This window comes from Galendromus occidentalis, unplaced genomic scaffold (assembly GCF_000255335.2).
Source record: "Galendromus occidentalis unplaced genomic scaffold, Mocc_1.1 scf7180000077428, whole genome shotgun sequence".
Taxonomy (NCBI): Eukaryota; Metazoa; Arthropoda; class Arachnida; order Mesostigmata; family Phytoseiidae; genus Galendromus; species Galendromus occidentalis.
In genome coordinates this window covers 252,356-322,228 of record NW_003805416.1, presented here as the reverse complement: position 1 = coordinate 322,228, position 69,873 = coordinate 252,356, and the positions used below count along the sequence as shown (strand labels likewise).

General features: G+C 52.5%; 4 protein-coding genes across 4 annotated transcripts; 3 read left to right on the top strand and 1 right to left on the bottom strand.

Moving 5' to 3' along the window:
* Window positions 1-45,572: 45,572 nt before the first annotated feature.
* Window positions 45,573-46,370, top strand: LOC100903412 (non-histone chromosomal protein 6-like). Its single transcript, XM_003742653.1, has 3 exons — window positions 45,573-45,758; window positions 45,873-46,039; window positions 46,154-46,370. The coding sequence occupies exons 1-3, from the start codon at window positions 45,573-45,575 to the stop codon at window positions 46,368-46,370; spliced, it is 570 nt and encodes a 189-aa protein (XP_003742701.1).
* Window positions 46,371-51,288: 4,918 nt separating this feature from the next.
* LOC100898836 (uncharacterized) lies at window positions 51,289-53,066 on the top strand. Its single transcript, XM_003742621.2, has 7 exons — window positions 51,289-51,344; window positions 51,568-51,727; window positions 51,844-52,012; window positions 52,105-52,239; window positions 52,377-52,532; window positions 52,630-52,800; window positions 52,917-53,066. The coding sequence occupies exons 3-7, from the start codon at window positions 51,866-51,868 to the stop codon at window positions 52,980-52,982; spliced, it is 675 nt and encodes a 224-aa protein (XP_003742669.1). The 5' UTR covers window positions 51,289-51,344; window positions 51,568-51,727; window positions 51,844-51,865; the 3' UTR covers window positions 52,983-53,066.
* A 413-nt stretch (window positions 53,067-53,479) lies between these two features.
* LOC100898692 (mitochondrial import inner membrane translocase subunit Tim22) lies at window positions 53,480-54,535 on the bottom strand. Its single transcript, XM_003742620.1, has 3 exons — window positions 54,318-54,535; window positions 53,935-54,189; window positions 53,480-53,803 (listed from the first exon to the last, which is right to left on the bottom strand). Exons 1-3 carry the CDS (start codon window positions 54,450-54,452, stop codon window positions 53,651-53,653), a joined length of 543 nt encoding a protein of 180 aa, XP_003742668.1. The 5' UTR covers window positions 54,453-54,535; the 3' UTR covers window positions 53,480-53,650.
* Window positions 54,536-54,806: 271 nt separating this feature from the next.
* On the top strand, window positions 54,807-56,320 carry Dpm3 (Dolichyl-phosphate mannosyltransferase subunit 3). The gene is made up of 3 exons (XM_003742619.1): window positions 54,807-55,019; window positions 55,296-55,325; window positions 55,442-56,320. The coding sequence occupies exons 1-3, from the start codon at window positions 54,903-54,905 to the stop codon at window positions 55,628-55,630; spliced, it is 336 nt and encodes a 111-aa protein (XP_003742667.1). The 5' UTR covers window positions 54,807-54,902; the 3' UTR covers window positions 55,631-56,320.
* The last annotated feature ends 13,553 nt before the right edge of the window (window positions 56,321-69,873 follow it).

Sequence of the window (69,873 nt, the reverse complement as noted above, 5' to 3'; positions counted from 1 at the left end):
GTTTTTTGCTCCGTGTCTCGCTCCCGTCCCTCTCTAGAGATTTGGCCGCTTTTTCCATTTTGGAGGGAGATTGCGAACCGCGCACCGAAGCTTGTGGAAAATAGGAAAGAGATTAATTGAGGAGCTTTTGAGGAGGAAAAAAGTTTGCTCGGAAGAACGCATGCAAATTCTCGTGCCCCGCTCGCGGCGTCAACGTGCAGGCGGATCTCAGGGAACCGTCTTCCCACGGTCTGAAATTCTCAGCTGTGGAGAGCGGATAAAAATCTTCTTCTTCCGAAGGAGACAATAAGACAAGATTCGGCAGGTGTTTTTGCTCAGGAGAATGAAGAGAATTCCCAATCCATCGCATCATCATAGACCGCTTGAATCTCGATCGGATTCCGCAGTCCTGATATTTTCTTATCATCGATTGGTTGAGAAGAATTCATCGACGATCCGATTGTCAATTCTTGAGTGTCCCAGAAGTGCCGGAGGAGGAGCGGAGGTTTCAAAATTAGGAAGAAAAGACATTGCAGCAACTCGAATAAAACTGTGTTCACGCAAGTTTCTCCCCTCCTTCCGCGATCCGTATCACGGGCGATACCGAAATGTGTCTCGGTGTCGAAATGGAGACGTTCCCGAGGTTCCTCCCATGACAATTACAGATGGAACGTGGGAAGAGAGACTCGTGGTTGGGGGAACATTCGAACGAAATTCACCTGTTTCCGGGAAAGAAATTCAACGCGTCGATTCACTCCGCTCTCGCTTCGGGGAAGTGTTAGGACGCCGCTGGCGCTCACGGCTGCGAGCAGAGGCGGTGAAAAAATGCACTCTTCCTGTGCACGCAGACGAACGTTATCAACGTCCTTACTGCGGCGTTCCGCTAATATGAAGCCATGTCTTTGCTCAAACTAAACTTTCCTCCAAGGGACCGGTTGATTCTATAGATTCGAGGCGGGGTCGCGAGTTTGTGAGGTGCGGTCGATTTGAATAGAGGCTGAGAGTAAATAGGAGATCCTGGAGCGGTCTATGACAGGGGAGAACAAGTAAGAAGTAAAAAAAAGCGGAGCCATATTGATCTAGTAATTAATTTGGTCTTCTAAGCCGTCGTCGAAGGGTGCCGCTCCCTTTGATGCGTTGCGGGAGAATTCCTCTCCTACATCAGCAAGCCCTCTATAGAGCTCCATTCCTCAAACACCAGATTCGGCCGGGACCGCTCTCAGTCAGGCGGAGCTCCACTAGCTGTCGACAAGGGCTTGATCTGGGATATCAACGCATGTTCCGAATAATTCAATTTTTCAAATTGATTCCACTTTTCGGATTCCGGATTGGGGACCACTTAGCGGAGAAAGAAGAAAAACGATGGAAATATTTTCTAGTATATTCTAATCAATGCATCGCACCGATAGCTCGTAATTTTACCTCTCGAAATGTAGCGCTCGATTCGAGCTCTTCAACCCTGCGGGTCAACCCAGGCTGCCGCAATCTGCGATGGGGCAAGAAAAACCGAGGGGTCTCGGCGGAAATTCGGATTGTGAAACATTACGCTCAATACGGCAGAGAGGCAATTCACAGCACGAGTAATCATGTCGATAGGGTAGGACCGCTCGACTGCCCCTTCGACTGCTTTGCCGACTTATGAGCTCTGAGAGGCTGAATGGACTTGGTCGCAGGGCTCTCTGACTGAATTGTCGAGATGCAAATTATGTGCCGGATTCATTAACGGCGGAGCCGGCGTGGAGGTCCAAACGCATGACTGTCTCCACGAGCGTGATACTCAAGTGGATGAACAAATTAGAGCAGCGACGACACAGTAGAAGACTACGACGGAGCTTTCCAAATATTAAATATTCATGTAAAGACAGTCTGCGGACGAATTCGCAGTATCTCCGCTGTCACCACAGGCGGAGGCGAAGGGTAAGAGCGCTCGGGCTTCATTTGCGATGAGACTGAGTGAGAATGTAATCCTCCATGAGGCTCGCTTGAATATCCCGGCGTAGCGGCTTCGTCACGCTAGCTATTTTTTTCGTCACGGGGACAGTTTAAAAGATTCATCAACTTCAGGCGAAGATTCTGAAGCCACGGAGCGTGAGCTCTCCTTCGGCTTAGAGTTTTCTCGTTTTTATTTCTCTGCGTTCTCTCATCTGTGAGTTCAAGATCCTTCTTTTTTTACGGATCCCCGCTTCGCGGCTGACGGTCCCTTCTACGGGACAATTAATTCCTCTCCCACACCGTTTTTCTGGAGACGAACCGCTGAACCATGCTGCCGACGAATGCTACCGCCGTACCAAATCGACGCTCGAGCCCTACTGGCAGCTCTGCTAGGGGGATGATCGAGAGCGGGTCCCGTCACGGAACAAGTCAGACAGACAGCGAGCAGATTTCGCATTGAATGCCCGACGTCTGGGACAAAGCTGGTTATCCGGGTCGTATTAGCTGCATTTGCCCGACAGACACTCAGGAGGGATTACGCATAGTTGGCGAAGCACAAATGGAGCAGACGATTCCCACCTCTGACACCCGGTCCGATATAACCATTCACCCGCTCCAATGTCCGGGACTCCTCTAAACATCCGAGCAGCCACCGGCCCACCACCCGGCGGCGTGTGAGCGCGCTGCGTGGGATCGAAGATTCACCCCAATGGGTTCCTGAGCAGCAATCGAAGAATTTCTGTTGTTCGGAGATTCGAGGAGAAGGAAAAATGTGCTCCCGCTGAAAACTGATGCCGGTGTACATAGGGCATAGAATGCGGGGGGCTGAGGTATGAGGAACGAATGAGGAGACGGAGGAGCGGCCGGCGTTGTCTGACGTTCCACTCAAACGCATTTTCGTTCCGAGGGAATCGAAGGCAACATAGGGAGGATCGGAATGGGTGGACTTGTACGGAGTTGGGACGGCGGGAACGGTGAACTGGGTTGAGGAGGATTTGCCGCCCCACTCCAGCTACAATTTTGCGTCTTTTCGGCTCGAGAAAACTCGTTCCTTCTCCTTCTATTTCCCGTTGCGGCGCCTCCTGGTCCCCTTTTCTTCTTCATCCTACTCAAGTTGTTCGGGAAGCTTCATCATGGAACGGAAAATACCCGGCGATGGGGATCGACGTTTTGTTTAATGAGCCGATACCTCGAGCTATAGAAAGAACATCAAAAGGGCTTCTTCATTTTTCCTGCTCGCGAGACTGCTTTAAACGCTTGGAGCGAGGCCCCGAAACTTGAATTACCCGCAATTAGTTGCGACCGAATAAATCAGATTGAGCGGGATAGCTGTTCGAATAAGGAAGTTTATTGCGTATATTCCGCTCCATTAGGATCGGAAACGGTGGATTATTATTGGAGAAGATTGGGAGAATTTCTTTCTCGAAAGGTTCATGCCGTAGCCTCGTACGGCAGTCATTCGAAGTTACGTTTAGCCGAAAATCTGGGTCGCTGCGCATCCTCCCAATCTGAGTTCGATTTCGAGAGTGGAATCGGAGGTCACGGCCGGGGGAATCGGCACGTGAGGGAGCGGAAAATCCCCCGAGACGAATTCCGGATTCGAGCGAAGCCCTGAGACTCCTCTCGATGTTCGGAATAGGCGGCAGGATGCACCACTCAACTCAGGTCTCGTACATTTCCGACGAACCGTGTTGAACCTTGGCGAGGATCGACCAGGTGTCAGGGAACCAGAGGAATTCGACATCTGTAGGGATGAGAGGAGTCAAATTCATTCAAAAGCGCTACATCACCCACGTTCCGAGGATGCGAGGCGCGTGCGGCTCATACTAACTTTTTTCCCGGGCTCCTCGTCCCTTGTGTATTTCTAGAGTCTCCTCGCTGGAGCTTCGACGAGACCTTTTGTATATTCGGAGGTTGAGACTTTTGCTGGAAAATATACATGAGAGTCAACATGGATATCACCTGCATCACGCGGAGGACAGTCCAGCCCCAGGAAACTCACTTGCGCCCTCTGCGACGAGTTTCTGGCCTGAGTTTCGGGGCACATTCGGATGGTGATACCGTTAGCAGCGTGACCGCGTTCTGCGAATCTGTGGCGGGGATCCGAACGGGTTCTCAATCCGTGTGTTCCGATTCGTTTCCATATGCCCTCTCATTTCCGCCAAGAACGAGGCTGGCCACGGCGACAGCGACCTTTCGATTCTGATGCTCACGGAAGAGAGTTGAAGTTTCGATAGCTGGCTCATATCTTATAATTGTTCAGGGCTATACCATACCGACACTGTCGGCAACCGCCACCCTATCTCGCTACCTATGTGTTCCCCTGATCCCCGCTTAATTAGGATCTTTTTCTGATTAGTTTTTCGATCCCGATATACCGATCAGCATAGTGCGCGCATATCGTTTGGAGCCCGGACCCGGGAAGGTGAACGATACACCTTGCCGCCATCTCTCATCATCGCCAAACGACGATGTATGCTCCGGTCGTCCACGGTATGACAAATGTCGACCAAATCGTTGTCTTCCTTCCTGCTGGTTGGGAAGGCCTCACGCTCATCTGCTCGCTTTGGCCCAGGACGAAGCAAAACTAGGGGAGAGCTGGGAGGCGGACCCGACGAGAATTGGTGGGACCATCAGCCATTAATATAGATAACAATATTTGCGTCACTGCATTCAGCCCAGACCATGCATCTTATTGGTTTATCCACCACACGCGTAGGCGCTTCCAGTGGAGGGAGTCCGGGACCTCTCACTCAGTTGTCAATGTCCGACCTCATCGCATGCTCATCCCGCAGAAGGTGATGGCAGAAGCCGATCGGAGTTCCACTACTGTTAGCTCTAACTAACAAGAAGCGCAAAGAAGTCCATTCAGACAAGCGTGATAAAGCTCCCGATTACGATCAGATTATATGGGTGAATCGTTCGGAGGCTCGCGCCCGAAATCCACGGTCTCGCTAGGGGAGACTGTCTCTGATTCTCCTAACGGCAGCGGATTGTTGCTCCTTGCACCCGGAGCGAACGCAGCTGACCATCTGTGACCACGGAGCATATTACGCCGCTCTTCCTCAAGTCTGACCAACTCTCGGCTTAGTGGCCAAACAAACTTTGTAACTCGAGATGTCGACTTTTTTCAGCGTCATTAAACCCAAAATTAAACACAAGGACTTCGTGTTCTGAGCCCTACAATGGGCTCGCTCTTTCCCGGCTCCCCGTCCCTTATTCTGCCTTCATTCTCCCTGTGCAAAGTTCCCGGAAGCTCGGCAAGGATCTCTTGCCCTGTTGCTCGCAGAGCTCCCCTCCCTCTCAGCCGAGTCCCTCTACGTATTATTCGATTCAAAAGGAGAGTCGTCATAGATAAAGTCTTATGTATCAGTGGTGGACTACGACTGGGTTAGTCATCTTCCCTTGGAAAGAGGTCCACTCTGAAGCCCGAGGGCGTGAGAGAAAAATTCTACAAGAGCATGGGCGGTCGGTCGGTCGGACAAACCCCACAGAGGGTCGAACGGTTCAGCAGACGAATGCGGGCGAACGGAAACCCACCTGGTGGTGCCGGTAGCGGCCCATTGTGTGCTCGGCAGCGGAAGTGAGGACGGGACGAATTCTGAAGTTACAACGGCTGGCGACAGTCGAACTACAGATAATGGGGGAAAGAGCTCGCGGGGCGGAATAATCCCCGGGAAAGAAGGGAGCCTAACCGAGCTAATTTTAGCTTCTCGGCGCAGAGTGAGAGTCGTATTCGAGGAATTCTCATATTGTTACCCGGCGTCATATTCTGCGAGCCCGGCTGTGTCTAGCGCTCGAAGTAGCTGAGGCTCGGTCGTGAAATCTCTGCGGACGACCGTTCACTTCCGCGCATCCAAAACTGTGGAGAACGGCTTATTGTTAGCTCCATAGGATAACATGGACCATCAGGTGAGGCGACTTTCAGTGTCCACTATGAACAAGGAAAACCGATGACAGAAATTGATGAGAGGTATTTGATATGATTTGATGGTCGCGGATCCCTCCCCGCGGGACCCCGGTCCACCCTGAGCAAAAAAGGCTCCTCGCCGATATTTTTATGGCATCCGATCCTCCGCCATCGAGGATTTTCACTCAAGTATGCTGACCAAGCTGGATCTCCGAGGATTCCTCCGCAGCGGGGATTTTGTGTCTCGGAGATTCGTATCTCAACCTCCACGCGTCCAATGTTCACTGATTATGGAAGATATCCTCCAACTTATGTGGCCCTCATATTGAGCACGTCTCGTAGGTTCCGTGCAGAACAAGAGCTTGTCGCTCCATGGAATCCACTCAATGACTTCTATTCCGTAAACAGAAACTGCTTGAGCGAGAGACAGCTGTTCGCTTAGGGATGCCGTCTGTCTTTTCCGGGTTTACCGTAAGGGAGAATTCTATTGGCGTCGTAATTTGCGCGAGCTTCACCTCTCCGAAAACATGATTCTGTACTTTTGCGCAAAACACCCCGGCGGCATGCTTTATTGTTATTGTTGGAAAACCTGGAAGTTTTCCTCGGGGATCGTCTCCTGTATCGTCCCGATAGAACAAAAAAATCACGAATCCGACTCCCCCGGGTTCATGGCCAAACAGGGCTGGATCGCTCAACTCATTTTTATTATACAGGATTTTTTCATCGACGATTTTTTACGCCAGCCATGCTACTAATGACGCCGGATCTCCTGGGAAATTTTCGCGGCTCGCATTTGAGCCAGTAGAATTTCGCGTCTTGAAGCTCCTTATTACGAGTTTTTACGAATTTTTTCAAAGCATGGCTAAGATGTCGGGAGCGTCGTCAGTGTTGGGAATTCACATCCTCAGAAATTCTCATCAGAGACTTAGTACGGGAACGATACGACCAATTCACTTGAGCGGCGCGAGCCGGAGACTTCGCTAGAGGAGCCGATTGACGCGTCTGACATTTACCGAAGAAGCTGCATGAAAACGATCGATTGTCTTGCTGAGAGCGGAGAAGGTCGCCCAGTTTTCGAAGGTGCATTTTGGAGGAGCATCGAATCGGTCTCTCTGTTGAGTGTTGCCGTTATTGTCTCCGCTGGGGGAGAGAAGATGAGGGAGGGAGCGAGTATGGTTGAGCGGGATACACTCGAGAGAATCCGTCGAGGACTTTGATAAATCGTTTGTTGTCGATTCTCAGATGAATGTTAGATAGAAGACGGATGACATATATCTATGTTCACCTCCAGGACGAGCGATCTGTCAGAGGAGGGCCTAAAGGAACCATAGCTGGAACGTGGAACGAACGGTCTGAGGGAGAGATATTCTTCTTCAGAGAGCCTCGCTTGGATTTCTCGCCGGAATCGCTCGAAGATCCGGTCGAACTCAATCATTAGATCAGTCGAATCACCCATCATCGTCTGGCCCGTTCGTTGGGACCACGAGGAAAGCCGCGGACTGGAGTTCCGAAATTGTGGCCGAGACCTAAGGAAATGTATCACCACGTGGCGAGAAGAACAGCGTTCTTCATTGACGACGGCGTCGATTTGGATTCGTTCATCTGAAAGAGACAAAGGGCACCATTATCCGTCGTCAGGTAGAGAGAGTTCCGTCAGCGATCTTCGGGTATTTTCCCCCGAGAGAACACGGAATAATCACTTCAGCGCTTCAGATCCGTCAGCCGATAGGAACACGGAGTGGAGCGCGCGCGAGCCGATCCCTTGACTTTCAGATAGACGCTGCCGAGCAGCGTCCGTCGGTGGCTCAACCGGTGCAATTTCCCAGTTGCCGACAAACCCCTCCTACCTCCAGGCCACTAATCGATTCTATCGGCGCCGAGGTTCGCGGCCGCGGTCTGCCGTGCCCTCCTCAGAGCACTTGGTCATGCTTTCCTGCGATATGAGTGTGTGAGATGATTACTCTTGCCGGTTCGGGAATAAGTGAAAGAGGTTGAGAAAGTCAGCTCCGAATAGCCTATAGAAGGAAGCCCACAAGAAGGAGACGGTAAAACTTTTGCCAAAGTGCTGCGTCGTCTTCCTCTACCAGTTATGCTTGGCTTGCGCACGCGAACCTTCATTTATCCATTTCGTCGCAACACGCTGGCAGCGACTTCTATCCGGCGTCCTCGCTCTGCCTCGACCCTTGGCGCGGCGTCAACAGCTTTCGGTCTCGGAACGCGACGCCGGCTCCGGTAAGGCTCAGTCGGTGAGCATCCCTTTGCAGCTAATTTGTCAAGTCAGCAACACTGCGGCTAAATGGCTCTATTTCTCCGCCAGCAGAGTGCTCTTGATTTCTCTTCACCGTGAGAGAGTCCTCCGACAAGCCCGCTCATTCGCTTCGATGTGACGTCTAACTGGCTGGTCGACCGGACCAACGGACGACCCTGTGCGTCCTGTCAAATGTCACTTGAGCTCGGCGCGACGGTGACAGCGACGAGACGGCCAGGGAGGAGAACCGAAAGCAGAGCATGTGGAGAAGGGGGATGCTGTCGACCTCGCTTGTCGGTGTTCGGCTATTCGACTGAAGGAAACGAGCGAAAACGTCAGTCGTTCCTTTTCAGAAGCGACTCTCAGAGTTCGACGGAAAACTCCGGTTTTATTTTTTAGGCAGAGTCGATCAATCCCCGTCTGCGATTTATTTAATCACTCCGTATAAACTGTAATGTGAATACTCAGAGCGTGCACTCATCGAGACCTTCTAGGCGGAACAGGTATTTGCTCTCCAATTGCGACAGAACCGATTCAGTGACCGCTGATTTCGAGAGGAACTCCACGTATTTCGTCTCGGGCTCCCGGTGCTTATTACAGAACACGTAGATGACGTAGTCGTTCTTCACGATCGGATAGTAGATCATGTCTTCGGCCATTTCCACTCCACCAGTGAACCTGTAGTTTTCTCCTTCAAAATCGGCTATCGAGAAGCCTCGGGTATCGGCATCGTACTTGATCCAATTATCATAGATTTCCACCGTCATGGCGTGGCAGTATGCGCCATTCTTGCAGATACAGGAGGTGCGGCTCCCGAGATCGTGGGCAGCCTGAGCGTCGGCTCCAAGATGTTTGGCGTCGCATTTGAGGTCCGATATATCGGCCACGGCCAAAGTGGCAAGAGCAGCGAGTATGATGAGATGTAGCATGCTTCTGCAAGCTCGGAAGTCCAACGCTGCTGACAGGGCCTGGTGAGTGGCTTATGTAGCTCAGAGATAAGACCTTAAGAGCGACCTCGAGGCGCGGCAGCTCACTCTCTCTCCGATCGCTGTTCCAGAATTCGGATTAAGCGCGAACGTTCCCGCTCGCTCGCTCAAATGGATAAGATGGCCGAGCTCACCGAGAGATCCTAAATGCGATAAGGACTCTGAGGCTGCATCCTCCTTGCTGTCTCGCGAATTGCGGGCTCTTCGATAGAGCCGCTATTCAGCACAGCTGACATGTTGATTTGTTCTCAAGTGTCGGCGGAAGGGATCTGCTGCCTGACGCTCACTCGATCTGCCTGCTACTTCCTGCTTCCATCAGTTCCATGGAAACTCGCGGTTTCGCTCTCGAGGTTGTCCTTGCGTGTCGATTCCGGAGAAACTTTGGAGCTGTTGCCGAGTCTTGAGCATGATTATTATGTCGTCAGCCAACATGGCTGACGACCACGGTTTCGGAGGATGTTCATTCGACGTCCTGATTCATGAAGGATTGTTTGTCACGGATGCTTATACGGAGGCGTCATAATCATACGAATCGGAGGGAGTAGCGTCGATTCGGGATTCTCCGGGGTCTCCTGAGGGGAGCAAAACGAGAGGAATCCCGTGATGAGATTGAAGAAGCAAACGAGCTCAAGACTCGAGCGAGGAACTATCGCATGATGACGCATGTTGCAGGAGGCATACATCATTGCATTGCTCATAAAATCTAAATAAGAAAAATGGGTTCATGATAGCTAGAAGCGTAGGGCTAGAAAGCCCTACGCTTTCCGAGTATTTTTAATAGAATTGAAACTTCTTTCCTTACGAAGGAACTTTGAGCATGTGCATACAATTGTGTGTTCGCGAGCGAGGCAAGCAGCGCACCAGGCGAAGGCGTTGTCGACTACGAAACATTCTGCTGCTTCCTTTTGGTTCAGGAGTCACGGGATGATGTCGGTCGGATTTTGAGGATATCCTTGTGGCGACTCGTCTTGACGAGTTTTCAGACGCTCCTTACATCAGCATCATGTGACGAATGAGGGAATCTTGGCCTACGCGACAGCGATAGGCCACCCTGCGAATGAACATCCTACGGATATTCTCCAGTAGGAGCATGACCTTCTCGAAGAAGTGGCTGAAATTGGCAATGCCTGTTAAAGTCGAACAACCCGCCCCCCTACATCCGAGACAATCCTACGCTCGAAGCCTCTCGTCCCGTGGCTTCTGTCGCTTAGGCCCGATGCGAACCATGGGAGGAAACCATAACGCCTGACTACAGTTTTCGAGCATATACTCTACAATATAGATTGTAGAGAGCCACCTGTACAGTAGAGCCTGGGACCAGGTCGCCATCTAGCTCACAAAAGGGAATACGACGTCAGAGAGTGGCGCAGTTCGAGCAAACGATCGTCGAACGGATTCGAAAAATCGCACGAATCCATGACGCGAGAACGCCCGGATTATCTGCTAACGACCATGTCTGTCCCTGTCTGAATTCTCCTCACCGAGCTTCCCTGAATTCTCCGTCCTGCAGAAGACGTCTCCGTCAGCTCTCTTCGAAAACACTCGGGCTCTATCTTTTTAGAATTTTTCTGCGCCCCGGGGGATGCTGACACGAGCAGACTTTCTGACAGAAGGAAAAACGAGACCTTTTTTTTATTTTCCCTCCCGAAGTCCCTCCAGAGACCCTCAGGTGTGCCTCTAGGCAGTCTCCGTGAGCATCCGCTCAGACTCCCGCGATCCCATCCGGAGAGCATGCGACGGCCCCTTCCCCTTGCTTCATATTTTGACTCGTCTCGTCATCCTCGCGCGGAGCGCACGACTTCCGGCAGACGATTTCGAAACGAAGAAAGTTCGAGAGCAGCAGCCGCAGAAGCAGCTCATCCTGAGCATATCCACGCGAGAGGAATCCGTCGAACCGCGGAAGATTCCTTGGGACATCACATTTCAAATGGAGGAAACGGAACGATAGGGGAAAAAATAACCAGCTTCTATGTCGGAACAGACGTACAGCGTCATTCTTTCCCCGCTCTCGCGGGAAAAGGAGCAGAGATGTTCGAACTGGGCATAAAGGCGGCGGGAATTACCGAGAGGGTAAACACTCGAAGTTATGATTTCTCTGCGCAGCGTCGGCCGCAGCAATTATTCGTCGAGCATCTGGAGTGGTTGTGGTGCACAGATTTCCTCGTTCCCCTCGTTCGAGCATCCGGTCCCCCCGCATTTTCAACATCTCATCCTGACGCACTCCTATTCCACCCCTAACCGATTCTTCGTCTCAGAGTGTTCAGTAGTTACTCGGAGTGAGGGCCGTAGTTAAAGCAGCCGCATTCCTGGGCGGAGGCAATCAGTCCGGAGCGAGCGAACAACGAGCTGCCGCGGCTGTTCTGCTGCTAAGCCCCGGCAGCATACAACACCTGGTTCAAGAAAGGCGATCGCTCTGCTTTCCGTTGCAGAAACTTCGAGCCTTTGAATAATGCGAAAGGCTGTCCGAGAAGGGGGAAAAGCGAGAGAAAAACAAATCATTCTCGAATCTACAGAAGCCACGGCAGATCAGAAACAACGCGACGAAACCTAGAGAGACGCATCGGGCATCTCCTCCAAAGTTTCAGCTTTGCTGACCCCACATTCTTCCGGGGAAGGAGTCGAGTCGCATCACGCACAGTCCACAGCAAAGTTGTTCCAGTGGAACCGTTGTGGCTGCTGCTGCCGCTGCTGCTGTTGTTTCTCTTATTGACGTTGTGGTTGCTTCGCGGAAGATAGCGCGCAGAGCTCGCCAAGCCCAGGAGGGAGATCCCAGGAACGAATCGCTACTCCTGAATCGAGTGAATAGGTCCACCGTAACGCGAATCAATTCCGCGATTCAATTCCGGGTTACGATTGCGAGGCTTCAATAGGCTCGATAGCGCACTCCAGCAACAAATGCCCGCGTGGTGGAACTAAGCTGCCCGAGCCGTCAGAGACATCTTGGCGTGTGACGCTGGGTGCTAAGCTAATCTCCACTCGGATGGGAGAAATTGCCGCTTGAAGAAGCCCTCCGGCGTGGCGGCCCAGTTGATGTTGTCAATGCGACTCAATCCCTCTACCCTGTCGGTTATTATGGACGGACAAGAAGCGTCGCTGCAAGGGTGTTATATTAAGCTGTAAGTATCGATACCTGGGAGCGATTTTGATCGTCCAACAACCTTCGTTGAGGAACAGGTGCTGTTCGAGGCCTCAAGTCAAAACACCTTCTAACAGAGAAGTCTCAATCAACAACAATCCCCCATTATCCGGACGACACCGTCCGGGTGTAGTGCTTGCAGCGCGCGAGTTTTTGTGTAAGTGAAAAGAAGCTCCAGGAGAAATAGAGCGGGAGGCAAGTGTCGCAGCGACAAGAGCTCTCGGAGCTCTCGAGAGCCTCCTCCTCGACGACAACGGAGCCAGCTCGATATAATGATGAACAAATCTCCAAATCCTCAGCACACGTCTCGGCCGAATCCTCTCCCGTTCGCTTCTTCGTTTTATTTTGACTGATATCGTAGATCGAGACTGCTCTTGCTTCGAGTGGATACAATCGATTTGGCTGGAAGAGGCAGTCGATCTCTGTTCCGTCAGCGAATCCTACGGGCTCAGTGTTGCGCCGTATTCTCTTCACAATGCCCTGAGCCGATTCGAGTGGGTACGCATCGTCTGAGCGTCGCGTTGTTTGGCTCTCGAGAGCAAAGACGACCGAAAACGGCCGGTAGTGGACATGTACGGTATGTATGGATCCATATGTCCCCGATGATTCTGTCTCCGTCAACGCATATCGTGTCTTGCTCTTGAGATCGTTAATCAGACTGCTCAAGGACGAACGTGAAGTTCAAGAGCGGGGTTTGACGCGGGGGAGGAGAGGGGGGGGGGCGCATACTGGAGGACGATATATCGCTCGAGCGTTAGGCATGCTTGGCGGCTTGGCGATCGATGCGGCGCTCACGGAGGAATGCCAATGACGGATGTGTGCTGCAGAACGTCGATTGCAACGATGACGACAATATTGAATTATCTCTCGTGGACGTCTACACAGAAAGAACTCGTAATAGCATTAGGCTCGACGGAAGCTGCCTTCGTTTTATCCAAGCAATTGTTATGCCGATGAGCCCCAAACTACCTCTCTTCAGTCTCTGCTCGTCTTCTTCGGAGGATACCGTGGCCTTCTGTGTAGGCCAGGCATACAGTGAGCGGTCCGGAATCGACTGGGCACTTGGATCCTACGACGGAGGGTCGGGACATGATGAACATCGCAATGCGTTCTTCACGAAACCGTCTTTCTGGGCTGGTGTTGAAGTTTCGTTGTTGAAGCTTCTGATTTTTTCTACCATCGCTAGCGGATCGTCCGGCATGCACGGTAAGCGAATCCCTCCCCAAACGATCGTTGGGCTCCAGAGTCGAGACAGGATTCGGGTTACAGAGGTCACCGCATACATAACAAAGCCGAACAAAACTGCAGGCAATCACAATAGCGGCTGCTCCTGGGTCGGGGAGGAAACGCGACGACAACAAAACTCGCCGCCACAATAGAGAAGCTGATAAGGTACAAGACCGACACCGACAACAGCAGTGCGTCCAACAGTGGCAACAACGACAACAGCGCGTCAAAGATGAGCACTGGGGACAAGCGCCAGAGCGAGGGAAACGACCAAGCGTGCTTACTAGAGTGAGGAAACATCGGCCCCACAGGGTTCGGATTCGGGAGAGTAGCGTCCCAGTGTTCAAATCTGGTGAACCTGTCAAAAGGCTGGAAGTGTCAGCCTTCGGCTGAGGTTCGGCACCTCTGAACATTCCCACCTCCCGAACGGAATTCCCTCGATCAAGCAAAATACAAACCCAAGTTCGCGACTAACTTCGAGAAAAGTCACGTGACCCCCTCCTTTGAGGGGTCATGACATCCGCTTAATATGTGTGCGGACTCGCTGACTCCGTCAGTCAGTCAGAAGTTCACCGTCATCGTCGGTGAAGTTGCGTCGCTCGCGCGGGGTATGCGTTACAGCAGCGGTGACGTCGGTCGCCGCATCGAGGTTTAAATCCGAGCACATCTCAATGTCTCAGCTTTCGGGTTTTTTCGCGTTCTGCGGGGCTGTCGGGCACCAGCAGTGGGAAGACGAGATTCGAGTAAGGAATGTAACGGCTGCAGAAGAACAAAGCTGAATAGCTCAAGCTACTCTAGAGATTCAAACGTGTCCTGCAGAGCACAGGAGCATGCGTGCACCGAAAGAGTGAGCAGCACGGCAGACACGAACGCATGCGAGACCACGTATGCTCGCAGATTGAGCGACGTGCCACCCCACCCGTTGAGGCCACTTACGCATTTGTGAAAAACATACATTTCGAATGCAATTCCGCCGCGAAACGTCAAATTTCCTCTGGAGAATGCACTGTATGGAGAGCCCCCCCCCCCGCTCGCGTCCTGCCTTCTTCAGCAGCTATACTAAAAGCATGGACTTTTGTGAGCGCTGGCCGCTGAAACGTGAGACGAACTCGGGGGCAGAAGTGATTCGAGAAGTTTTCCCCCTGTTTTATTGTTGCGATCGAGCTTCGCTCCGATTCGCCGGGAAATCTGGACTTAAATTCAATGAAACGTTCCGTCCCTGAATATCCCTCGATCGGGGAAATCCTCTCCGATTCTCATATGTATCAGTTTAATTTTCCCGCCGGAAACGATGTCCCCTACAGGAGACACGTCGCCCGGTGGTTTCTGATCCTGACCTTTCCTCCCAAAGTCCAGCTTTGAATGCGAGTTGAGGATTGATCCCGATGACCGTCTCTCCAGAATCTGCCGGAGTTGCCGGTAGACCCGTCGGTCGATCCGAGTAGCAAAGGAAGCTGATGAGGCAGGTCGGCCTCTTCATCTTGCATACATTGCCTTCGTTCCCGGGTTGGACCAAGTTTAGCATCAGACGCACTTCAGAGCCTGCGGTTTCAGGATCGCTTCCCCGAGTTCCCTTCTCTGATGACTCCAGCTCGCACGTAGCCAGGGCAGACAATCCTCTACGTTCCTGTTTTTTTTGAGACAACGACCGGAGGACTTTGTCGAAACTTCAAGAACACTGTGAAGTTCTGCGCAGCGCTTGAGCGTGCCCGCACGCCCCTCGAACACGTACAACGAGCAGCGGAGGCCGACAGCAAAACATTGTTTGTTTTGCATTAACCCGCATCAGCAGCAGTACAACCGACGACGCGGCGTCAGCGCACGGAGCGACAGAGTTCGGGATTCGGGAATGCAACTTTATCTCCGAGCGCAGCCGGCTCGCTGCGAGACAGCGAACGAGTAGAATTCATGAGGAGGCAACGGGAAAAACGGATCATGATTCTGAGCGCCGCAGAATCATGAGAAGCGCTCGTCTGAGAATTCCGTCTCGATGCATATATGTAATTCTCGGTGGATCCGAGGATTCTCCGCGGACTCCGTTCCTCCCTACAAGGAACAGTGGTGCACTCCGGGTTTTGCGCTCTTGTTCCGGCCATTTTGATCCATTAGTATGAGTTCGATTGATTTATCAGCTATACGGCTGCGGGTATCTCATCCAATATGCCAATAGCGATCCCACTCGTCGAACGAAGGGACGGACGCCCATGCAGCTCTGCCCTCCGTGGAGTCAGTCAGTCATCCAAGTTTCCCTCTTGCGCGGAATCGGTCAACCGGAGCCCGACACTCCTAGCCAAGGGTCTCTTCAACAAAGGGAGACTTCCTTTTTCCCCATCCTACTTCGAACTTCGTTTCGGTTTCTGTCAGTCACAACGAACAATACTACCCCGAGAAAGCATCAGTCAATCGACCGCAAGCCTTTTTCGCATTGATCTCTGCGCCAGACCAACCGAGACAGCTATTTCGGCTTGTGACATTTTTCTCCTGCGTGACCCCGAAACATCTGACGGCTCGGCTCTTGCTCCGGGATCATTCGGAAAGAGGTAGTTGGACGCATTGATCACGGAGCTCCATGACCCGAATGACAAAAAATAGGATACAATACGTGGGACGTATGCTCGATCTTCCAAAAGGTATTCGTGTTGTGGAAGGATTTGTTGTTCCTCAGATTCATTCCGTCGCTTCCGCTACCCGATGATCTCTCCTGTGCGTTGTACGGTTATGTTGCGGGGCAATATCGTTTGTTGGGGCTGAACGTGAGCCCAAAAGGTTTTATCTGTTAATCACTTTGTCGAGCGATCAGGCAAACGAACGGGTAGAAGGGCGAGTCAAAGGGAGCCGGCTTGCCTGCGTTTGCTTGTTCGCTAGTTTGCGACAGGGGCTGCTCATGCGCTCCAGTACACAGCCTGCAGGAACTCGCAGCGAGCACGCCGACCGGAGGAGAGTCTGCCCGTCCATCGGTTCGCCCGCGGAGGCGATGTCATCAATTTTTAATTAAAACGTCGCAGAAGGCAACTTTGAAGCGTTCTATTGTTCTCCTCACCATTAGAAGGGCAGCAAGCGAACCCAATGGGTGAGGTCGCACCAATATTCTGACCACCAGTGCGCTGACCCCTTCGTGTCACCAAGCTCAACTTCTGAGTCATGGTTCACATGCGTCGTTTCGGAATCTGTTTGCGAGCACGGCGGAGCTCGCAGCGTGAACCTTCGCAAATAGAATTGGGGTCGATGCTCGACCCCTTTGGAGTAGGCCGAACGGCCGGCCGGATGTCCTGCAGTCGAAGAAAAATACTCCTCTTCCGAAGAATACTCACTCAGTCGATGTCGGGACAAGCGTGCGCCGAAGTCACGTCGAGTCGAAGCTTCGTTTCATTTCCTGCCGGCACCGTAAACGACCGAGGATTCTACAAAGATCCCGGACGGGTCCCGACGTCGTGCAAACCTGAGATCACGTAGAATGTCCTCGTAGATGAATCGAATGGCGAGAGGGCCAATCAGACATTGAAAAATCTGAATATTTATCCGGTCGAATCAAATCTCATGTTCTATTGATTTTTTGACGAGTGTGTACCAAACTCTTGTCGAGCATCGACCTTCCTAGTGCTCGCTTCCGATAACTGCGTGCACTGAAGGTCATCGCTGGAGACATTCGCGGTGACTTCAGAGAGCGCTTCGAGAACGATCAAGAAAATTCCGGAAAATCGCCCTTTCCGATCCCGTATATCTTCCACCTAGAATGGGACAGGAGGAGAGAATTATGGCAATCGTCCGTCGGAAGATATTTACGGAGAATATATTCCCCTCCAAATCCCGCTCCAGCATTCTTTCCATTCCTGCCGGATCCACAATCGTCGCAAAGCGTGTGTGAGACGTCTCCAAGTTGCTTGCACAGCGGCGACGCCTGCGCAGCATTCTTGCGTTGGGCAAACAGCATAGGGATCAGGACTACGAATCCTGTGAATATCCAACGCGTTGCTCGCTGCATGCGAAGTGGCAAAATCCTCGCGTGCATTATAGAACATGCTTCCTACACCACCAGTGGAGACGGGGTTGGAAGACAACAGCCTCGTTTTTCCAAACTCGACTCAATATTTTACTCAGAGTAGAGCAAGGATCACGGCGGACACGCAGCGGAGTGTGCACCCGGAGCCTCGATGCCACCGCATCGACTGAATACAAGTTCGGATCCTGTGTCGAGCGAGTGATAAACCGCCGTGGATACCCTCTCTAGCATACTGAACGCGGAACATGGCCGGAGCGATTTTATTTTCTAATCACTTCGGCCGTTGAGAATTCGTGGGAGGGAAAACTTTTCCCGCAGCATCGTGCCTAGTGAGCACTCGCATCGGGAAACACTTAAGATTGGAGCGCCGCGCTGCTCCGCCGTGAAGGCCGTCTCCGGAGCGTGGAACAGGTGAGTGCCCACCATACACACGAAGACTCTCATTTCAGAATTCCTTAATGGGAGGAACGAGAAATGGATTAATCTACTGAGCTCGATTTGCGTCGAGATGGCTCCAGAGCTGGAACGCCGGCGCCGCGCTCTCCGCGGCGGTCCCTGGGAGACACTGCCATTTTTTCCATTATGAATAACGAGATACAGGTGCTTCGGCACATCACGACTTGCTTCGGAAAGCGGAACTTCATTCCATACTAGGTATTGAACATTGAGACTCCGGCTCGAATATCTTCGGAAACAGGAATAATGATAAAAGAAAAGTCGAGCTCAGCGAGATTCGACAGCAGCCTGCGTGGATCTCACCTGTGACAGCTCCGGTCAGCTGATGTTTCCTGAGAGGGACGGCAAGATACCCGGCGCTCAGCATGAGCGGCGTTCTGAATCAATTTATGCTCGAGGCGTCAGACCGCCGAATCAGCGACAGGCTACAATATCAGCGCATTCAACTTCTTGGGGAGGAATCGGTCGGCGGTAAGTGCCTACCCGAGTGTTGGCTATTGTCGCCATGAATGAATCTCGATGACCGACTTGCCGTTGGCTCGAACCGTCCTCGGAAGTGATTCCGGCGTCGCGTCGGCCGATCGGTCGCGAGCGTAGTCGGAGACGATCCTCGTCGCCAATTATTACCAAAAGCTCGCACTCGGTGGGAGACATCAGCGGAAGATTCCTTCAATTTCGAAATCACACTCGCTCCGGACCCGAGCTCCCGGAGTCATCATTATCCACGGCTTGGTCTATCTCATCAGAGGACTATCAGCTACTCTCTGTGCTGCGAGGGAGTGGCGGATGTCGTCGGCACTCAAGAAGATCGCCGTTCTCAGCTCGGAGACTTCTTCTCTCAGGACAGTGAATCACTGAATCCATGGATCCAGAGCTGTGCCTGCCCCGGATAGATGATTCGAAGTGATTGTCGACGGCGAAGGATTGCTCGGTCGCTATGCAGGAACAGCGCTCACGTGAGATGCCACAGCTCTCCTGGCGATGCGCTTCGCTCGGTCATCGACCGGATTCCGCCAATAGAAGCAGCGGCCTTCAAGCACGTGTCCTGCTGGAATGTGAACCTCTACCGAATCTATCCGACCGCAAAAAATCAATGGTCCCACCAAGCGGCTGTAGTGAAGCTCCTTCCTTTTCCAGGAAAGTTTCGGGAACCCGGTGAGAGCGTGATATTGATGCCTTTCAATCTATAACGACAACATACTCAGGAAGTCTTCGCTCTAGTTCTCCTTTGGGTTTTGATCGCTGTTCTAGATGCTGCAAGTTTCCTTGGAGGAGCTGTTTCGTCTCCCGGAGTGAATCATCACGTCATTCTCGCCTCGGACGCGGTCATCGCGTAGCGATAGGAATAGAGGAACCAGAGTTTAAGACGATCGTGCTCCTCGAGCAGACTGCGGCTGGGAACATCTGCATTCGCTGACTTTTCCCCAAGCCGAAAAATCCCCACTCTGTTTATTTTGGCGTCATCGTCTCGGCCACGGAAACACAACGTGTATCGGGACGTAACATCTGTCGCTGGAAGCGGGATTAAAACACGCAAGTTCCTTCGTCTGTCGCGTGCGAGCGACCATTTTGTCGAACGGAAAGTCTCCCTAAACGGCTTGGGCTGCGTTTCGAATCTTCGGATCGATAGAGGGGGCAAATGAATGCTCCTCGGTCCTGGCTTCGAGGCGGATCTTTGCTGATTCCGCTGTGGCCCAATAACAGCTGGGTACATCAGAGTCTCCTCCGGTCTCGGTAACGAGAGCCGATAGTGATCTTAGTAGTCACGAAATTCTCTTTTCGGCCCTTGTGCTCGATGCCGCTCCGTTTTCCCGTTCTCTCGGGCCGGATGCATCCCGTACCTGTTGGGCTCGGATTCGGCCTTGTTTCCCGCCGTCTGTTTGGTCCTCAGATCTAGGAGCTTACAAATCAGAAATAGCATCCAAGAGACAGGATGACACGAGATATCCATTTGGCATCAATTACAACGAGCCGTGTTGGGTGACGCGGGCCTCGCTGTCGTGGGAGTGATTCCAACAAGACGACGGCGACGAGAACGACTCCAGTGGATAGTTCGGATGTGTCGGCCCGATGAACGTCTCCCATTGAAATCATTAAGGCGCCGCCGATGCGAGGATATGTCGACATTCGATCGCGAGCTCGGAATCCCAACTCCCCTCGAGAAGGTCTTCATCGAGAATGTTTCTGTGCTGAGCATCTTGGTCCCAGTCAACGGTTTTCATCAACAGGAAGCCTGTCTACTACGAACGCTAATCAATCATGAGTTTCAGTGCACGTCATATTGTCCTTGGAGCATGCCTCTCCTAAGCGTGCGCCAACCGACCTACCTACTCACTCAATTGAGGACCGAAGTGAATTAACGGAAAGCTTCATCCTCAGAGCGGACGCCGGTCGGCTTCGCCGTTCAGCCTTTGAGAATGTCGTGCCTTGCGACAGTTACGGATGGCTGAACAACAGCAAGGGAAAAGACCCCACCGACGACGTCAGCCGTCGCGAACCCTACCGTCGCCGACGTCGTGCCTTCGAAGGTGATTTGGCCGTCTGACCAGCTCCGGTGCAAGAGGAGGGGGTTGGGGGGGGGGAAGGGCCCGACCAGCCCCGTCCAGTGTGAACCACAGACGGCGTGTCTTCCGCCAACAGAATGCGTTTTGCGGATCCTCACGTACGAAACGTCGCGCAGCTGTGGCCGGAATACAAGTTGCAATGCATGCCGCTGTCCTGCATTCGGGTGGAAACCACATTGTGCGGGCTGCTCCGCTTGTCTATCCGGGGCTTGTGATGGCGTTTGATTGAAAGCGCTCGCTCCGAACACAAATACGAATCCAACAGCGTTCCCTGCTTTCAAACGGCGCGCGTCGTCTCACCGATGACGTTTCTCCCTCGACTCTGACTGTGACGATTTCCGTTGCGCTCGAGGTCGCACCATTTGCCAAATGGAGTGGAAGCGGGAAGAAAATTCGATGGGAATTCCCGTGAGGGTCGCTTCGTCTGGTTCAGTCGGAGGGCTGAGAGCAGAATTCAGAATTCAGACTTTCGAACGACAAGGACGTCTCCGAGTCGAGCCATGTGGGTCGATGCCGCCTCCGGGAATACCAGAAGAGGAATCCGCGCGATTAAAATCAACAAGCTCCGACTCATGATTGAGGAGCCACGCTTCTTTTGCGACGGTTTCCCGATGGCGTTTTCCTCCGTGTAGGTCGCCGTTGCGATCGAGGTCTCAACACTTACCAAATGGAGTGGAAGCGGGAAGAAATTTATTTCTCATCTTGCTTTTCGAGACTCTCGATAGATGTGAACTCGTCCGTGGACATTCTGTCTTCCCTCAACATCGTCTCTCTGCAATCCAGGAACTCGTTGTTGTATGTAATAATCGAAAATTCTTTCAGAAATTCGGACGGTTGGGACGCTGGAGGGCGAATACATGCGTGCTTCACGATCAGAGATCGGACCGGTCGAGATGAAGTCTCCCCGAATCCTCGGGTGGCACACAGATGTGGGCTAGCTGCCGCGCTGGTGGACAGGCAGTTACAAAGGCCAAAGCAGACCACAATTAGTGGATTGGTAATTCTCAATCAGTGTAGTGTTCCCCGGGATTACCCACTCAATTCGGCAGCGGGGTGCTGTCGAGACGGAGCGATCCGTGTTTGTAGCTACAAACTCTCCGAATGGAAACACAGCATGCATTTATCGATGCTTAAAAAGTTCGCTAATAATTCAAGCTTCGCACCCTAGGGAGCGGGGGTCAAGCCTCGAGTGCGGAAACGTTTTAAATGCAAATTACTCGCCCTCGTCCAGTCCGCATTCTGTTTGGAGTGGACGACTTTCACCATGATCCTCGTCTCGTACATATATTAGTCAATCGGCGGTTGGAGACGTCCGATTCCGCAAGTTCCGTTCCACCGAAAGCCTGGTCCAATTCCGATCGATCTCAGTTTGCCTCAGATGATTGCTGCTCCGGAAACGCTGGATGATCGAGCAGCCGCCCAATCGCAGAAGGCGTTCTCAATCAGAAATCTGTTTTCGGCTGGAATATTCGGACCACTCCCACGCTCTCAAGCGATGACGTCGAGTCTGCCGATGTCGCATCCGTCTTTCGGGCTGCCCTCCCGTGCGCGAATTGAACGAGACGACCTCGATCGATCGGGAGCTTGGCTAGGCCAATGAGTCATTCCTCCTCTCGAGATCCGAGTCGCATGCTCGAGTGGCGAGTCGCGTTAAGGTTTAGATTCACGAACGATTGACTTTGGTATCCGCTCAAGACAGTTGGCCCGTATTCCTCATGCGGAATCGCATCTCGACGACCATACGGTAAGGGAGAGATCCGAGACGGTCGCATTTTACCTTCGATGTTGACGGAAAGTTTCGAGTGACGAAGAGAAGAAGAGCGTCAGAGCGTGACAGAGACAGCGTTCGAAGTTGACGAGAGCGTGAAGGACGTACGTCGCTATATAAAAACCCCTATGGGAAGTTGCGTCGGGTTCTCAGGAGCGCGAGCATCAGAGCGGTCTGTTTACTCGGCACTTTCTGCCTTGTTCCGCCTCGCGTGGCGGGTCCGTTCACCGCTCGCGTACCCGTACGTCGTGGGCGTCGTCTCATTAAGAATTTTTGGGCTGGCGCGAACGGTGCATGACCACCAGACTCTCGTTAACGAAGACTGGCGAGGAACAACTTCACTCCGAGTCGGAAAAACACCTCGTCCACTCGAGTTCACGCTTGAAATATTTAACCCAAAAGGAGGCTCCGAGGAGAATCGTGTCGTTCTGAGTTCCGAGCTACGTTCGTTTCGTTTTCTGAAAGGAATTCCTGCGACTTGGTTTAGGAACTTCGAGGGGCTCAGTCGAGGATGACTGACTCAACTTCCATAATCATCGTCCAAATAATTATTATCATTGTCCCCGAGAGGCTCCATGGTCATGTCGGTCCCGTGTCCATCTTGACTGAAATGTTTCCGTTCCGAGCTCCTATCACTCGACTTTCCGAGGGCCACGTCCCGCTCAAGCTTGGGAAGTTATTTCCGAAAACCCTGAATAGCTCAATCGCTTGAAACGGGAGAGGAGAGCGACATGGATTGCTCAATGATTCTATGAGCGTCTCGAGCAACGAAGCGAGGGTAACGAAATCCGTGGACGACTACGAGGCAGGCCAGCCGGCGAGTCCACTGGGATCCGGAGCGGACAATCCGAAAGCAAGGAAAAAGTTCTTTAACGAGAACCCCAGTTGGCCCCGCTCGACAAATCCTCCGTGTCGTTCCCAATTCCGGGAGCTAAACTTATGCCCTTCCGTGAATCGCTCCAAAGCTCGAACGTTCCCCCGTCTGAACCGTTTCCCAAAGTTCGACATCGCGAAGGATCCGAGAGATCTACGATCACCAGGGAAACGAAACGTTCCGGCGAGACGAAACGCAGATGCCCCCCCCTACCACTATTCCAATAGACGCGCACGGAATTCTCTGAAATTCCCAGGAAATGCTAAACTTTGAACGAAATATTCCGGCGTCAGTCTATTGATGCAGCAGCAGGCCGGAGGCATCAGCCGATGAGAGAATCGTGGGCGCGATAATGTATTTTACGACTGACCATCATGTCCGTCAATCTACAAATATACGGCGCGTGTCGCTGTCAAAGGATATACGAGAACGAACACCGATGAGCACGAGGTCGTATCAACGATCAGGAGCTTGTAGTAAACGAAGTTCGGCTCATAAACGATGCGTTTCCTTTCATTTGCGCGGACACGATTGACGGAGAGAGAGAGTGAGCGACCGACTGGCCGACCATTCGTCCATTAGAATGAGAGCCCGCTAAGTGATAGGCGCCGAGGAGCTCGAGAGAATTTAATGAATGACATCGTCCGTCTCCCTCTATCAGACGGCTGCGACGACCGACGTCCCCGTGACTGTGAACGGGACTGAAGGTCCCTCAAGGGCCACTTTTAGAGCAGTTTCTTCGGCACGATTCTCTGAGCTCAAGAGACCAATGCCGGATGTAAGATGAGCCGTAGCGAGTCATCAACAGAGGGCACTCGGAAGCCTCCCACGTTTTTCAAATCTCGGCGAAGGCACGATCTAGCCCAGGACGACTCTAATCCAGAGCGCGGAGCGATTGTTTTTGGCGGCTCTCTCCGCTCCGGGTTCCACAGCGTGGCGAGCGCTATCGGAACATCGATTCTTCCGTCGAGCGCTTCGAAGGCCCCACAAGTGGGAAGAGCCGCCCTCGCTCGAAAGTGTCTCAATGTAAGCCCAGAGCCGCTTCTCTGCTCGCCAACGGATGTCCCAAGAGCCTCGATGTCGTTCTGTGTTCCCCCGGGATCACCCCTTTCGTCGCCCTTTTCCGTAGCCCTCCGGTGGTGGTGGTCGTCTGCGCAGTCTCTCAGTTTCCGCCTGAAAACGTCGAGACTGACGCGCTGTCAGCACCCCTCGAGGTTTCCGACTCGTTCTGTTGGTCGGCTCACTCGGTGAGACCTCGGTGGATCTCAGCCCACGGGGGATTCACGGGCGAAATGTCTGACGAGTTAATTTCACCAATGCGCTTGGGAACGAGTGGCGACTCCGTTCATAACTCCTGAAAAAGCTGCCTGACTGCTCGCCGCCGACACCAAGCGAAAGTCCAACGATCCGCCACCCCGCCTCTCGATGACGACGAGAACTCATCCACTAGACTGCGAATCAAGCAGTTGGGTCAACGTCTTCATCAAGTGTCTGACACGCCTCGGGTTCTCGTCTCCGAAACATACTCGAACCACCAATCAACAAGTAGACTTCGAATTTCAGGTGGGGAGCAGTTTATCCGACCACATTCCCCCGAAAAATTGAAGACCGTCGGGCGTTGAGACAGCCTCTATAATTTGATGGGGGAGAAGGTCCCGATAGCCCATATCCCTCGTAATAAGTATCCGGAGGCGAGTTGTCGGAGCCGAAACCTACTCAACAGGCTCTCTTTTCATTTCTATTTCGCCATTTCACGAAGAATCTGCGGACAGGTCTCGGTGCGAAAAATTCTCGACAGGCAGGTAGCCGTATTTCTAAACATGGTTTCGCCCATCTGCGCAGCTTGTTCGTTTCGACGACAAAGTAACGATAGCCTTCACGAGTGGGCTGGCGCAGTAACTTTCGGGCCGGAACGCAGGCGGCGAGAGGAAATTAGGTCCCTGATTGGGGCCAATATGTCCTCCGGTCGGAGACAGTCGACGACAGTTCCAAGAAGCAAATTTCTCGGTGCAGCCGCCGCCAAGCATCTTCAAGATTTAATTTGACGACGACGAGCTACGTAGTCGACTTCCAGACGCAGCTCCGGTCGAGACTCTTGCTGGAGCTCTCCAGCGGACCGACCCGGCCTTACATGCGTGCCTCTGAATGTTACGCTTGGGCTTGCTGTGGGAACTGGGGCGAACACATCGAGTGTCTTCATTAAGGGAAAGGTTCATTGAACGTGCACATCTAACCAGAGCTAGCTAGCTAGCCACCCGACCAACTAGCGGTCCGGAAAGCGGTCAAGAACCTTTCATTACGGCCGCGTGGCCACCATTGGTAGCGGGCGAGCGACGTCGTTGCCAGTAGCGAGCACTGACCAACGCTCAGACCACGCGAGCGAACGGAAGACCGGGTTCTCTCCGTCGTGCTCCGGCAGCACAGCGCCGCCGACGCACGGAGATTTCTCGCTCCTTCAACCACAAGTACTGCAAGTCTTATCTTGCGGCGGTCTTCTCACTTTACGCTAATCTCACGGCCTTGCGACGGAATGTTTTCGCTTCACGGAAAGGAGAATACCAGCTGCCGAGCGTTGCCGCGATCCTCGCCCGAGTCAGCTCCCGCTATCGACGAACGAGCACGACGTAAGTGTCCGTAATGGTTGCGAGTCTCGTTCCTTCGTAGACGTGTATGGAGATAATACAAATTCCTCGAGGCAAATAGGCGGTCACCGATGGCGGATGGGAAAGATAAAAAAACCGAGCCATCTATTTCCATCTGCGACAGCGACGGGAAGCTCCGCCGCCGTGCTCACAAGAATCTGAACACGGCTCCCTTTCCGCATAAAGGGCCAGAATCCCGGGCATGAGGATAATGAGACCGGATGAGGCACATCGGCAGGATTCTGCTCCGTGTGAATTTCTTTAGGTGCCGACATGATTTTCCCCGACAGATTATTCGTGCTACACTCGAACTGCTCGATTTCGGTGCTTCCGGAAAACATCAAGTCGCGCGCGAGGATAACGCAAGCGGTGGCTGTGATCAGCTGATGACTTCCCGTCCGCAGCCTTGTCGAAGTTTCGACAAAGTTTTTGATCGAGTGGTAGCCGGTGTGGTGTCCGCATATCCGACGACCGGAGAGAGCTGACAGTGAAGCGCGTCAGACCGAACTTCTCTCCTTCCGTCATGTGTCGTTCCTCTCTGCCTGTACGTGGCCAACTTTTTTCCGAAACTTCTTTCCGGGATGATCATCCGATTGAGAGTGAGTCGTCATGACTCGAGTTCCTTCGGGGACGCCTCAACGGCTGAGCTACCCATCAGCAACTAAAGGCCAACGGCAGAGAACGCGGCGCTGGGATCTCCAATGCCACGAAAGTGCTCCCGGGATGAGAAATTCTCGGAATTTTCGTGCGATGGGCATCGACGGAGGACGCATCCATTGGACTCACCAGCCACGCCGAGGCAAAATACTGCCGGGACTGAATTACCGGGAGAGGTTGCGAGATGCTCTGAGCCGCAGGTTATCGTCGCCCTCTAATCGACAACAAGGGAGAGAAGCAGGGGAGGGCTTCGAGAAATCGAGGAAACGCTCCTATGCTTTGTCCCCGCGACGCGGGAATCGATTTCCGTTGAAGCCGCCGTCTGAGATTGGAGCCGTGTCGATATACCAGCCGGCAGGCTTCGATATCGTCCGGTTCGCCGACGCCCGAGTCGAGGCCACACTAATTGGGGGGGTTGCTTTCTAGCTGCTCTCTCGTCCCACCGTCGGCGTCGTGTTCCTCCGCTCAGACCCATGCAAACCGCAGGATTCGCTTCTGCCGTGGAGAAAACCATCAAAAGGAGTCCATGGAGAAGCTTTCGGATCTTCGGGAACGTGTCGATTACAACCCAGAGCTACAATTGCGACCTTCATTCAGCCGAGCGCCAACCGCTTCCTGCTCGCAGGATCGAGCGGAGTAGGGGTTGGTACGACGACGCGCAGTCATCGCTCACCGAATGGCGGGGTCTGACTCGTGTCGAAGATGGAAAGCCGTTCCAAAATAGATTATAGACTTGAGAGTCACCACGACGACTACCACAACTACGCGGCCTACAGCGATGTCACTCCAAGGAGGTTCGTCGAGGAAACTCCCATAGTTTCGGTGCTCACGCAGGGAGAAATTCCGCGCGATTTCCCGAGATGCTGGAATACCCGACCATGTGAAGCGGAATCTCCCGGAATGAGCTCTTCACTAGTAACGCATGGGAAATCGTTAGTGATTTTGATAATCGTCGACGGCTTCCTCTCACGGAAATAAAACGGTAAACCACCGAATACCACGTGGCCGGGGAGATGGGAAAACAGGGTAATCGGGGACGGCGGACGTGCAGCTCGAAGGCGGACAAGTTCGATGCTGGGGGAACATTTTCAGACGAGAATGCGGGCGGGTACGACTCGTGCAACCCCGCAAGGATGATTAAGAGCACGCTGACAAGGGATTCGCGTCTGCTACAAAAAACAATAACACGAACAAACAAATCAGGGGCATAACAAATGTGCTCGACATTACAATCCTCAAGCATTCGGAGCATGCAGTCTGACTCATCGTTTCGCTTCAAACTCGGTTAGGAGAGCCGAACAAGCCGCTACAAATTTCGACTGCATGTTGTTTCTTTTTTGCTTTCAGGCTAGTTCGGATGCTTGAAACCTCGGCGACCAGGAGAGGATCAGCGGAACGAATCTGATTTCCCCGCTCAGCTCAACATCGGATGATCGCAAAAGAAGGAACTGGGAATGAATCTCAACACGAGATATGAGCAATCTTTTCCATTCGATGGCGAGGAGAAGAATGCCCAACGCGGGTCGGGGTCGGGATCGCGTCTCTCTCCGCACTGTCCTTCCCTGGGTCTCGTCGATTTCCGTTGGTCTACTGCAGATACCCGGCCAATTTGTCCACGACGCTTCGGTCCGTCGTGGGAGAGGAATCGGCAGCCAATAGATCCCTTTCGCTGCGGAGAGAACGGCTGTGTCCTCGGTTTCAGCCACAAGACGTCCGGGGCGTGCTCGAAATTTGTCGCTCGCAATTCACTCTTCTCCCTCGTCTGGACCTTCACTACCTAGTCATGGGCAACGCTCCATCGCGATTCGTAACAGTGAATGTTTACTCCGTGTCGGCTCCGAGCCGTCAGCCTTCCGTGTCAGAGGTAATTCTGTGGCACTTGTTTTCGGTCACGTATTCTATCGTCATTGCGCCCTCTCCCCACTAATGTTTGAAGCTGTCGACAAACGCATGATCGAACGACCTGAACGATTCTCGAAGGAGGTGGGCAATCTTTAGAAAATGACGTGCCATAGACCGCGTTACTCAGATCTCTTGTCGTTCATCGATCGGACTTCGCGCGGGAGCATCACCGAGATTCTTGCGCTCGCGCCAAATGATCGCCGAAGGTTTGTGCGGTCGACGCGACGTCCCCGCATGGCTGAGATTGGAGATAAACTTGCGTATTCATCGAAGGAAATCGCGTGATCTTTCCTGACAATCGATCTTTCTGTCTCTTTCCCGACCGCGCGCAGTGTTGAGACTCTAACGGACAATACTTAGGTCAGAGAATCTTCCGCGCGGCCAACCTTCGCATCACCGTAGGATTCCTGCCGAGTTGTTTTCGGTTAAACCGGAAGAGCCTTGTGGAAGAATGAAAAGAACGCTAGCCTACGAGTCTGGTGAAAAGCCATCACGGCTCGAGATGACGAAAAAATCGTAGAAGTCCTTGGCGGCGCTTGTGAGTACGCAGGGCAACGTTCTTCTTTCGTCGTTCCGATTGCGTTGATGAGCACCGAGGTCCCCCTGCCTCGTGGATCAGTTCGAAAAAAGAGATACAGCGACAATCCTCGAACGTCGGTTCTCAGCGCGAGACATTCCCGGAAGAAACAGGGACGTGAGACTGAGACATCTTCTCTGAGGTGTATTGCCTGCCCGCAGCAGCTCCTCAATATTCGATTCTCAAGAAATGGTTTTTCGGACGAGTTGTTCTCGTCAAAACGTTTCGCCCCACTCACTTCCCCGCTTGACTGATTCTCTCATAGTCTGAGAGTTTGCTGCCTGGGACTCGACCGAACATTCGATCGATTCTTGAACGCAGAGGATCAATACCTCTCGAGGTGGTACGGGACTGCCCCCAATCTTCCTCAGGACCTTGGCTCTGACCGAACAGAGAAACTGGCTGAGAGTATCCACCAGGAACAATTGCTACGAGACATAATAATTTTTAGGACCGGGGGAGAATATCTGTTCTCTGAGACGCTCTCTGGAGCGTATCTCCGGGAGCGACTCGGCCAGGTGTGCGTCGGAAGAGTCCTTGCCGAATCGGAGAACTTTCCCGCAAGCAGCTTTCCATGCTTGAAGGAAATCCTCCTCGAAACGCATTGCCATGGTTAAGGCGCTCTCGACACTTATCGTTTGACACCGTTGTTCTTCTGCCGCAATTTTCCCCCGCAACGTATCCATTTGTCTATCCGAATTGTTGCCCTCTCTTGGCGCCGTTTCTGATTTTCCATTAGCACGCTGGCGCCACATCGCCTCCAAGGACCGATGAACGAATCGTCACGAATACTCGGCCAGCGGAAACAGTCCCGACAGCCCCAGTCTAGCGGTTGTTGCTTTCCAGACATGCGATCTGATGCATGCGTAGGTACCTAATTGAATATTCACGCGCACAGATCATCATCACGAGATGGAAGTTCCCCGGAAAGACAATGGAACGTTCTCATTGGCCCAAGCTATTCCACACTGGGATGGCGATACTTTTCAGCACGGGAGAACGCACTGTAGGCTCCGGGATTCCCGCACCGCTGCAATGGGCACGGATCGGCTCTGATCGAAGTTTGATGAACTCTTCTCCTGCGATCACGTCCGGTATAAACGAGAGTTCGAAGCTGGATTTGGGGATCATCTCCGAGCAAGGCCTTCTGCCTTGCTTGGAGTGCGTTGAGTCGGGTTTTGCGGTGTAGATGGGTTGGAAGCAGATTGTCGAACAGGCTTAGAGCGGAAAGACCTCGTTAGTGGACGAACGCGTGCTCGGTGGAGCACTTTGCTGGAAGTAATCAGAATTTCACACAGACTCACGCGTCGACTCGGCCCTGACTGAGTTGGTGGAAACATGGCAAAACTTCTCCCACGTGACCTTTCAATCGTTCGCGACGTGGGCCAAAACCCGATCGGTCGAAATGAGAGTGCAGCCGAAGGGCGACCCGTGACGGGGCCTGATCGTAAAAGCCTCTGCACTCCTAAATCCTAGTTCGGGCAACGTACACGCACTCGGGAATGCCTCTATAAAGGTGGCGAGCGAACTCTCAGTGGGGAGGCAATAAGTAGAGATGGGAGCACTTTGATTCATATATTTTACTCTTCAGTTCAGAATTCGACACTACCGGGAAGCTTCGGGAGCGACCTGCGGCCAGAGTCGAAGTCCCGCGTACTTTTCGATTTGGATGAAAGAGTCGCTTAGTCCGCCAACGAGTCATTCGAAGTGGACGCTCGGCCGATGAGGTGCTACCGGGCGGAATGCTATCATCAAGAGCTTCAACAGGCCCTTTTCAGACGACTTCAGGAGACAAGGAGGGAAGAGGATGAAGAAGAGAAGAATACGTCTGCCACCCCGATCTCAACGAGCTTCTGAAAAGCCGGCGGAAGGCTCTTCTCTACACAATTTCCCGCTCGCAAGCGCTCTCGCTCGCTCATCAAGTCACCTCATCACTGCTTGTTTTTATTTCGAGAAGATCTCCCATTCCAGTTGGTATGCCATGAATGTTATATTAACCGCCAACGAGCGAAATGCGCCAGGAACACCCCGTAAAATCCCTCGTTCCTCCCCGACACTCAGACCCCCTCGACACTCGACAGCAGATCCTGCCCCGGCCCCGACGAACCCCCCCGGGCAGATCTTTACAAGACCCACACGGTTTCCTCTACAGCCGCTTCCCCCATTCGCCCAGCCGGAACCCCAGCCCCACGCTGCTCCAGCGAGAGCCCACCCGCCTGAGGGCTCTGTGTACAGCGATCGAGAAATTCAGAGCGCTCTTCAACATTGCCGAGCGTCCATGCGTACGTTAACGTCTGTCCTGGATGTGGCAGCTGTTTCCGAATCCGGTGCGGGAGAGGAAGTTCGTGTCCGCGGGGGAGTTCGGCTTTTCCACGGTAGAGGTGTCCAAGCCCCATCGGTCAAAGCCCCGTCAGAAGCTTTGCCGTCGCTGAAATGGACGAACCGAGCGCTCAACGTCATCGATTGGTCTTTCTGCTGAGCCGAAGTCAATTCCGGTCATTCGTTCGAATACTATCGGAATCAGCCGTCAATTTTTTTTCTCACTGGACGAAACGGCGATTGGGCATTTTTCTCTTCCGTGTCGAAGAGTATCCTACCGTAGAAGGCGGGAACTGGGTGAACAGGCAGAGACTCTGCAGAGACAAAGACAGACGGAGAGAGGCGCTAACAAGGCTTTGGAAAAATGACACCCATCTCTGGCATTGTGCTCTAAAGGGAGGGTCGCGGAGGCAGTGGCGGGTCCGCTATCTGGAGCAGATTCCTCGCCGACAGACAGTCGGTCGGTCGTTGTTCCGGCTCTCGGCCCGAGCGGTCTAATCTATCCAGGCGCACAGGGGGAGCGAGTGGAGAACTGTGGATTCGTAATTAATTTGTTATCTACATGGAGAGCTCCATTTTTTGAGGATGGCGGCTGCGCCGGGCGCCGGCGATACCGGCGGATATCATTGAGGGAAGAATTCATTGGCGGGGCCAGCTTGAAATCGCAGGCGCGTGCAGGTGGACGGGTCTTTGAGAGGATGGCGGGAAAGTTTGGTCGACCACTTAGCTGGAGCGTAAATACCCCTTTGGACAGCTAATAAGTGATTATTTTCCGAACGTGTTCCCAGCCTGAGATGTTCAAAGGATCTTCGTGTTCTGTGATCAGAGCTCCAAAAGGGGACGCCAAAGTTTCCGCTGATGACGTCGAGTCGCGGGAAGTCCCATGGGTCATGGTCCCGACTCGGCTTATGAGCTGTTCAGAAGAACGCAGTCGGATGGTTACTGCCTGTCGATTGCGTTTACAACCCCCTGGTTCGTCCAAGTGAAACCCGAAATAGTTTCTAGGCAGTGATTCTCCACCCCAGAGCGTTGCGTCGATCTCTCCCACAACAAGTGCGTATCCAAGCTTGAAATCAAGCCAAGCGATTACGCTCATTGAACGGCCGCGGAGTTTTTCGTCGGCATCGCCGTCGCCGTCCTCCGTCTCCTGGTGAGTTCTGCAGCGAGTTGACAGCCGATTCGTCGATGCTTGTACGGACCGAGAGTGTACTGTTTTCCGATGAGAAAAGACAGGGTAGCGAGGCGGCGAATATAGACAAGAAGAGCACCGAAGTGCACTCGGGGCGGGGAAATTAGCAAGATCTCGATCGCATGGTGGAAAATTAGGCCGAGCCGGCCGTCTCTCGTCGACGACGGGACTTTGGGACCGCCACTCCAGGGATCCCCCGAGTGGAAGTCGATGAAATGATGATTGATGACTCCGCCATGCCCGACGATCGTCGTCGGCGGCGACAGCGGAGCCGGCGGCGGCGAGAGCCGATGGCGTCAACCCGGGAGCCGGGCCGTTCTCTGAGTCTCACCGCTGCTGTCTCGAAGCTACCGAATGGACGGGAATCTTCTGGAACGGTTCCGTCAGGACTTCCGTCGATCCGGTCTGTTGAGAATTTTTGCTCCTTTCAGAACAGCAGGACGAGGCACAGAGAACCCCGCGCCAGTGCTCGCTGTCGACAGGAGTGTTGTTATTGTTATTGTTATTAAAAATAATCCCCTCTTGAATGCGCGCACCCCGGCGCTTCTTCCGTTTTTGTCCTCGGTCCATCTTTATCTCAGCCACCTGGCGTCGTTCCTCTCTCCTGGATGGGCGTACGGTGCGGCCCATCGGCGAGCAAGCACACGGCCTGGATAAAATGAGGCATCCAAATAAGGCGCATAGGAAGCGAAGACAAGGTGAGGGCCTGATCATCATATTCCGGCACATAGCTGAGCGCATCTGCATGCCAAAGTGGCCATACATGAGCCCGCCTCATTCATCCCACAAGCGTTGCTCTTGCTCTTCTCTCGAAATGGAGTAGAAGAAAAAAGAGTGAGATCCTGCTAATGTGGACAGAAGACGAGAGACGATGCTCGCGATTCCGCTCTGGAGAAATTCGACGCCGCGCCGATTTTTCCCTCGACTTGCATGCGGAAGGAAGTTTGATGCGCTTTCGAATGATACGCCCGGCCGCGTAATAGTAATTAATCACAGTACTCAAAATGAAAAATAAGCGTCGCTGTCGGGTTCGCGCATCGATTCGCGAGCTGAAACGCGTCGCATATGTCAGTGTTTCGAGTTATTCTTCGAGGGAGGAAACATGCGAAATTCAGGAGGAAAGAAGGACGAGCATACCGCCAAGCCGAGAGGAGGAAAAAAAATTCGAGAGGCACCGTCAACGACGGAATCCGAAGCGTAAACCGCGAACGCGGAACGACGGGAAAACTCGCAGCCAATGACCCGCTACTTTGTACGTTCGTTTGGGCAGATTTAGAAAACATAAAACTCGCGTAAGACCCATCGATTTTTATTTGTGCGCCCCTGCGCCCCATCATGGTTCCCGAGTCGCTGCCGAGTGAGAGGAGAAGCTCATATTTTGCGGCCGCTCGGGATATTTTCCGCCATAGCACATTCGAAGCCTGAGGTAACGTCGATTCGTCCCGGGCCGGGAAGTGTAAGCTTCAGAACGGGATGGCTCGGACAATCGACCTGTGGGCATACGTCTACAGCTCACAAATAGAATACGCAAATTGAGCGGACACGAATAAAGCAACGCACATGAATACGAACACAATAATCAGAAGATGCCCACGCATAGGAATTCTGGTGTGTATGGAATCAATGTCGATAACGGACGGTATTGTGAGGGTGATATTCGACGCGTGATGAAACCTGGAACAGAGCAGCAAGACTCGCTCGAGACGTAATTCTGCTCAACCGTCTCATCGAGCCGAGTCTGTGCGTACATATTCGCCGAGCTGTCAGCCTACGGAGCCACCTGGAAGATGTCAGCTCGGAGATCTAAGCCAGATGACTACGGTGTCTGAAAAGCTGGACTCGTCTGCTTCGAAGATAAGAAAGTTTCAACCCATCAAACGCTCATTCCGAAGCCGCCCCGAAAGGATGAACGGATCAACGTGACTAGAGCTCAACGAACACTTGTCTATAGAGCAGCGAGGAAAATTGATCGGGGAGAGCGAACACGGATATCTCAAAGGAACACGTCAAAGAAACGGCCAAGTGTGGAACGAGTAGACGATCGGATGGAGTGCGGGCTCTGAGGGAAGAGGATCACACCGTGAGGAGAGTGAATTCCCTCCTCGGAGTCAGCGTAGTAACTTCAGCTGACGGGGTTTACTGTGACGCACGGGAGTCGGAATAGCGCAGCAATATCTCCCGCTTGTTCTCCGGGATAGACATCGGCGGATTAGACATGCAGGAGCTTCTTTTTTCTTTGCTATCTGCGACGGAGCATCCTCGTAGGTAAGAGATCCTGAGTCATTCGGGCTGCATACGGGGGGAAGCTACGCGTCTGAGCGAATGGGAGACGGCGGAGAAAAAGTTTCGGGATTGCCTGTTATTCATAAATGTGGCTCGTCATGGTACATTTGCATCGAGAACACGTTGCTACGCTGGCCCTGCGTGAAATATTTGTGAACATATCATGCACGCGATAGAGCCAGGCTGAATTTGCATGCATACGTGTAAGCCCTTGTGTGTCGCTATTTTCGACTGGATTGCGTTGCCCAATAGGGACATTCGATAGGTTCGGCTCGAGCGGAGGGCAGCTCCCGGCTCCGGATTCCAGTGCCGCGCCTGGATCTAACTGGAATTCCGAGCGAATCAAGGGCCGTAGAGGAATTGATCGAGGCTTCCGAGTCTCATGTTCGAACCCGGACATTCGCCAATTGATGGTGAGGAAATGGCTTGTCCTCCGCAAAGTGACCGAGCTCGGGCGATCACCATGGAGCTGCTTCGGTTTTTACAGGGCCTTGCCAAGCTGCTCTGGAATTTACTTCTCGGCACTAATTGCCCTGAGGTCGTTGGTTGTTGCGAACACTCCTCCGGTCCTGGCGGAGGGCCCTTAAAACTTTACAACTAGGCGTTTACAAGGAGGACGAAAAAAGTCAACCAGTACCTAGTTTAGTGAGGAGTGAGGACACGACGCAGCCTACACACTCCTGATTCTCAGTGCCTAGGCTCAGTTGTGCAAGGGACTTTCTCGCCGTACGCGGAAGCCATCGAAATGTTTTCCGAAGATAATGCCAAACTGCTCTTCGGAAGATCACGGCGTGTCGCCGGGCGGCCGACTCATCAGCCGCTCGTTCGCTCGCGTTTTTGTCGAGCTGGACCGTCCGCGGACTCGAACACTCCAATCGATATGCTTGGCGACGAGGATTAAAATGGAGGTGCGCACGGTCGGGAAAAAATCGTGGGCATCGTTTCACCATCATGTGTAGCATGTGTCGATATGTCTCCGGCCGTATCCGCCTCCGTACAGCTTCGTTTGCGCCAGAAACGCTCCAATGAGGACACTTCGAGCCCAGATACACAGATTAGTCGGTGGAAATTAGATTCGATACGCTCTAGTGTTCAATGCTCGCTAGAAGGGAAATAACATCCATTATCTTCATTAGATTCTCATGGTGTCTCGTCGTCACTTCTCCACAGGAACACGATTACCCCATGTCGTCTTCGGACGCCCGGGTTACTCAAACTCAATCGATCAAAAGTTTTCTTCGAGGGCGCAAAATGTTTCTCCACCGAACTCAACAAGTCTGCGTGAGGCCGCCTCGTGCGTCTCCTTGACGAGCAAGCGGAGAAAAAACGAGACGTCCTCGATATCGACGCCGGCGCCCTCGCACCAGAGACGAGTTTCGGAAAGTGGGAAAATAGCGAATCAGAAGTGAATGTAGGCAACGTCAAGAGGCAAAACCTTCGGAGAGTAGGCGGAGGATTTTCTTGTACCTACGTCGATGGGTCGCTGAGAGTTAGGCTCTCGACATGCCCGCACCCGTCCATGCAATCATGCCGAATCGCTCAGACGCGTGCGTGCTTCGGCGCCCGCTCATAGCCCTCATGCAGTCGTTAGCTGATGCGGGTTAATGTAGCGACTAATGAACGAATCCAGATCATTACCATTACGTCTACCTGGCGGGGGCGGCGGCGGTGCGCACTATACAACGCGGAAGAATGGTAGGCATTTGTTTGGTAAGTTGGCTTGTAGCGCGCTCGGTGATCGATGCATTCCGCAGTCGTTCCTCGTACCTAGCTACTTCCATCTTCTCGTAGTTCTCTACCGTCCTTCGTCCTTTCGACCTGCCAACAGGTCTGGCTCGTCGCCACCATTCTAACAGATGGTGACGAATTGGTGCGGATGGAGCCGATTCCTCTTTGTCATGCCTTCAATTAGCGAGCGAGTCCGTGTCCTCACTTTTTCTCCGGGCCGGAGCATTTCTTCGACTGTCCGTCACGGACCCCCTCCCCCGCTCCCGCGAGCGAGACAGAGCTCTCCTGGGGATCGGTGGGTTTTCACGTGGCGGCTACGTTGACGTACGTCCGCGAAGTTTCCGGTCACCCGGTCCACCTATGGACGAGGTATTCGGCAACAGCCCTCGACTTTCGCTTCTGCTTCGTCGTCCACGCCATCGAAAATTCGAGGTTTCGCTCGAGAGAGTCTTTTTGAGGAGTCGGTGTTCCTTCCGCGTCGACAGACAGGATTGGTTGGCAGGGAAAGTTCAGGCGACATCTCGCTCGCCCTCACTCTGGCTGACATCTAGGCTCTACTCTTCGCCGGTGAAAAGTTCAAGTCGTAGGTACCCTTTGCCAGGCTCACCCAGACCCCTCTAATTCAACAGCAGCACCGCCCGTCCACCTGCCTCCTCCTGATACCATTGTAACTTTTGAATTTGCTCCCGTCCCCTTGTCTGCCAGCCAGCCAGCTCAGCTACCTCTGCACCTGTATTCTCCCCGAGTGAGAGCTCAACAGCGAGGGCTTAGCGCGAGTCAGAGATGGGATCGAGTAACCGGCCGTCGACACCAAGTTTGTTCGCACATGGCCGCGCCGAACACACGAAATTATTCCGAGGGCTCGTCTTGGGTGGGAAAAATTGTGTGAATAGGTAAAATCGATCGATTCGAGACTCTCCGACGTGGGAAAAGAAGCGGAACCAAGTTCTTGGGAGAAATTCCCGATCGAGCCCTGTCCGGCGAATCTCCCTCAGTCACCACAGGAGGCCTTCCGATATAATTCTTTCGATTCGGAAAAATTGTTTTCCATTGTGTTCACGAACATGAATCGTTCTCCACCGTGTCTGCAGAGAGCGATGGTGAATTATAAGTCGATATTAATTGTCCGGCGGACATCACCGCCATTCCGTCGAGCTGGGGAATGACTAAGGTTCTAGTGAATAACGGACGGGATATGATGCACTGCTTCCGCGGTCGGTCACCAACAAAGCCCACAATCGGATGAGAGAAGAGGCTTAGTAACATTAATATAACTTAAGCTCGTGTGTGCAGAGCAATAGCCAGGCAGGTGTGAACGGACCGTTGCTCTTGCGATGATGACGGTGGCGACAACGACGACAAGGACACCTCGAGGACAGGGTGTACAGAGTCCATTGTGTTCCCTTGGTGAGCACAAAGCCGCGTTCTTCGTTTCGCTAGGCCTCGGGCCATGACTGTCGCTTCTCCACGACACGGAAGCAAGCGAGCGGATAATATTTCTAAGGGCCTAGTGTCCCTCGAAGCTTGTTTCCGTGTGCTCAGCGTCTGACTCATTGTGCCGCGACGAAAGTTCAAGGCTGTGATTCGAAATGCCCTCGGACTCCCGCCCCCATCTCCCGCAGGATGAGCGAGGGAAAGCATTCGAGTAGTAGCTAGATGGAAAATGGGGCTTTTCGCAAGACACCGAAGAAGGAGAGAGTTTCGCGGAGTTGGCAAGCAGACGAACGAGGACACCGGGTCGGACGGAAGGATTGTCTGAGATATCTGATGGATGTTCACATGGCTCGCAATTTACTTCCGCTGCCTTGGAAAAGGGGAGCGAGGCGGGAAGCCGTCTGGTGGCTCGGTTAGTCGTCGGTCGTCCTACTGGCTGCCGCCATCCGAGATATCCTTATCGAGAGGGCCGCATCCTTCCTGTGGGGTCCTCCACATAGCCAAACTCACACAAACTACGCGAGACTTTCTCTTCCAATGACTCGTTATGTATGCAGTGACCTCGCCGCTTTCAGAGCCGGTCCGGCTGACTCGCTGCTGGCTGCGTGACCAAAGGCACCCCGAAGCGGCTGCCAAATATCCTCTTTCAGCTGGTGGCAATCTTATTCGCTCTACGCCTTCCTCTTGTCTTACTCTCGCGTCTTCCTCTCCTCCTCGATGCCCCGACGGATATTCGTCACAAGTCACAACTCCTTTGTTCCTCGGAAGTTCGCTCGCAAGCAGGAATCAAGTCTATCTCCCGTTGACTTCACTACTGCTCGCTCGCTTGCTCGCGTCTCCAAAGAAATCTGACTCCGGTGCGGCGTCGCGTCGCACGAATCCCGATATGTTCAGATGCTGTTCCTCGTTGCGTGGCCGTAACGACCGGAGCGATCGGAAGCACTCGGAACTTACACAATCCCGAAGGAAGAAAGCGTCGTCCGGAAGAACTTATCCGGCTCCAGGCGATGTCCGGGACGAGCGGGGAAGGCTGTCGAGAGAAAATCGGAATGGGGAATCGGATTCGAGCGTTGGCAAATCTCCGCGGCCGACGGATCAGTCTTGCCACGGGGATTCGTTATTGACCTCTTCCAATAAGGCAAAGGACGGATTTGAACGGGTTTCTCTCCGGCTGCGGGCGGCGGCTGCTGCCACTGCTCTTCGAGACTTTGCGGGTGGTATTCGGCGGCAATAAAAAAAAGCCCAAAGAAAGTGTCCATCGTTTCCTTCGGCAAATATTCGTTCACGCCGAGGGGAAGGCTCGGCTCCTTTCTCTCTGACGACGACTTCGCCTCCGACGGAAGACAGGCAGGCAGGCAGGCCGGCGAGGAGTGGGGTCTTGTTTGCTCAGGCAGTGGAGCGCGAGGAAACAAGCGGAAATTCTCTCCGGAAGTCGAGAGCTGAGAAGAAAGGCGCAACTTCGATTCTTCCCGTAACTCTCCAGAAGGGGGACACCATCCTCGACCCGGCTGAACTCGAGAACGAACAAAAGTGCAATCAACGCCGTGTGCTTCAACGCGGTGGTCATGTGACACAACCATGCGTTTAAATCGAAAAATCAGCTCCATTCGCGTCCTTCGAGCATTCAATCAGCTACTGAATGGTGGGACAAGGAGCATGCGAAAGCTGAGACACTATTCGGCTCGCCCAAACCAGCCACCATGATACGTAATGCTCGGGTCACCTCTCAGCACCCATCACAAGGATCCGTCGGAATGGATCGGGAGGAGAAGAAATAGAAGAGAGCGGGGTAGAGACAGACATGAGCGGACGATTGTATCAGACCACCGATGCTGTAGTTATACGAGTCGCTCCGGACACTATCCTTATCTACATGTACGCATACACTCCCTCCTGTAGTCGGATTCCACCGACCATACAAGATACATTTTGGAAATTTAATCACGAGCCGAGCACTGAATTATTCATGAGCGCTTCCTCGTTTGGTCAAGCCGGTGCTAAGTTACCCCTCTTCTTGTTCCATTGTGAATAATCACATTGGCCCCGCTTGAGACGAATGATGCGTGCCCGCTCGTCCACGTGCGCGGTCGGAGGGAACTGCGTGCTCCTGGCTCCGACCGCGAGTGGAGACGCGTGTTTTGAAGATGCCTGCCGTTTGTATCGTCTTCACTGCAACGGTCGCCCTCATTCGCTCGAAAGCTCAATCGGTCTACAGCTCTGGAGTTCCTCGTTCGGGAACGGTCGATAGCGGGGCCGGGCTTCCGAACTTTCCCTCCCTGTTGATCTTCGATATGAACCATTTGCATGTGGGCGTCGACCCGAATCCGAGCCGATACGTTCCGAGAGGCTCTATACCCATGCTTGTATGGATACAGATGTGAAGATGTCTTCGGCGCCTCCACCATCCGTCATTGAATAATGTTCGTTTCATTGCCGGAGCAAGGCGCTGAGGACTTGCGCTCTTGCTCGAACCCGCTTTTTCCTGCCTCGTTCGCTGTTTGCTGTCTCGCTAATGGATTCGCCCGGTTTTTGTGAGCACACGCGCTCTAAGTTCTCACACCCCCGAACTCTGGATGGGTTGCGATTAATTTTTTCCCGGTCAAACTCGATCCTTCGGCTTGAGCTAGATCAGCGAGAGCTCTTATTTTGTGTGAAATCGTCTTCCACCTCCTTGGCGGTCAAGTCCGAGCAGCCATCGGAGCAGAGAGGAGGGAATCTCCGATGAATCATTTGGCCAAGGAGGGTCGCTGGTTTCATTAGGAGCCGTCGTTCCATGGACGTTTTCCATTTGGATCGGAAGAATCGCCGAGTTTCCATTTTCTGCTCTAGACGATGAATCAAATGCTCTCGTTTCCGCCCCCTGCCCCACTCGACTCGGATCCTCTCGGACATTCTAATTTCATCGCCATTGCGTCGGAAGTCAGGGTACTGGTCTTCAGTCGGGCTTCTAGAATCATCGCGGTATGCTCGAAGAGTCATCAACGCTCCGAGTTCCGACAGGGGGAGAACTTCATACCTGCATTATTTGATTTTTTCTCTGAGAATTCAGAGGAATTCGAACCTCATCCGCCGGACTGGCGGCTTGTCCTGGGGGGAAACGTCTCAGTCAGTATCCTTCTCCATGGAGCCTGAAGCCGTTTACCTGTATGCAGGAGTCTGCTCGCGTCCTCGCAGCAATCTTTCAATTTTCGAATGCAATAGCACGGCGCGAGAAGGTGCTGACGCCTGCTCATACATATACAGACGTTCAACGGACCGCCCTCTTATCGTAGGAATATCTAGGAGCTCTGCGAGTATCCCCAGATAGCTTCTGTTGGCGAGGAGCCGCCCCCTCCGGATCGCTCCCGTAAACTCAATACGCCTGCCGGGTACGCCTCCAATCTGAAAACGCTCGGATCGGCTACCATCAGAAAATAACTACAACGGTCTCTGGGAGATCCTCCAGATCCAGAAGTGCGCTCGACTCTTTGACTATTCCAGGCGTTTGGGTCGATTGAACTACGTACTACATAGCTAGTAATCCCTGCAGGAAACGGTGAGGAACTCGTTTTCGGAGAGTCGAGAGCGATAACCAAAGGTGTCGACCGCATATGGAGCGATTCAAGTATGAAATGTCGTCGTCGTCGAAGACGAGAGCCGGATGGATCCTCTATCTCGGCCGAAAAAATTCAGATTGCATGCCGGCTCTCGAATAGATTGCGAGCTCGGGCTGATGTCGGATGGTTTCGGGTCGTTGTGATGACCCGAAATTGAAATGCGTTGCGAGTTGAGAGATGCTGACACCTAGCTATGAAGTTACAGCCGCACACTCGCTGCTTGTCTCGCACGAGCACGCGCCATGAGTCACGTTTTGAGGAGGTGCAGCGTCTGCGCTTCGTGTGATCCAATTTGCATGTTAATCACGGCAGCACTGACACTTTTCGACGCCCTCGAACGAAAGCTATTAACACCAACATTCCGGCTATGTTTTTATATCCTCCAGTTTTCAACTCGTTTCATTCTCGTCCGATTCGGGTCAGGGGTGTCTAGAATAGTTCCCACGATGACCAATCTCAATACCCTCGCAATCGATGCGCGAGCCGCGGAATAGCGCCCGAGTGTTCGAGAAAATTTTAATGGGACGGGAAATTTGTGCGGCTTGGGATCTTCCTTCGGTTCTTGCGATTTTTTCCCGCCACAGACGACCCGCCTGGGGCTATCAGAAGATCTCAACAGCGAAATGCTGCGAGCATCCCTTTGCATGCTAATTGAATTTACACGTGGGGGACACGCTTGGGAGCGCTTGTTTCCTGTTTGAGCGGAGCCCGTTCAGTTAGACCCTCTCTCTTCTGTGCTCGGATTTCTTGTCGGCCCTTCCAGTCAGAGAGCCTGATTCTCATATGCGTTTCGACTCTATTTCCATCTCGTTCCGTATTCTTAGTCTCTCGACGTTCTCGAAAGCAGAGCCCGCTGATAACTGAGCCCCAGACCTTGACGTATGTTTCGGGGCCTCACGTGCCAAGACGAACCATCATCGAACCGCTCCGAAGACGGATCTCGTGGCTTATTCGAGGTTGCGGGTCGGCAGAACTTAACTGGGAACAAGTTAGGTTCAAAATCGGAAGAGTCCCGCACGGATCAGAATAATTCAATCTTTATTGATTGAGAGCATCACGAGAAGGGAATTTAGAACGAGTGAAGGAGGAAGATCCACCTCAAGCTATCGAGGTACGAAGCTTGGACGGACGAAAGGACATTCCAATCGAAGAATTCTGCGAGGGCAGAATTTGACTACCACTTTCGAGTGAGGGCAGCGGACCTCACAGCTGGGGGCGCGAACCACTCAACCCTATCGGCGTGCGGGAGTTCCAACTGGACGTTGGACTTCTGTTCGTTTAATTCTGCCGTGAGCCTCTCGAATTTGCGGTTTCCTCGCCGAGGGACGTTTTCCACAGAATCATAATCCTGCGCCTCGTTGTTCCAACCTTGATTTTTTGCGGAGCTATCGCTCGGTGCTTTCTCTGCGACGGCAGACTTCTTCTCAGCCCACGGCTTCTGCTCTTGAGCGGCGGCGCTCTCTGACCAAGCAGACTGTTTCAAATCGGCCGATTCATCAGCACAGCCCTGTCCGATAACAGCAGACTTCTGAGGAGCCCAAGACTGTTGGATAGCGGCCGGTTTTTGCGACCAGGACTCTTTAGGGGAAACGTTGTCGGACTGCCATTCCTGTACCTTCTGAGCACCCGACTCCTCATCGCCCCAGCCCTGACGGACGGTGGCGGATTTGTGAGGGGCCCAGCCGCGCTTCACGGGAACATCGGGGAAACTCTCTCGTAGAGGGGCGGACTTCGGGGCCCAACCCTGTTTCTGGGCAGCTTTGTCGTTTGACCAGACGCTTTTCTGCGCCGCGGCCTGAGGCCATGCCTGCTTCAAGGCGGCTGACGGCCGGGACCAATCGTTGCTGGCGGGACTGCTATCGCTATCGGACCAAGTCCGCCTCTGACTTGCCGTTTTGCTCTCCTTGCGAGCAGCGTCGGAATCGGACCAGCCCGCGTTCTTGAGCGGGGCGGATCGATCATCGGACCATGCGGTGTTTTTCACGGGGAGCTCATCTGCCCACTTGTTGGCTTGCACATTAAGAGCCGAAGCGGTCTCGGGCGACCAAGACAGTTTCTGGCGAGAGTTTGACCAACCAGTCGATGTCAGCTGAGCAGGATGCCCATCGGACCAACCTGAAGTCTTCTGAGGCGCTGGAGTCGCGGCAGACCAGCCCGACGCCTTCAGAGGGGCGGGGGAAGCAGCCTCACCATAACGGGCCGATGTTTTTGTCGAGTGAGCGGCAGAGCGGTCCGACCATGATTTGAGCGGAGCAGACGTTGTATCCGACCAGCTCTGAGAGCTGTGAGTCGCCGAGTGTCTATCGGTACGCTCTTCTTTGAGCTGAGCGTTCGTTTGAGCGATGAACTTGACGTCGGCTGGATTCTTGGGCTCCAGGCCGGCTTCGTTGGAGTCTATCTTCACCCTGAATCCACCCTCGTCGGCGATGTACTTCACGTGACGTTTTGTCCCGTCTGGGAGATCGAACGAATAAGATCCTTTAACGTGTCCATTGTCGTCAGCGGTTTCCTCGCGGCGTTGATTGGATTCGGCATCTTCCGAAGAGAAAGCAAAACGGTATTTCTTCGGAGATTCTTGGAAGTCCTCAGAAACAGAGTGCGGGTCGGGTCGCTGGTATCCGGGAGCTCCAAGGCTCGCAGCGGCCAGAGCGCACACGAAGAAAATCGATCGCTGTGGGAGGAGAAAAATCGAATTTTTAGCGAGTCCTCTCTGGAGGAAATTCGTTGGCGCTGGGGAATCTCGAGAGACGGGAACCACATCACAGAGACTCGGATCCGAATCGTTCGAATGCATTCCATCGATTCTCAATCTAAGTAGTCTCGGAGCTCATACCAAGAAGAAAACCATCTTTTCCGTTGCCTTTGGCGAGACGATGTTTTCGGATCCGTCAGCGAGCTATTAAATAGTCCATCATGTCTCCCTAGAGAGGGACGAGTCACCTTCAAACGTCATCTGCAGTGCGAGTAGTGATTGGGCGAAGTGGGTTTAGTACGCTTGCCAGTGCTTGCGGCGGCGGCGGCGGCGGCAGAAGAAGGAGCAGCCCTTACGACGGCGGCGGCAGAGGAAGGAGCAGCCCTTACGACGGCGGCGGTAGTTCTCGTTCTCGTAGAAGTAACGCACGATTGGATGGAGGTTTTCCCCACTCCCAACTGACCGTGGCCGAAGATGTTCTGATGCGGCTTAGATCTGACGAGGAGAGATTCGTCTTGACAGTCATCGGAATATGACGTCCGCGCTGAGCACGTCGTTGGAAGTGGATGATAGACTCGGCGGCTGGTGGTGGCGGCGTACGCGGGAAAATCTTGATGCTCGAATCTTCCCGGAGCCCGCTCCGAGAGAGCAACGTTGGAAGTACGTGGCGTAATTTGGAAGTCGACCATGGTCTTCCGTTCCGCGAGGAGAAGTCGGTATCGGTTCCCCGTACGCGGCGACCACGGTATTTCCGTGTCCAAGCCAAGGCTGCAGAAACTTTGCTCTAAGTACCACCTGTTGAAGTGGTAACGCGATCGCTTCTCCTTTGTTTCTTTGAATAGTTGGTGAAGTACCAGAATGGAGAACATCAAGCGTCATGTTGTGGTGCTCAAGTCGTACGCTTCAAAGCATGCTTGGCTTGTGTGAGGCGAGCGCTCTTGAGAGAATCAGAAGAAGTATCCCGACCTTGTTTCGGGCTGACTCATTTTGACTCCTCGCATTCGGCAACTTCATACTGCACTGCTGTAGAAGTCAAAGTCAACGCGGTGTATCGAAGACAATGACAAGTGGACGTCAAGTGGATGATCACGTGTTGTTCTTCGTCTTCCGGTCAGGATCAATCCAAGTCAGAATACCCCGCGTTTTGGATGAGGAAGAGCGATCCTCGCGGCATCTCCTCGAGAAAGACAAAGCGATGCAAAGCAATGATTCGTGCTTATTTCGACGCGGTTCCGATCACGCAGCGCGAAGCGCTCGAGTCTGAGATATCACTGGGAAGGGAATTCCGAGGGAGTATCCATCGATCAGCCGTCGCTAAGAAGAGAAATAGACACACCAGAGACCGATGACTTCGAAAAATCTGATTTGTCCGCCTGGACGTTCGCCTAGGTAATCTAACGGATATGAGACAAATAATAACGTCGTTATCTTCCATTGAGTCTGTTGAGACGTTCTCTCCTCTCCGAATCGAGTATGTCGGGGCTGGACATTTTTATAACTCAGGTGGAAGGCGAATTCGTTCGCTTGAGTGGATACGATGCATTAGAGAAAGTCCACGATGAGCTCACATCACGCTGCATGGATGCTTGGCTCGCGATGGAACCTCGATTGAGATCGTACTTCAACAACAGTGAGACCGCGCTCTCACCGCAGCCGAGAGTAAGATGATTTCAGCCCTCATTCGTACATGTTCACCTCTCTCGAGTTCATAGCTCCCGCACAGAATTCCGAGGGCTGCTTCATAGAATACAAGAAGTCCCGATTCGCTCACAGCAAGGGTCGGGAGGCAGGACGCGGATTCGGAAACAGGCTAGAAATTCGCGACTTCCCAAAAGACCACTGACAGCTTATTTCGTGTACTGTCGGGAGAAAAGACCTCTCGTACATCTCGAAAAACCTGAATTGAAGCACATCGAATTGACTCGAGAATTGGCCAACAGGTATGTCGTAGTTCCTAGTGGATCGCTAAGCTCGGAGACTCGATATCATCTTCACATAGTCTAACGGTTTTCGGGGTGAGAGGAGCGAGCTCAAGCCTTTCTCCGCTCCCTTAGATGGAACAACCTGAGTTCCGAAGAGCGGGAGCCATACGATATCGCCGCACAGATGGATCGCAAACGCTACAATGACGAGATGGCGCTGATGATATCGCGGCAGGACCCTGACATCGATGAAGACTCCGCTTCCGAGAGCAGAGTTTACAATTCCCCGGAAATCTCTGAAGGAAGCGATAGCTCACGGAGCAGCCCGGCTTCTTCGCCATTCAATTGAATATATACTCGTGCTTCGAGGGAGCGCGAGAGTTAATTTCGATCTCATCAAAAAAATCAGGGCCCGGACTCAGTAATTCAGTTTTTCTTCTGAGAGAGTTCCGCCGCTCACGGGCTGCCTTCTCCGCCGACACGGCAGACGTCGAGAGTTTTCATTTTTTAAGCATCGTCGCTGAACAATTGTTTATTGTTTGTTTGTTTGTCTTTCCGGCATATTTCTGAGCAGCTGGAGATGAATTCTGCTTTCGCTGACTGATATGAAAGATCTTCGTTTTTTCAAGACTCATTTTGAGTTTTTTTCGTATTGAATACCTCTGCCTGAGTTCTGACAAAAGTGACGGGTGACTGAACCCATAGACAATCGACTCATCGGAAGATGAAACGAGCAAGTCCAGAAGAGAATCTTCAACTACTTTCTTTATTCAACTATGACTGCGCTGAAATTCTGAGATCTTTCAGTTTGGAATTGATGACTTGACTGAATTCGGGAACCTTGGTTCTTGAACGAGAGTTTGGCGACCGGAGCCGAAGATGATGATCACGTATCCGCTGAGACGGTCACGATGGATGATCGGGTGATAATCGCGGTGGAAACTTTTAATTAAGGCTTCATTAATTTCTGCTCGCCGCCGATGGACTCGCGAGCTAGCACCGATATACGCCATTTAATCTCTACGCGCTGATGAGCTCCGATGGTTTTGAGCGTCCACGCCTTTTCGGGGGAAGACAACAAAAACCTGACCGGAGTTCGTCTGTTCTCGATGACGTCCAAGAAAAGCAGCGGATATCAGATTGATGACCGCTATGATCGATCGCCATTCGGAAAGCGAGTTATCACTGAAAGCTCCGAGAGACGCTGTCGTAGACGGTCGGCGAGGGCCTCGAGTATTCGTACGCAGGCGTCCGAATTAGCTGGTTTGCCTGCATGGCGGATCCCCGGATCTGAACTTGCAGCGGTCCTATCGCTGTTGCGACCCAGGCTGCGATCGAGACTCGACTCCTGTTAGGGCTCGAAAGCGAACTGGCGTTCAAGACTAATGCCTCTCCGACAGACGCGGAAGAATTTGAGCGTCGAATAGGATACGACTCCGGAGATTTATTCTATGGCTCTCTATCCCTTGGACGATGTCGGGAGAAGTCTCGAGTCTCGCGGACGTTCTCTTGAACTTCTCGTATCTACGAGGGCCACGTCGACGTCCACTGCGTCATCTCGAATCATTGCGGAGTCCATTCCGACAAATGGGATTGCTAAACAAGATCCGCCGCCGACAGCCATTCGACGTCGAATGGAACTTCTCCAGGTCCTCGCTCGTCGGTGCCGAATCTCCCGCTGTCTCGCTCGTGCCGCGTCCATCTGAATCCCGATCCGTGCATTCATCCATTTGAATTCTGCGGTGGAAGGAACCGCAATCGGAATCCCTTCGGATGATAAGTTTACGTCGCGATGTAGACGCGGTTTGCGCCGGAGCAATCTTCGATTCCGAAGTCGGCTCTCGTATTGCAGCAATGTTTTTCCGTTGGTAGTTGCAGGTCGGAGAAGTTGAACGCAATTAGTTGAAGCAACTCGGTCCCAGGGGCGCAATGCTACGAGGTCGTCGTCGTATCCGCTTGCATCTCCCTTCCCATGTAGAGAGAGAGAGAGAGAGATCTAAACGAGTCAGATGGTCTAAGGAGAGTCTCCTAATTTCCCTCGACGACTCAGCTCTCAACGCAAGTTTAGTACTAAGTCTGCAAGCCGTCGACGAACGCCTAATTACTCAGTCAGAGGCGAGTCGCTCGAAGTCGGGAACAACTTTCCAGCGATCGAACCCTGGAAGAGCATGTAATATCGCGCGTTCCGATATCGAGAGAGGGCGCCACAGCTCCACTGGCCGCCATTTTCAATTCGTGGAAGTCCGTGCATTCGGAGCACGACAGAGACGCGAGTGCTTACGTGAAAATCGATTCTCCGACTTAAGGTAAATTATTTCATTGATTTCCCAAGATTGTTTCTCACGGTTGCCCGGAATGGCATAGCAACCCCCTGGTTGAGGGTGAGAATGATATAGAAGTTGAATAAATTCTCCGATTTGAGGTTGAATCGATCGTACTCTCCTTGAGATCCAGAAGGAAGAAAGAAGAATTACAAGAATACGCAACGCGTCGCACTGCCGATGCGGTGTGCTCTCGACGCTTAGAACGGTCGATCGAGTGGATTCTCGTATTCAGATGTCTAATTGCCTGATTTCGACCGCATTGCGCTGGGGCTTCCCGGGTCATCGGCTTTTGGATGCGACGGCGGCTTCGATCAAGGTCCTGCTCTGGTTGGAATCCTGACAGGGACGATTCCTGACGGCCGGCCCCGGAGTCCAGAACTATTTCTCGCATACGCTATGGATGAGCATGGAAGAAGAAAACGACCGAAAAAATCACCCTCCTCGTGGAGAGTAGCCGGCTCCCGTGAGAATCTCGTGAAACAGCGGCCGCTTCCTCCCCAATTCATCAGAGGAGTGTTGCGATGTGTCAATGCGAATGAACATGCGATACGAGGATTGCTCTGACCTCTCGACCATACGCCGGCGCCGGTACGAGACTTCTGCTCAAGAGGATCTCGCTCCTTCAGTTGTTGGATATTTCCTCACAATCAGTCCTGTGATGATACCGCCGCGCCGGAGGATCCATCGGCGGCGGCGGCCGACAAACAGTGAAATGCAGACTACTCCTTTACAGTGCCAAACCACGCGGAAATCCAAGAAATGGTTGTTTCGAGAACATTGCGGAATTCCTCTCGAACATTCTTGAGTTGCGCTTCTGGTCAAGGTGTGTCCCGATCTTCTCTCGCGAGAGCATTCCTCACATTCCGCAGCCAACTCTTGCAGCTGACCTAATCGCATCGAGCGGACGTCGGTCCTCTTGCTCGCTGTCACGACGGGAGATGTAATTTAGGAAAAAAGGATTCTACGCACAGAACTAATCTCGTCCTCAACAATGACAGCGCCGAGGAACGAAGCAAGAGTTCGAGCTTCCTCGGCTCCGAGTCCACTAACTCACCCCGCCGTCGTCGCTCACAATTGCTCAATAGCATTCCTTACGAAAAGGACGACACTTTACTCTACGGCTGACCGACTGGCCGCTCCCTCGCCACGGCTGAGAAAAGAATCGTCGGACAGAAGTGCGCAGAAGAATCGGAAGCCCGCAGTCAGCGACGGAGCGTGTCTTGGGCCGCAGCCGCCGCGGAAGCTGCTGATATTGGCTTAGAACGTCACACGGAGCGAGCATGTAATCTATCAGGACGAATGTAGACAGAGCTCGGTGCATGTTGCGTGCTCACGCCGCATTCACCTATTGTAATCCAGGATTTGCTCTGGCTTCCTCAGCAACGCGTGTCCCTACAATCGGTCCAATCGTGCACAAACCCGCTCAGGATCGATTGGAGCTCGCAGGTCCTCGTGGCTCCGACCTCCAGGACTATCAGCGGTTGCCCCTGGCCAATATGTGGCACATAGCTCTGACATCCAACGCTAATACGAGTGTTGCTCCTCTAGACAACTCCTCTCGTACGTATTACGTATCCTGCTTCACCCTCGATGAGTCCTCAAAGTTTTCTTCACACCTGGAACATCCGGTGGCGTTCCGTACACCTCATTTCGACGCCTCGGAATACGGAACGATCATCCGTGATCTGTGATTGGATGAGGGCATGCGGATTCGAACTGACCTACAAATCGTCTTTTTCTTCCGTAGAAATAACGACGACTCTCCGGAAGAACTCTTCTCGGGGTTCCCGAAACTCTCCGATCTCCCGGATAGACTCCCGGGAACCCCCGCAAGAGCCTTTTCAGTCAGAGCTTTACTTTTTCAAAGAAGGACAGAATGATCGACCCTCGTAGCGAGTTTCGATTCGAAATGACCTGCGAGGAGAAATTTCGTGCGGCCCTGACCCCCCGCAGTGCAAAACATCAAGCGATCGAACGTCGAACCCGAGCTCGGGCTTGGACGAGCCAGTACATTTTTTTCGGCCAAAAGCCATCTCGAATAAAGCGAGAGAATCAGCGCGGCTGTCGCGGCCGCAAGATAATCCGCGAAAATTCTGATGATACGTTCGTCGTGGGCCGTCATTTGGAAAAGTGACTTTGCTCGAGACACGCTGAGAAGTCGGGTGGTCAGTTGTATGGTCGGTAATAATTGACAATATTTTTGATGAGTCCCGCGATCCCTTGAGAGAGATACCCAGTCGAAGGCGAGCAGAGCCGCATGATTTATGCTCTCCCTTGGGACTTGAGAAGTCGCTCGCCGAGACTGCGGCAGGACGAAGACGAAAGTACGCAATTCTTCTTGAGTAGTGGAGTCGTGCAGCGGGGAATCCTGTGCGATCAGGAAGAGTTTCACCAAAAATATGAGAATCCTCTGCTCCTTGCTGGAACCCGCCCCAACGAGAATTCCTCATGATTCCCAGAAACAGCCCATCTCCCGACCTAAGAACGCGATGTTGGATCTTCCCCCTACAAAGCGATTGTTAGACAATGAAATGCTATGACTTGATTTGAATTCTTCCTCGATCGGTCTCCGGTTACTCCGAAACCGCCGCACGGGAAATTGTGATGCCACGCCCCCCTCCAAGCTGTGATGAAATCGCCCGCACATATGCAGACACGCCTCCAATTATCGTCTCTAGATCCGGCAGCGGGGATCGAGCGACATTGTGGTAAGTCGACTACATACATCGCACATAGGGAGGCCCCGATTCCGGCTCTCGGAATGTGGGTCTCGGAGTCATTTCACTTACGTTTCTGGAGCCGTCAAAAAGACTTCATCACTTTACTAATAAAACAACCAGCTTCTGGCTCTTCGGGAGTCAATGACCCGCCACGGTCCGGTGCGGTGTCACACAAGCATCTACTTCAGGGATTCGACCAGTTTGCGCGATCGGATGGCCACGGCGAATTTCCTCGCCAGGGTTTCTTGAACGCCGCCGATCAGTCTCGATGCTAGAGAGGCGAGTTCCGAGATTTTCCGCGTCATGTATCACTCAAAAATAGTCTGAGAGCTTGAAGTTTGTTGTATGTACCCGCGAGAATTATGGCGGAGTCATGGGGGGATAAATTGACGCAGGCAGGAAGTCTTCCGTGGCAACTGGGGAGAAAAAAAGTAAGGCTTCCCCCAGGCACCGTCTTCTGAATCAGACTTTCTGATAGATTCCTTTAACGGACAACGCGCAGAACTTCGACCGGGAGAGGGAGCTGGAACTCTTGACGCTAAGAGGGGTCACCAGCAACGGGATCCAACACAAGAAGTGGTCCACCACTCGCCTTGGACGCGACGCACCGAGGCGAGTTCGGAGCCAGGAAAACCGAATCTTCGAGAAGCTTTCAAGACTTCGTGAGTGAAACCTCGCCGCTAATCTAAGATGATCCGGACATTTCAAAGTATTCTAGCTCCTGCGCATATTCTGAGTGTCGTCGATTGAAAGAAAATCTATGTAAGTGCGTTTTCAGCTTTCGGGGACCGAGTTCCAACATGAGGTTGGTCATACTGCTGTGCGCCCTGGTGGGAGTGGTTTTGGGGGCCACTCAGATGCAGAAAGGCACCCCGGTCAAGCAGCGAAAACCTTCGCTCCCGAAAAAATATTTGATCGAGGAGGGCGGTTACGTCAAGCACAGAAAAGTGAGTCAGTGAGATTATCCAGAAAATCACGATTGGATGCTCGAGCTCCCTAATCCGCATGTCAGATGTCATGGACTCCATTCGGCTTCCAGATGAGATCGGTCGGAATTCTCGGCCAGTATGAGATGCTGAATCGTCACAGACAAGGTCGTCAATCACCGGGACTACGTAACGGAGGCGGATATCTCTACAACCGACCAATTTACACTCCCAGTGACCATCTCGACGTGAGCTTAATTTTCGGAGGCTTCGTCCATGCGTATCGTTCAATCAACACCATCGAGGCGTCTGGCTAGGTGGTGGATTCCCGGATCGCTGGGGATATTAATCATTAACTCGTTGATGTTTTCTGTATCTTTTCCAGGCTCGCCCCGCGCTCCCCCTGGCCGAGGTGGAATCTCATCCCTTGTCCAACTTCCCTGCACACTACAGCGGTGACTTGGAAGATGTACCCAAGGATGTCAAGAAGGAAGAAAAGAAAGCCGACGAATCCGCCCCAGCGACCGTCCCTCCGAAGAAGGTCAGTTCTTCCCCGGGGACCAGCAGTCGAAGAAAGGAATACCTATATATGTTTACGTCAGGAACTCTTAGACTCAAGTTTTGAGGCATATCTTCAGGACATGGATGCCAAGAAGAAGGAAGAAGCGCCGATGAAGAAGACCGAAGCTCCCAAAAGTGAAGCTTCCGCCCGAGACAAATCCGAGCCTCAGCTTGTGACCAAAGCGCAGGCGCCTCAACAAATCAAAACGACACCGAAACCCGCCACCGAAGCTACACCGAAGAAGAAGGTATGACTTGGAATGTTCTGATCGGTCTTCACGACCTACGCTCAGAATATTGCGAACTCGGGGAGGCGTTCGGCAATCCTAACACAATTTTCCTAATTTCTCTTGGCGATTTCCAGGAGGAGAAGATTCAAATCACCCAGCAAGAAACTGTCAGCGGAAAACCCCCGGTGGCCGTGGAGTGAATATTTTTAGCTGTAGATTTCTAATTTATTGTGCCTGGACGCTCTATTCATGCTCTTGAATAAATTATCGCGAATCCATCGATGCGAATTCGTACCCGTCCCTTGATGCCCTTCGCCGATGCCCTTCATCTTCTCTCCCCGAAACCCCGCTTTATCGAAGAAATGTTCAAGCTATCAAAAGCTCTGCCCAACAGCGAGGGAGCACGAATGGCGATCGAGCAGGAATAAAACTCTGGAGTCCTACCACAGGTCGGAGGACTCGAATCCGACAGAATTCTGGATCATATCAGTACAGGCCCTGTCAAGACCCTAACAGAGCCCGGCTGCCGATGGAATATGCGAAGAAGCATCGAGTCTCGGAAGAAAGCGGAGCGTCGCCGCAAGGTAAGTTCTGTCGGTGTCAGAATTCTGAGATGAACCCTCATCTGATCGAAGACCCCTCGATATATCAGAGAGATCAGATTTCACTAATTGACGTGAAAATTTGAGGAACACGATTTGTTTCCACGATTTGTTTTATATCCACAAGGAGTAGGTGTCTGAATCTCCGATGCGAAAATCTATTGACAGAGTATGTACATTGGGTTCTCATTTTGAGAAAGAAGCGGCGCATCACCTCGTGATTGCCCCGTAATAGAAAACTGTGCCTAGCTCTACGAGTTCACGATTCACCATCCGTGATGCCTGAAGTAGTAGTCTATCAGAGTGGAGAATACTGCGAAACCCGCAGCACCGACCACTCCCGGCTTGATACCGGCTCGAAGACCGATCAAGCCGCCAGTAATTCCTCCAGCCATGGTGCCATTTTTCCAATCGGTCGTCTGAAGGGGAAAGAATCCGATTATCGAGTTTCTGAATCAAATCTAAATGACGGGCTCGGAGAATCGATCAACTCCTGTCATGATTGAGGCATGGACGATCAGACAGGGGCTCATGGAGGACGGATACGTACCGCACGACAGCTCTCGATAGTGCATTCTACGGCTGCGAACATTGCTCCTACCATCGCGAAATTCTTCGCGTACCCGACAGTAGTCGTCTTCATCTCTCTGAAAATGTCTCTCACGGATTGTTTGGCGGGATCGATCGTGAAGTTTGGATTCACTGAAGAGGCGAAGAGTCCCATGGCGCCGCCGAACACTCCGCCAGCTGCGAAACTGAGACCGGTCTTGAACACGCACGACTCGAAAAACCTTTCGACGCGTACCTGGACATGAGAACAGACAGCTTTAGACAACCCGCAAGCGTGGACGACCTCCGGATGGACTCCATCATGAATGATACATGAGTATTACAGATATGGATCAAAGCGTCCGAATGATCTTCGAGCTCTACCTCTTCGGGTGTTTTTATCACGTTCGCGCCGGGCAAGGCGATCCCGGTCGATAGGAACATTCTTTTCGGACGATCCGGATCCATAACCAGGGTCCGCAATTCTGCGAAACTTAACGGTGGCTGCGGGTCTTCCATTTCTACAAAGCTGCCGATCTTCCTCCGTCCGACTGAGGCAGTGTTCCAATCTGCGCGGAGGGACTATCACATGGTGAGATGGTGATGTTGTCGTTGAAAAGACCGCGCCGGCGAGAAGCATAGAAGCCTCATCCATAACTCATTGTTGAGGGAGATCAGAGCCGGCCTGTGAAACTTCTCGAGATACTGGCAGCTGGCAGGAGACTTTGTGTTCACAAGGATGGACGACGCGTTTCGATGTATACTCGACGACTCCTCGATACAGCTCGGAAATACCTGTTCCTCGTACGAGAGAACCGGCGGCCGGTGGTTCGAACAGCAAAGCATCTCCTCGAAACGGCGACCGAATGCCAGCGCCGGGATGCGGCTATCCACGTTACAGGAGTGTGGACATTCGGATTTCTCCGGTACATGTTCGCGTATTGCAATAAATTGTTCAAGTAGATCAGGATGACGAAACTCCTACAATGGGTGGTTGCCAGCGGAGTCGTTGCGGCTATCTGGGGTGCCGTACTCTCACAGTATTGGTTCAAGTTGACCGAGAGTCAAGAGAGACAAGTTCTATTGGTGAGTCAATAACTTGTATCCTAAAGCGAATCAATGGAGTAATTCGAGAAGTCGACAGGAGCGAATCCTTTCCGATTCTACTTGGCCGCAAAGGCCAACTCACGCCAAGTGTCGCTTCTCATGAGGAGCGCTCTTCTGAGAACTTCGGAGTCGAGAGTTCTCTGGCCGAATCTCATGAGCTTGGTAGCTTTTTGAATGATGAAGAGAATTTTCGAATTTTGGAAGTCCCGGGAAAGGTTGAGCGATGTCTCGCTGATGAATTATATAATTTTTCAGTTCCCCATATACTTCATGGCATTGTTCGCGGTAAGTTTACCTTCTCATCGTCTACCATTTACTAATGTCGGAGAGCATCATTCGAATATCCCTATTCCTTGAGGGAGGCTCTGGTTACTATTATTGCTATTCCCGTTCGTTTCCAGCTCTTCGCTGGTACCGTTATCATGTGGCGAGTTTTCTCTTTCAACAACTGTGATACAGCAGCAAGCGAGCTCCGCCAGGAAATTCAGGATGCCAAAATCGATCTCGAAGCTCGAGGCTTCGTCATGCACTACGATGATGACGAAGAGGACGATGACGACTACGATGAAGAAAATGAGGATGATCAATGATAGTCTAGCTCACAAGCCTCAGCTCATAATAAGTCGAAAGGGAGAGGGAGGCGATTTCCCAGAGAGGGAGCATAGTTCGCTGCTGAGCTTCCCATGTATAATTTTGCGCGACATCTGATTGCTGTCTCAAGAACACTCGCTCATTGCGAGAGGGACCTAGTCAAGAGTGACACTCGATGGATCTCCAGGACAATTAGCATGCCCAAACAGATTACATCAGCTGGCGCAAGAGAGCGACGAGAATCATGATGAGTCCATTATTCCGAGGACCAAGCTATATGTGATGAAAATGCTTACAGCATGGCTTCGATACGGAATGCGACCCAGCTTCGAAGCCGGAATACTCACTCGAGGCAGAATATTGGCGGATCGACGGAAAGTGGTTTCTGTCAGCGATAGGGAGCGTCGCGCCGGGAACTATTCGCAGACCGTCGCCCCGGAGCGGAGGAGTTCTCCTCTGGGAATACTGCTCTGAAGTTCCGTGCAGGTTTTCAATGACTTCCTGAATACAATGTGAAAATCCTATCGAGGATATGGGGATACATGCCCGGAGGGCAAACGGTACCGCGAGCTGGTCTAAGCAAAAAGTTTTTCACGCTTGATCCCAGGGAGCTGAACATCTCAGAGATTCCATCGGGAAATCGGATACAAGATGAATAAAGCTCCTCGATTGATTATCACGGTGGTTAATTGAGAATTATTCTTCTCACCTCACCAGCCCAAGGATCATGAAAGAGGGCCTTCTTGCTCGTGATACTTCTCTCTTATTATTTCCCACGAAATTCTGTGTGCTGCATCGGAATCGAGCTAAGTAAGATAGGAATTGTGACGCCGGCAGGGGATGGGGAATCGCAACGCCCATTGTCCCAGATCCCTTTGCCGTCCCCTGAAGTCTCCGCCATACATCCGACCGTAGGGTATGGATGATATCACCCGCTGAACATATGATCCGCATTCATTGTGTATATCAATCTTCCGAGGAGCTACAATCTTGGAGCGTCGTTCCCCCAACCACAATGAGTCAATTCTATCGTCGGTTTGGAGAGAATCATGTCCTTCCCCCAGAGATGATCGTTCGAAATTCATCGGGACACAATCGAACTGGGCTTCAGCAGGAAAACGGGCGATCAGGATTGGTCCAATCCTGGCAGGAGATGCAGGGAGCCGAGTTTGACCCATGACTGTCGGAATCCGGATTCCCAGATAAATTGATTGAACGAGATACGGGAAAAGATACGTCAAATGGAATGATAATGAGACGATGCAACAAGAGGCGATGAAATTCGGAGCTGTATCGAACACTTCACGACGGGGTTTAGGCGCACGATCGCACGACTCGAACAATGTGCACCGTTTTTCTCCGACACTTCTCCGGCGAAATTTCCGACTTTGTTAACCTACATCGAATCGATCGGATGCAATCGACACAACACAAACACTGAATCAGTCAATCTCCGTGGGTGTATTATTCCAATGAGCTTCTTCGATTCGGAAATGCCAGAGTGAAGTTCCCAGGTCGCGGAGAGGGCCATACGAGAGAATCAATCAATGCCGATTCACGGCAGGCAAATTGGAGAGACTCGACGCATATTCCCAGTACCCCCCTTTCAACGTCAATGCGAACTCTCCAAGGCGGTCCCACCTATGATCGACTCCTGAACTCCTAATATTCATAAGACAGGATTCGACAGATGTATATCGTAGGTGCAGCAGGTATGATTATGACGACCTTAAGAGCATTGCATCGAGGACGATAAGTTGAGCCTAGCGCCTCCTTGGGCTCACAGGGACGCCGCCTACCAGTATTGTGGGCGGCGGACGGAACCCGGAATGTTCTGCATCTCGCCTCTCGAGCTCGACCGCAGAAGCTCGTTGCGCACTTTCCTACAGACTCCGGTCCAAAACTTTGCTCTTCGCGCCCGCTCCCGACGACGCGACGTACAGAGTCTGATTGAGTCCAGAGGACGGATGTTTACCGCCGTTGATGAAACTTGTCTTCCTGCCTGATAGGGCATAGCGTCTTCGTTTTGGTCACGATCTGCGAGGCTTAATCCCTCATGAGTCATGAGCTGATACGCCTTTTGGAGCATTCACAGAGCCGAAGCATTGCCGGGGATTTCCAGTTGGACTCAGGAGTCACTTGCATCAGGATGCTGTTGGAAGAAATCACGATTCCATAAGGGACGACGATCGGAGCCTGCAACTTCTTGCGGGACATCGACTTTTAATTAGTTTCACAGCTTGAGTCACCCTCTCGAGCAAGTCGCATTAATAAATAAGTGAATTATCTCTAAAGTTTCTAGGTGATTGGAGGTAAAAAGTAATCGATGATCTTCGTCGATTTCCCCTATAGGATGTGATGTGAAATTCGAGCGATAGCTGACCTTCCGAGCGATCGAGCGTCTCTCCATAATCGCAGACCTCGATGCATTAAACGAGTCGGGAAAACTTTTAATGAGACCATTTTCGACGCGGGCGCAAGCGTCTCAAGACGGCTCCCATTGTGCTGAGGCTTTTTCGACGCCTGGAATAATTCCTCTGCCCGTTACTATACTTGATTTGAGGATCGAACATTGCTGATAGCATTTTTTTCCGACCGCGATATGCGACCTCAGATGCGATCGATGTGCCGATCTCAGGCTTGGGGAAATCCCAAACAATGCCTGAACGGAACAGATCCCCATCTGTGGTGCGGAATTTAGTTTTGTGAGCCGTGTCTGTGATCGGGTCACAGGCTTCGAGCTTGAAGCGAAACACATGACCCCGACGGAGTCTAACAATAGGTGGGTGTTCAGATGTATTTATTTTATCCCCTCACTTCTCTGAAAATGTTTGATGCCCGCACGAGACCCGATAGACAGTAGGCCCCGACCTCCAAGGAGCATCCGCAGCCATGACCTCAAATTTTAGCGGGATCCTCGAGGGGGAGCTCTCCGGGTTGCGATGGAGAGGTTCGCCCCAAATTAGCTTGAGATAGACGATCTTCCGGCTTAGATATATAGAAATGGGGCGATGAGCTAGCAAGTCGACCAGCAGCTCATATGGATCGGCATAGTTCGGTGCCTGGAAATATTCTGCTAAGTCGGTCTTCCGGAGAGATCGTCTTCTCTTCGTCAGCTTTCCGTGGTTGCCCAGGATGATACGTCCGGTGTTGAGTAATTTCGGCGTGATAGACACACAGTTAGTCTAGTGAGAGCAGGGGCGACGGTCTCCATAACCCTTCCCCCCGCCTGGACGGCGGGCAGCATAGGACGGTCGAATGAGGTTCGTCTTGTAAGCCAATCCGTGTTCATGGGGATTCGAGTAGAGAATATTTCGGCGGGGAGGAAGCGCGCTAGATGCGAACGAATTCCGGTCTTCCAGGTTCCTGAGAGTCCATCCCCTCCTCGCCCACACTGTTCTTGAAGCGAGAGCGGATAAAACGTTCCAACAGGAAAAGCGACGCTTGAGGGCTAATAATTAGGTCGAAACGCTCACCAAATCTCCCTATCCCGCGAAGTCTATCCGAGCGATCATGGACGCCCGCAAACGAGAACGATGTCCGAGTTCCGCCATCCTTTCAATCAGCGCGGCAGGCTCCTGAAGCTCAGCATATGAAAGCTGAATTGAAAGCTCGAGCCGGCTCTGATCCGTTCAGAGAACGACTTTCCGACGAGGTCCGAATCTCTGAAAATCGTACTTTACTCTCTCGAAGAAGCTCCTCGTTCTCCGGAAGGAGTTTGTGCGATGTCCGCGTCCGGAATTCGCCTTAAAAATCCGATATCAGGTGCGGACAAATCGCTCGATCTGTTTGGCCAAAACGGAAGCAACAACAATCTTCATTACGGGAAATGTCGCACGAGTCCATTACTTATTGTCGGTGCGTGCTGTAAACAACTGATTGAGATACACGGAGCTCCGACCGAAGTCACGTCTCCCTGACACCAGCCAAACACGTCGGTGTAGTATTTCTTCTTTCTTGCAGTGCGGACGGTAGTTATATTATGCTTGCACAAAGTGACCGAGTCTGTCGTCGGCACCATGCTCACACGGATCGTTTCCGGAGCTTGCGAAACACCTCATTCCAATCGAAAAGGATGCACGATTGCCAATCAAGGAGTTCCGGATTATCTATGATACTTGATATCGAATGGAAATATGCCCCATCGTTGTGGTGGAATGACGGGAACAACCGCCCGACGGCCGACGACAATTTCGCGGTGTGCACTCTTGAATTGTGAAACGCTCGCTGGATCCCGAGAGCCCGACCCCTACACGGCCTTTGCCCGGGGAACAAACTGATTTCCGGAGCTTTACACTGAGACTCCTCCGCGGGGAAAAAAGTATGAGCTTTCCCCCCTCCCCAGTTTTCGAGGTGTCCCAGAGAGAGAGAGAGAGGGAAGCATGCAAAGTCGCTTGTAGCTCACAGGGTTGCAGCCTCACCGAGGGAAACGGGGAGCGGTGAGTGGAGAGGAGCGGATGGAACGACAACAACAATATCCTGAGGGTTCGAGTATTTTATCCGTCGACGATGATGACTTTGAAGGAACACCAGCGCGGCGCCTCAAAGTCGGCAATGGTTCCGCCTTCACGAGAGCGGTTGCAGCCGATCAACCGAAAGAGCGCAATCGTGTGATAAGTGAGCGAGCGAAGGTCCTCTTGGAAAGGTCGTTTCGATCTGCTCCGGTCATACGAAGACGGGAACAAGAAGAAAGAGAGGGGGATCAATGGAAACGTCGATAGTTGGGGAGCCCCCAGAGTAGAATTCGAATGACGAGCTCTCACTCTTAGGGCTCCGAACTCTAGAAGGGTCCGGCGTTTAGATTTAGGCGTTCGGATTAGGTTGATCACAGGGAATCGGGCCGTGCATCAGGGTCCGGCCGATCGATGTACCTTAGGCGTCGCTCCCGTCGCGAACAGAGAGCCGGTTCTTCGGGCTCCATTTTGCTTTGGGAGACACAACAGAATTTATCACGTAGCGGGACGGAAGGACTCTACTCGACAGGCGGCCGATCCATGTAAATCTCCATCATCCGGTAAATGGCTGCCTCAGGCTGCCGATGGTGATTCTGCTTCCTCGCAAGCGATAAAAGAAGGATAGGTCTATTGATATTCCTCACACCGTTCCTCGCATCCGGCTGACAGCGCTAGAGATAAACGGAATCGGAACGTTTTCAGAGAAGCAACACCACCTTCCCGCAGCACATCGTTGGAAAAAAGGGTCCTCAGAGACCGGTGTAGGCTTCTTCAACTCATTTATGAGTCGAGGAACTCAGCTAAGGCGGAATTATCAAATTGTGGGCCTGTATTGATTCCCTCGTCCATGCTCTCGGCGGCGATGAATCGCTCCCAGAGCTGGTCGCGACGTCTTCCACGGAATCTCCTTCGATTATATGGAATACGCGATTCATTCCTTGCCTGTAATCTATGCATGGGGCCCTGATCAAGGTCGATGCGATATAGGGGGAGGGGGCACGAGGGACATCCTGCTAAATCAGGAAAGGGTATCTCCCATGTCTCTTCCGAACATTATGATCCGGTGTTGCTCTCGGGGAGCTGCCCCTCAGCGAGAAATTCTCGCTCCAAGCCTCAGTTGAGCCGAAAGTGCCTCTAACTTATCCTCCGCAAATCATGCTTCGTTTGGAGGCTATCCGTATACGCGGTCATGAGAGGGCAGCCGTGATAGCGATCGTTTCCCGCTCTCGTCCCTCTTCAGCGACTTTTTCCTCAGAGCAGCCCCCGGAAAATTATTCTCCTCGGTCTCAGCCATTCTCTCCACTTCGAGTTATCGTGCGCGTGCATGTCAGCTGCGCAATGCCCGATCGCCGCCTTTCATCGAACCTTCTTGCCGATTCCTGCCCCAACGTCCCGCACCCTTCGCATGTTCTTCACGCGCGCAGGAGTTGCTGATCCTAAACTCTCGTCTCTGAGTTTCTGATCCGATGATACCGGTGGCACGAGAATTCTCGGAGTCTTTGAAATTCTGTTTCAAAAGTATTGCGACTTAGCGACCTGTAGATTACGGCCGGCCTCTTGCATTGATTGACAAGAGCTGTTCGAGCTCTCTGAGGGTCACCGTTTTTCGCGAGAGCGCGAACCGCTGATGGTATTGACTGGAAAGCCCGGAAATTCACCGATCCGGAAGCACCAGGAGCGACATTTTCTGTCATTCGACGCGGCGCTTCGCGACATTGGAGTAGCTCCCGCTCCGCGGCTTCTCCGCAGCCGGAAAATGATCCCGCATACGCCCAGCTCCAGTGCCGGAGAGCTACATGCAGCCTACACACAATCATGTTTGCCAACGGTCTCATCAACGATGCTCTCATGTCAGAGAACAGCAGAGATTGCGCGATCCTTCTGAATTCGGAACGAGCGGCGGTACCAGCTCGCCCCTAGATCGACCCTGACGGGGAAAAGCCGCGTTCTCACGCCGACGGAGAGGTCTTACTAACTCCTTATGCATTTCTCTTCAGAGATCATGACAAGCACCGACTCGTTCCAACGAATAGCCCGATTGTCTTTTGCATCGATACGGAATTCCGTGCGGAAGGTCGCCTTCAGGGACCAGACAGCCGGACCAGATTGCCGCCGGAATCCTCGAGATTTCCCCCACTCCTTCTGACGAATACTGGATAAAGGATATGGGATCGAGCATGGGCGGGGGCTCGGAGAGAAGGGAGAGAGGTGACGATGTAGGGGAGAAGTCTCCGATATACGGGCGCTCCCAAATGTACAGGCCTTCGCCGGGAGACAAGCGGCTGCCGTTAACGACCATGGGAGGTGTCCCTGGAGTGCCGACCTTCGGCACGACTCCGATAAAAGTCTAGCCAGATCCTCCTTGCTTTCTTACGAGAAACTTGTCGACTCCGACCCGCTTACTCGTGCTGTCTACCATTCGTCATCGCATCCTCGCTCCCTCGCTCGATCAGTCCAATTGCATTTCAATAATGATCTGGTTGAAGATGGTGACTCGTTTCTCCCCGCCGTAGACCGGAGCTTCACCCTCGAAGAGAAGCGCTCGCAGTTCGATGCTAGAGCCGAAACTTCGAGTTTTCCCGAGATCTTCTCGGAGACTTTCTCCCCTTGAGCGCCTGGCTTCTTCGACCTGGTCCGCAGCTAGAGGTGTCTCTTCGGCTAAGCCAGGTCATATCGGATATCCAGGACACTGCATCGATCCGTCCCGTTGAGATTATCCACGGCTCATTGTGTGCATGGGGGAGGGGCTCCGTAACATGTTAGCTAATGAGAACAGAGCCCGGATACCTCAAGTCAGAAGCGCCGCCATTCTTCTCCGACTCGAGTCTAAACCCCCGGGTTCGGTCCTCATCACGTAACGCCCGCAGCCGCGTTTTACTACGCTCCTAAAAATCCGTTGTGCGAACGCGGTGAACATAAGTAGGTTTACTCAGCCTACACCGGCAGAAAGCTTCGTTCAGCCTAACGATCGCTCGCTCACATAATCTCTAATTATACACGAATTAGATTAAGCTCCGGGAAGCAACTGAGTGGCTAGTTGACTGCTCGCGTGCCTGCCGGCCTCGGTGCACGTAGGAGGAAACTCGGGACCGAGCACATCGAGTGGAAACCGACGAGGTAGACGAATTTCCCCGGCCGACTGAATGATTGGGGCAGGGGGGAGATCTTGAGCGATAGCAATTACGACATGGAAGCTATTGATATTCCGAACAGAGATGGAAGTTTCTTTTTGTTACCGGTCCGTGCTCGGTTAAATTAGCTCTTCTGACACTCCACTGACAGCACCCAACAAGCAACATCCACTGAGCTGTGTGTACCTTCGGCCTTCTGCCGAGGGTAGGCTCTAGCAGTCACGTATTCGGAAGGGTGAGGGGTTTCTCAAGTCACTTCTCGCATTATCTCTCGTTGGCTTGATTCGACTAGGTTCGAACCAAAGCGAAGTGGGCTCGACGGCGAATCGCTCGTATGGAGCCGTCGGCGCCACCGCTAACGAGCTGACCGAAGTCTAGGAGTTCAGTGAGTCTCGCAGTTTCGCTACGTGGCTGATGACAGGGATGATTCTAAGTTCTCAAACCAAGGCTGCCGACGATAGAACTTGATCCGCCTCCCGACAAAATGCGACCGCCCCCAATGAGATCTGACACTACGAGCTCAGGGAGCTATTCGGTTTAGAAAAGTGGAAAATTATCCCATCGAGTGTCTCGTCCGTGTGGGGACCCTGCTCGTTGTAGGTGCGATGGTTACACTGCGCGAGACGCAGGGTGCGGCTGCTTATCATCCGACGGCTCTTCTAGATGCAGCTTCGCGAGCAGAGAGTCGGACCCGCAGATCGCACAATGAACAAGTTCCACGGAGTAGCTCGCTTTCACGGATAATAATGTTCCTAGATCCTCCACACATACACGATACAGCACCGGGGCGAATTCGACAATTCTGAAAGTAACTTCGCTGAAAATAGACCCCAATAGGACAGACGTCATCGTACGGTTTCGTCACGACAGTGACCGTGCTTTGGCTCAGTTGGATGGAACGTCGAGTCCACTGCCTCGCGAGCTGAGATTATCTTCTCGGTCGTATTGAAAGGTGCTCTCAATATGGCCGCTAGGAGGATCACACGAATAGCCCGACTGAAAGACGGGACTTCCTCCTAATGCCCGAGGATCCCAAGAATGGCCCGCGGCGCTGCGACGATGGAACGTCCAGACTCAATAAAGCTTTGGGGGAATTTAAAAATATTTTTCTCGCGCGTCACCTGACTCCTCCATGCGCCAGCTGCGAAAACAAAACTTAGAAAGAGTCGGAACCGCCTCCTGACTGGCGACAGCGAGCCTCGTGAGTTCTCCTCGCTCTCTCGAGGGACCGGTCCATCGGGGACCAAAATTCTTCGTATTTTGCGGGAAAAAGGTCAGCTCTAGTTTCACGAGATCATCATCGGATGATCCGCATTCCGAAGGGTTTTCGGGTGAGATCCACAGGAGGCTGGATGCTATGTACATACATATGTAGCTTCCGCATTAACTTCATTTTCGTCGCCTTTCCCGCGGAGAGAGCGTTTCCAAGCGCACCGATGACTCTCATTCGAATAGCGCCCATTGTCCGATTCGGAACCCCCAGGAAAATCAGGATCTCAGCAATGGATGAGCGGAAGGAGAAATAATTCATGATCGCCTCCCCGGTCGGAGAATCGCTCGTGGAAACGACCATCTTTTCTTCGCCGCCATAATTCGGGTCTCCGTGATGGAAACGAGGCAGACCGTTAGAAGTTTCCTCCTGCGGGCAACGTTGGCGAAAATCGTTTATCGACAGACGTGGACACACTCTTTCTTTCCTCCTTTTTCTTATGGTCGCCGCTTGCCCGGCTGGCTGGCTCGCGCTCCCGCTGCTTTTCGCTCGCTTGGCTACATCTGCTGGATCGTCTCGAATGGGATTCGCCTAATCTATATATTTGTGCTCTGTCTCTCGACGTTTGCGGGCGCGGACGCCCTCGACGGAATGAGTTGGAACGCTCCAGCAACTTCGGAATCTGTTCCCAGAGTGAGGGAGGAAAAACTTCTCCCGAACAGTTTCCATCCGTTCCTCTTCAGTCGATGGAGAAAACGTTTTCTTCCCCGGAACATAGCGGTGTTCACTCCGGGGCGCTCCGACGCACTAACGCTCTAGCCTTTGATCGAAGCGTCCAGCTGTCGACTGAACGGAGGGCTCTCACACTTCGACCTCGACAATGAGTTGTGTCCAAGTGAATTGCGTTCGCCGAATCCTGTATTTTCCACATTTCCGAGTGATTTCAATGGAGAAATCCACAAACATCTGGGAAGTCTGTCGCGCCCGAGGAAACATTTGTTACTTCACGTGAGGCTCTCCTCCTTTATGGCGCCGCATCAGGCTCTAGTTCCGTCGGAACTCTCGGTCTGAGCTCTTCAAGTCGTTCAAGTCTTCGCGACGGAATTTCGCCCCAACCCCAACAGTGTCTCGGTGTCTGGAGCTCTGCTGCACTGGCGCAAGGCGCGACTTCTGAAGGAGCGGTGCGATGTGGCGTACCGTCCGCATTTACATGGATAATTTCATAGCGGAGCTCGCCGTCATCCTTAGTCCATCATTGGAGCGTATTCTGCCGAATGTTCCATTGTGTCATTATGGCCAACGATCGTCGCAGTCTTCCTTGCCCGTTTGTTGGCCTAACGACCGCCCTCGCTCGAAGTCATCAGTTGGCCCGATGGATCACTAGGATCGTTGTGAGCAGCGGACGGGCCCGCCAACGGAGCAACAATCCGGTGTGCGGGACGCAGCGGCGGCGGCGGCCAATTTGCGAGCGCCCTTGGCGACTTTTACGATAGCAGAAATCCGTCAGAAGAAATCACAATCATAGTCTCTGCCTTTTCCGAAAAGCTGCCCGGGTAACGATAGCGATCCCCCGTCAAATAGTACTACCGGCTCACGAGTTACAGAAATCTCGCGCTTGATGAATGAAATGAACCCTAATTTGAAGCCGACTCTCTCAGCATCGTTTCTTAGCACGTTTGGCACTCGGCACTGTGGCAGCCATCGGCTAACTACTATTATTATCAGCGTTATCAACAGCTGTGACGCACTTATCGATTCTCGTTTATTTGGCTCTCGAACAAGCGCGCGAATATTACTCCCACTACGTGAGGCTGGCAGCACCCGGAAACGATGAATGTACAGCTCTTTATTCCGAAATAAATTCACGGAATGGGACAACAAAGATAAAGAACGCGTCAAGCTTTTTTCGAAGAAGCTTTCTTGGCTTTGTAGCCGTACGCGGACAGTCCACCGAAAGTTCCCTGGTATCCGCCGTAGTTGGGATCGCCGTAAACGAGGTATTGAGCTCCTGCGATTAGGAGGAAAGATTAGATTGGCGTTGCGTCGTAGATCTTCGCTTGAATGTGCGAGCTGTTCATATTGCTCAGCATACAGCACCTGGTACGGGAGTTGGGTAGAGCGGCACAGTCTCGACGGGATCGCTCCAAACGGCGTCTGGATTCCTCGAAACGACTCCATTGCGGTTGAGGAACGGTTGACGGTACACAGCCGCTGAAGCCCTCGGCGGTGAATACGCCACCGGGATCTGAATATCCGAGTGGTTAGAGGACGGCTGATCTCAGTTCATGACTCATCAAACCTCTCCGCCGGATCCCTCGAGGAGATGGCGGCCCTCGTCCTCGACTCTGATCGGAATATTGAGTCTTCATCGCTAATCAGTAGAGTTTCCATTTACCCGGACATTTATCCGTGAAAAACCGGACATTTTTCGGACGGACATCGAGGCCTGAACCGGACAAAAAACCGGACGCTTGAAGTTTGATGACCAGAAGGGAATCAGGAGCATTAGAGAATGGAAGAAACCCGACTCGTCACTTTATTCATCGAAGAGGATATCGCGGTTGAATTGAATGGAAAGATGCCTTCTCAGATTTATGGGCGTTAATCTATGGCGACGATCCGAGGGAGGATTCTTGTACATGGAGAAAGATCGCTCAACATCGGCATTCGAAACAACAGCATATTTGAAAACATCTGCATCTTTTCCCGACAATCTGGATAGTTACTCGAAATTCGGATCTCTCCCGAAAATTCCGTCGAATTGGTAAGCGAATTTTCTTGCCGGAATCACGGACAGCATTGAGCGCTTCGACTTCTCCGGTATTCTCGGAACCACAGCGAGGTTAAACCATTGAACCTCGTTGACGAGCTGGCGGACGACGACACCTGATACTTACAACGCGGAAGAAGATTCGTGAGTGTCGGAAGCGACGAGCGTCCAGAGCGTTCCAGACGTCTGTGCTTCGAGTATACGGATTATATGGAGAAAACTCGAGAAAGAGAGTATAGAGCATATTCGATACATAGAGCCGCTTGAACGGATATCGATTGCAAGACCAGTAAACTGCCCCTAGAAGAAAGAATCGTTTCAATGGGGCCTGTGCTCGCCCCCGAGCGAATCCGCAATCCGTGACTCCGTGAGAAGGAGCAAACGCTCAGGAAAAGCCTTGACCTAGGGGAATCAGGGAGCGTCCAGCACGGATCAATTGAGACCAGGATTCCAAGATTAGCCCCTAGTGGAATCAGGGAGCGTCCAGCACGGATCAATTGAGACCAGGATTCCAAGATTAGCCCCTCCGGAATCGGCGATTACCAAAAACCGGACAAAAATGCGGAAAACCGGACAAGAAGACGGACAAGGACATGTCCGGGTAAATGGGAACTCTACTAATCAGTAGCCACGGAACGCCAGGCGAATAATCGAGCTCGGCTCGAAACCTTCCGCTCCCATCAGTTTTCTCACCTGCGTCTGAGCCGCTAGTCCTAGTTCGCTGATTCCGACGGTCTGAGGAGCCGCATAGTGAACCGGATTCTGGAAGGCAATGTTGTACGTGCCCAACGTGGCGGCACGTCCGACAGAAACTGAAGCGCTGAGCCAAATCACCCAAAGTGCTCTCTGCAAGGAGAAGAAAAGTAGATAGAAGAAAGCGTTGTGGGGCCGTAGCAGGAACATATCGACAAGTCGATTCAATTACCGAGAGCTGGCAGATACCAGCCCACCAGTAAATTCCCGCACCGGAACATCTGCCAGCCTCCATTTGTGCAAAAGTTACACCGAAAAGCTGCTCCCGACAATCTACATTTCATATTTTTCCCTCGTCCAGCTTGGTCTCCGACAGAATTAGAGACGGAACACTCTCCCAGCCACCTCCGAGCGGCCAAGGGAATTCTGTTGAGAAGCTCGGCGGGCTCGAAGAGCGATCCGGCCGACCCAAACGAGGGATTTCCCATTTAATTTCTCTCAGTTCGAAATCGGAGCCATCAATGATCCAGCGTCGGCGTCGTGAGAAATGTTCCGTGCTCACACGAGGGCGCTCGCCCCACTGAAGGAAGTCTCAGACCGCTGTGGGCAAGTGTGACCAAATGGTTACTGCTGATTAGGTTACGGACACGATCTAATCAACCGAGAGATCCGAAGGCCGAATCGGTCCGATGCGAGCCGACAGAAAACCGTACGGAATTTTCTGCAGTATTGACATGTACGAGTGGTAAGCTGACTCGCAAAGTCACGCGGCCACGACCACGTTACGTAGGAGCACGATTGACGAGGGGAACCTTTGTTTTAGCCGGCGCAGGAAGGAAACACGATGTCACGGTTACCGCTTTCCTCGGAGCGCGTTTAGCCCGTTTATTCTGGGTGCATATTTCACAACAAGGAGCTTCAGAATGCAAACAGGAGCCACGTGCGCTTGCCTAACAACGCCAAGCGTCGGACCCTCGGAAGCTCCAAATGTCATTCCTTAATGAGCGCTGATGATGAATGAAAGATGGTGACGTCGAGGTGTTTCTCGATTTTTGAGCAACGGCTGAATTCCCCCAGCTCGATCCCTCGTCGTATAAAAATCATCAAGAGAAATATTGCTGCAAACTATTTCGAACGCGGAAGGTTCCGGCTGGAGAAAATTCCCGATAATAACTCTCTGGATCCGCAAAACAATAGAGGACATGTTCCTTCTTTTCGCTCCGCAAAGTTCCAAACTTTCAGAGTCGATTTCGTCTTGGACCGCAGGATTTTCGCCCGATACAAGTCCCATTGTTTCACCAAGATCCGCTTTGGATTGCTACGGGCTGTTCGAAGAGCGAGGGTGATTCCGCGACAAACTTCTCGTCTTAAAACTCGAGGGGACATTCGGGGTTGATGGGGGATTCCTTCCAGCCGACAAGCACTCCTGAAGTCCCGAGAGGAAAACGAACATTTCGAACCAGACGGAGCAGATTCTTGGGAGCTAAAAACTAAAACCTGCGCTGCCAATTTACGAAGTTTAGAAAGTGACACCCAGAGAGCTTGGTCACGCTTGATTGACGGAGAATACAGTGGCTTAGCGATATCGGCGAGGACGGAGAAAATGTGAAAACGTTCCTGTTTCTCTCCCCTACTCTCTGTCGCTCAACAATATGCCAATGCCAACCCACTGCAATTGTGGCAACCAATTGTCAGTTCGCAGCGGGAAAAATACACCGGACCGAGATCCGCTTCAGAGTTATCGAATTTCTGAAGGGAATGAATTCGCGAGACATTTTCGTGGGAGACACGGCCGATCTGCTCCCCTGGGAGGCTCCCTATGAATTTTGATGACCGGGAAGCATAAGGTTCACTTCCCGGAGTCCCAGAATGGACTCGTCAGGGTCTTCGACGTATATGTATGGGTGCATGTGACGCCGCACTCGAGACCGCATCAGAAGAACATGCGGTTCGAGCGATCCACGCTCTATGGCTCCGAGGATCT

Coding starts and splice junctions, on each gene's coding strand:
- LOC100903412 (XM_003742653.1), top strand. CDS start 45,573: ATGTCGGGGCTGGACATTTTTATAACTCAGGTGGAAGGCGAATTCGTT. Junction 45,759..45,872: donor CGCTCTCACCGCAGCCGAGA/GTAAGATGATTT, acceptor ATTCGCTCACAG/CAAGGGTCGGGAGGCAGGAC. Junction 46,040..46,153: donor ACTCGAGAATTGGCCAACAG/GTATGTCGTAGT, acceptor CCGCTCCCTTAG/ATGGAACAACCTGAGTTCCG.
- LOC100898836 (XM_003742621.2), top strand. CDS start 51,866: ATGAGGTTGGTCATACTGCTGTGCGCCCTGGTGGGAGTGGTTTTGGGG. Junction 52,013..52,104: donor GTTACGTCAAGCACAGAAAA/GTGAGTCAGTGA, acceptor TTCGGCTTCCAG/ATGAGATCGGTCGGAATTCT. Junction 52,801..52,916: donor AAGCTACACCGAAGAAGAAG/GTATGACTTGGA, acceptor GGCGATTTCCAG/GAGGAGAAGATTCAAATCAC.
- LOC100898692 (XM_003742620.1), bottom strand. CDS start 54,452: ATGGAAGACCCGCAGCCACCGTTAAGTTTCGCAGAATTGCGGACCCTG. Junction 54,190..54,317: donor TGATAAAAACACCCGAAGAG/GTAGAGCTCGAA, acceptor TCTCATGTCCAG/GTACGCGTCGAAAGGTTTTT. Junction 53,804..53,934: donor CTATCGAGAGCTGTCGTGCG/GTACGTATCCGT, acceptor TTTCCCCTTCAG/ACGACCGATTGGAAAAATGG.
- Dpm3 (XM_003742619.1), top strand. CDS start 54,903: ATGACGAAACTCCTACAATGGGTGGTTGCCAGCGGAGTCGTTGCGGCT. Junction 55,020..55,295: donor AAGAGAGACAAGTTCTATTG/GTGAGTCAATAA, acceptor ATAATTTTTCAG/TTCCCCATATACTTCATGGC. Junction 55,326..55,441: donor ACTTCATGGCATTGTTCGCG/GTAAGTTTACCT, acceptor GTTCGTTTCCAG/CTCTTCGCTGGTACCGTTAT.